Here is a 72089-nt window from a genome sequence, read left to right as displayed (position 1 = left end):
CAGCTCCAAAACTGAAACTCTAAACCATTATGCCATAAGACCTCTCCATCTCTGGGTTTCATTTTTGGCAAAATACACACCTCACTACTTCACAGAGTTTTTCTTTATATTTTAATGATATAGCTTCCATTTATTATGTGATGGAGGCCAGGTACCATTCTAGGTACTATACTATTTCATCTATCCTGTACATCAACCAATAAGGTATGTACTATTATTATCCCCAAGTTACAAATTAGGATATTGAGGATAGTGGTAGAGTAACTAACTGTTCAGACGTGCAGAGAAAATGGTAGAATGGCCTGAAATCAATGTGACAGGTTGTATAAGGAGTCTCCTTATAGTCATACTTGGTACAATTAACCAGTAAGTAGTGTGCTAATGAATGTTTAATCATTTATCTCCAAAAAAGGGGGACACTCAATTCCAGGAAGGCAAGATGGACTAAACACACTCTGAAATAAGAAATTAAGAATATACAACTCATGTAAAAACTGCTGTTTGAATTTTAAACCCTGCTAAGGCAATTTTCCTGTGCCTGGGATCATAACCTTTGGAGATTAACCACTGAGTTCTGCTTCTGCAAGATAGGGCCACATTCCAATGTCCAGCAGGATGTGACTGGAAATGACCCTGTGGGCTGACCCCAGTTTTTAGAATATAGTCTTTAGGATTTAGAATTTAGAACAAAAGAAAATTCCTGTAGTTTGAACTGTTGCAGAGTTCCTGAGCGGTCGGACGGTGCAGGGGGAAAATTTGAAGAGACTTGCTTTGTTCATCGCACGATGGGCTTAGGGAGGATGAGTTCAAGTTCTGGGCAAGGTTAAGGTAGAACTTCCTTTCTCTTTTTATTAAAGAGCCAGCCCTATGTACACTTAGTGGTTATCTCGATGCTGGCCTTGAAAAACAATGCTGTTCTATCCAATTAAAAAAATGCACCTGGCATGGTATTGAGATTGTGGGCATATCTGGTCTCTGCCCGACAAGGTCAAACAGCTAAGTTTATCTTCATCATTCTTCAAACAGGCTAAAGCAAACTAGAAAGCAACATTTTATCTAGGAAGAACAGCAGAAAATTCCAAACAACAGTTTGTTACAGAATGGGGGTTTTCCTTCTCAGAACCTTTAAAAAGAACTACCTGCCCCTAAAGCAGCGCAGTTGTGTGGAGACCACCTGCATGTGGTACTCTCGTGTCTATCCTGGCCAGATATTTCAATAAATTCTTTGCCTGCTTTTTTAAATTAATTATCAGCCTCTGGTGGTCTTATTCTGAACCCAGGATTTGACCCCACAACAACTCTACCCTATATTTTCCATTTAGTGCAGTATGAAACATGGCTAGACTCATGGAGCAGCTATTTGAAGATACTGAAAAGTAAATAATAACAGGCAGATTGAGGAAGAACACTGGAGTCCAAAATATCATCAAGTTGATTATGAGTGCACCATTTTCCCCCTGCAGCATCCCCCAGCTTAAAAACAGCATAGCCTGAAACCAAAAACTGGGCATCAGTGCAAACAGAGAAAGCTCCAGGACAAACTCTCCAGTCCTGGTCAAGAACCTGGAAGATTGATGGTCAAAGAGGGTTTTTTTGTGTGCGTTTTTTATTTAATAATCTCTCTCCATTCTCTCATGGCCTACACCCAAAGTAAACCAGTGAGAGCAGTGGCAGAGAAGCTTGCATGGGCCAAAAACCTTCCTTTTTGATCAGTGGAGCTGTAGCACATATCGGCAAATGCCCATTGCTCTTTTGTTGTGTTCTTCTGTCCTCCCACAGCTTGGCCCTGGAAGTGGGCAGAGGCCCAGAAGTACGTAACAGAGTGGGGGAACTAAAGTCTGTGGTTTCTGACTGCAAGGCGAAAAAAGGAGCCCCAGAAAACCATAAAGTATTGAGAAAACTGCAGAGAAGCAGCAGCTCAGGAAAGTATATAAGATTGTTTATAAACTCCTGAATTCATCCCTGAGCTGTGCATGTGTGGATCTGATCCTAATCACCCTGAACTTAAGGACTATGCCAAAAACTTTGAGAACTGAATCACAAGAGAGATTACTTCCCGGGTCCCACACTGACCACTGGGCGGCACACAGTTGGGACAGATCCAAATAATAACACGAATGCTTTCAGAATATTGCTGGTAGAACTGAAATTGGAACTACAGCCCATGGAGATAGGCTGAAAATTACAACCCAAACCTAACCATATTAATTGCCTACTAACATATTAACATCTTTCATAGGACTTAAACAATACCCAGAGTCTTACAATAGTCAAAATATCCAGGATGTGATCCAAAAAATACTTGGCATACAAAGAACCAGGAAAATCTCAATTCACATGAGAATAGACAATCAACAGATGCCAGTGTCAAAATGACAAATATGTTATAATTATCTTACAATAACATTAAAATAATTACATCCTACCTAATAAACTAACTGTCACTTTGTGACAAAGATGGCAGCGCCCATAGCAGCCGGGTGGGAAGCTAGTGTTGTCACCGGGGCAACGAGGTCGATGGTTTGCCCGCTGTATCTGCTGCCCGGGGATGCATCTGCGCCTGCGGCTCCTACAAATGGTTCCAACCACTGAGGAGCAGTCAGACCCCAGGGCCATCTTCTCTGCCGAGAACCAAGAGGCCACTTCCCCGAGGCCCAGTGAGAGCATGGCTCTACCTCCTGCTCCTGCTTTTCAGACCCACCAGGACACAGGAGCAGAGCCCAGCCTTCATTGTCTCTCTGGAAGCAGCCTCCCGCTGGGGCAGGTGAGCAGGATGGAGATCATGCCTCACACTCTGTGCCTTCTGGCAGATGGGGAAGAGGCAGCTCCGCTCCCCAACCCGCTCCCTTTCTAACCAGGGGCTTTACTAGGAACTTAACTTTCTTTGTTAAACAAGGGAATACTGGACAACGATTGTCCGACCTCTGGGAATCCAGCGGGAGAACACATCTGGCCCCGGGTGCCCCCACTGACCCCGGACCGGACAGTGACTGTGCACAAGCACACACCTTTCTTCCTGCAGAAGATGGACGGCAGCTCAGAGGGCTCTGTGGAACAGCAAGGATCCGCTGAGCAGTGCCCGGGCATCCGGCGACCAGTCCGCCTGCCAAGAGGATCTGGGAGAAGGGTGCCTCTATCGCAGGCACTACCGGCCAACCCCTCTGACATCCCCAACTGCAAGGTTACCCATGGAAACTGCAATGCAGGATGAGACCTGCATTTCCTCACCCCTGAGCTCTCTGAGAAACTAAGGAAGAGGCTTCCAAAGCTGTGACTGTGAGCGCTTCATGCAAACCCACACGATCACCTCCCCAGCCAACACCCAGCGCCTGCTATCAACCACGGGTCTTCCATGTTCCATTCACCCAAACCTATGACAGCACACCTCCATGGCTGCCAGCTTAAGGGACCGTGATGGAAGAAGGCACCATGACTGCTCCGGGGATGCAACAGTGGGGCGACTCACGGTGCAGAGAACTGGCCACATTCCCAATGCCCAGATCTGGTTACTGCTTGGGATCAAGGCCGTGTCTTCCCCATAAGCTACTCACAGCCCCAACAGCCACCGTACAGCTGGGCACTGCACAGCTGGGAAGCATGGAGCAGATGCATGAGACCTCCCAGCCCATGAATGAGCCAGTCTCAGGCAGCTGGTCATGAACTGGCCACTGCATGGATGGCCCTGCTGGCTGTCCCCGCACTCAATTGCCTGCCAAGGTCCTGACCCTATGGTTTGGTTCACTCCTCTTCCTCCCCAGTCCGCTCTAGAGATCCGAACTTATATATAATCATCTGAAGAAAGAATGATTCACAAATTCCCAAATTTAGAAAAATATAGTAAAAAAATATAAACTCACAGATCAAAGAAGCTCAGTGAACAGCAAGCACAGGACATAAAGAAAGCTACATTAAGACACTTAAAAATCACATGGCTCAACACCAATGATGAAAAGAAAAATCTTGTAAGTCAGTGGTCGGCAAACTCATTAGTCAACAGAGCCAAATATCAACAGTACAATGATTGAAATTTCTTTTGAGAACCAAATTTTTTAAACTTAATCTTCTAACGCCACTTTTTCAAAATAGACTCATCCAGGCCATGGTATTTTGTGGAAGAGCCACACTCAGGGGACCAAAGAGCCACATGTGGCTCATGAGCCGCAGTTTGCTGACCACAGTTTTAAGTAGTCAGAAGAAAAGAGAAACACTATACATAGGAATAAACATAAGGATTACAAAAGATCTGTCATCAGAAACAGTGTAAGGGAGAAGATAGTAGAGCAACATCATCACAAGGGGGTGGGAATCCTCTCAATTTATAATTCTAGACTGAGTGAAAATATTTTAAAAAATAGTTAAACTATATTTTTCAGGTATAAAAGATTGAATGTTTTTTCTCACCAGCAGATTTGCAGTGTAAGAAATGTTAAAAGAAGTCCTGCAAGCAGAAATAAAATTTTGCCAGTTACAAATAATGATCTATGCCACATGTGTCAAACACACGGCCCGCGGGCCAAATCCGTCCCGCCAGGCCTTGCAATGTGGCCCGCACCGCGCTGTCATCACTGCACTCCGCTGTGTTTCCATCACAATGACAGTTTATGACTGTTCAGTAAACCATTCGGCCCGCGATTTAGGCTGGATTTTAGATTTTGGCCCCTTCTCTGATTGAGTTCGACACCCTCTATGCCAAGAAATGGAGAACACCAAAGACAGCAAATGGATAGGAAAAAATAAATGTAAGTTTCTTATTATTTAAATATATTTAAAGATAATTAACTATTTAAACAAATAACAATGTAATGTCAGTTTTATAACATCTGTGAAAGTAAAATACATGACAATAGCACAAAGATTGCCTGGGGAAAATGAAGTTTTGTTACAGTGAAGTTTCTAAACAAGATGTGAAGTGGTATAATATCCACTTAAGATAGACCATGAAAAGTTAAAATCCTATATATAATAATAAAGAGCTAATATGCAAATAGTCATCACACCCTCATGCCATCATGCCATATCGGCTCAGACACTCAACACTGGGGAGAGAGGAATGGGGACCAACCAGGTTGCAGCCCGGAAGAGGGGCAAGCCACCCGCTCCAAGGTCCCGGGTGCCAGCAGCTGCGCCTGTGCGTGCCTCTGGCCCAGGAGAGGGACAAACTGCATGCCCCGTGGTCCTGGGTGCCTGCGGCTGCAGCCTGGACAAAGCCACCTGCCCACGGTCCCCTGTGGCTGCAGCCAGCCTCGGTGTCTGTGGCTGGCCAGCAGGAAGGAAGCCTGGGTCTCGGATGTGGGGTGAGGCAGAAACAGTTAGGGGCAATCAAGCCAGGAGGGGAGCTGTTAGGGGCAATCAGGCCAGTAGGGGAGCAGTTAGAGACAATCAGGCAGGCAGAGGTGGTTAGGGGCAATTAGGCATGCAGGCAGAGGGGTTTGGGGTGATCAGGCAGGCAGGCAGAGGCAGTTAGGGGCGATCAGGCAGGCAGGCCGGTGGGTCCCAGATTGCAAGAGGGATGCCCGAAAGGGTCCCCGATTGGATAGGGTGCAGGCTGGGCTGAGAGAACCCCCCCTCCGTGCACAAATTTCATGTACTGGGCCACTAGTGTATTATAAAATGTTCCTGCAACTGATCATGAACATTCTTGAAACAACTAGAAAAATGGAGAGTCTCAAAAAAGAAAGAGAATAGCTAAGTATAAAGTTTAGAACTAAAACATAACAAAAATTAAAAACTCACTCTATGGGACTGACTGACATGGCTCAATGATTGAGTGACCTATGAACCAGGAGGTCAGGGTTCAATTCCCTGTCAGGGCATATGCCCTGGTTTCAGGCTCAATCCCCAGTGGGGGAACATGCTGGGGATACCCAATCAATGATTCTCTCTCATTATTGATGTTTCTATCTCTCTCTCCCTCTCACTTCCTCTCTTAAATCAATAAAAATATATATATTTTTAAAACTCACTCTATGGGATCAATAGCAGAGTGGAGATAACAGGAAAAAGCCAATAAATTTAAAGTTTCAATATCTGAAAAAAATAAAATAAAAATAAACATCCCTGATTTGTAGTGTTTGCCCATTTCCATAGTGAAAAATACTACCATGCAGGCCAATGTCAAGGTACCAACTGGACATCACTGAATGCAGAGATGGAGAGATATGCACATAATTGGTTCCTACCAACAAATATCTCCAATCTTCCAAGGCAGAACCAGTAGTAGTAGAGTCTTAGTCTTTGACCACACACACACAGTGAGACTATTGATTTCCCTTTTAGGCACTCCCAACCCTATCTGAGCTGCCCCTGTTCTCCTCAACCTGATTTCAAATGGATAAGCATGTGCAGAGTGCATGCAGTGAGACTGCCAGGGCCAGTCCCTCCTGCTCTACTTTTACAGGAGGCTCCTTTGTGTGAGACATTTCTTCACAAGGGAATGAGCTGAATGAACCCAGCTAAAACTAACAAGAGTGTTTCTCAAACAAGCAGCCTAATGGCTAACACAGATAAAATGTGAAAAATATAACCTAGATCACATGTGTCAAACACAAGGCCCTCGGGCCAAATCCGTCCCGCCAGGCCTTGCAATGTGGCCCGCACCGCGCTGTCATCACTGCACTCCGCTGCGTTTCCATCACAATGACAGTTTATGACTGTTCAGTAAACCATTCGGCCCACGATTTAGGCTGGATTTTAGATTTTGGCCCCTTCTCTGATTGAATTCGACACCTCTAACCTAGATGAACAAGCCCTGGGTAGCAGTATACCCTATACCCATGGTCTGCAAACTGTGGCTCGCGAGCCACATGCAGCTCTTTGGCCCCTTGAGTGTGGCTCTTCCACAAAATACCACGGCCTGGATGAGTCGATTTTGAAGAAGTGGTGTTAGAAGAAGTTTAAGTTTAAAAAATTTGGCTTTCAAAAGAAATTTCAATCATTTGTACTGTTGATAGTTGGCTCTGTTGACTAATGAGTTTGCCGACCACTGCCCTATACAGAGTAGCAAAGCTAAGCTTAGAATTGATCCTTGATAAACAAACTGAACTACCAAGAAAAATAGAAACAGACTCATAGATTGACAGCAAGCAAACAGCTCTGGTTTGGGGGTGGGGTTTGATGCTGGGAGGGAAAGGAATTGAGCAAAAAAGGAAAAAGAGAGAGAACTCATGGACAAGTGTGGTGATGGCAGGGAGGGTGGAAGTGGAAGAGGGCATAGAGGGGATAAATGGTGATGGAAAAAAATTTAATTTTAAAAAAATAAATAAAATAAATGGAGAAAAGATGGGAAAATGAAATAAAATAAAATGGAAGGGGAAAAACTGATCCTTCGTGCTATTTGCAGTGTTTTACATCCTTGAGTTTTTCACCAAAAGCTGCTGGAGCATTCTAAATACAACCTCATGTTAGGAGTATGCAGTACCCTCACGAAAGGCTGGAAAGCAAGGCAGGCTGGAAGTTTCAAGGACAGGGATCCTATGCTACATAAGAGTCAGTTATTTGACAACTCGGGGTAAGGACAGTTCTGAGATTCTTATACTGAGATTCTGTATTCTGAGATCCTAAGGATTCCATTGCACTTAGGATCAAAGATCCAAAGTTCTAGAAATGGCTGATAAGTAATAAATCCCCAAAGCCACAAATATCCCAGAAAAGCTCTCTCTAACCTAACTACCTTAATTGTACTCGTTAAGATGCAAAGTCCCAGGGAGAACTAACACTTTCTCAAGGTCATAACTAATGAGTTAGAACAAACAGAGAGGTCTCCTGATTCCCAGTCCCGTGCTTTTTTCCAGACATCACACTTCCTCTTACACTTCCTTCTCTGAACAAGATTTATCTGGCCAGGGATAACAGGGACGAAAAAATCCTTGTGTGGGTTAGAGGAGAATGAAAAACAAAAAACCTGAATGGGCCAGTTACAGCTGACTGATAGCATCAAAGAGGAGTACAAGCTAGTGACATTGTTATTATTTAAGCCAGAGTGGCAACTCACTATGAATTAGGGAATCTGGATAGTCCCTTATAAGAAATTAGCAGGCACAGTGCTTTGAGAAGTGCTCAGGGTGCAGCTGCAGTGTTATTATGATGCTGTTGGGAATGCTCAGTGCCCAAGGTGGTGAGCATATCCTAGGTGCTCCCTGCCACCGCCCCGCCTCTGCAGCCTACACTGCCAAGTCTGGCCAATTGTTTGACAAGGCAGCTGTGTGTGTGCCTGCTAATTACACTGTGGGGCACCAAAGTGCAGTGACAGGCAGCTGCCTAGAATATCAAATGCACAGGCAGGCTATAAGTGCTCTCTTCAGAGAGGTCGTACAGCAGCTGACACCCCAACCCCACCAATGCAGCCCCCTTTAAAGTGCCATTATGGAGGCTGAAATGATATATTTTCACAGAGTTAGATTAGAATCCATAATGGAACCAGTGTTGCTTATCTTTCTGAGTGCCTAGATGGGATGAATGTAAATGTTATCTTATATTTCTACATCTTACTAACAATAATATCCCCTTAAACCAACATACCCTTTGAATTGATACATTTAGCCCATCTGATTAGAATTAGTTGGAAGTATTAAGGCTGCTTCCAAAACAATGACAGCTAACATTTACACAGGGCACTTGATAATAAATTAATTCATTTACTTCTCACAACAATCCCAGGTAGGTGCTATTATTATTGCCATCTTACAGATAAGGAAACTGAGACTTTGAAGTTAAATCATTACTCCAGTGTCACACAACCAGTGCACCACAGAGGTACTATTCAAGCCAAGGCAACATGGCACCTCCATGCTTTTTAACCACTACACTATACTGCTTCAAACAAAGCTAATGTTTCAGGCCCATCATTCAGTATCTATTCAACATCTGTAATATATACACACACACACACACACACACACACACACACACACATATATTTGTTCTTTTGTTCTACCCCCTGCATTTGGAGTCAATACGATAAGAATTTTCTGTGAATCTAATAAGTACAAGGAGGGAAAATTCACTTCTGAATAGAGTAATCAAAGAAGGCTTCATGGAGTAGGCAGGTTTTGAGTTGGATCTTGAAAGAGTCAGGAGTCATGAGAGGTAGGGCATATCAGGCAAAGAGGCCAATGCAGCAAATTCACATAGGTAGGAATGTGAAGTAAAGTTGTGAGGCTGGCATGTGTGCCCAGATCACAAAGAGATTTGGCTCCAATGTGAAGGATGAACAGATGTGATGAGGAGGAGGAGGAAGTGAAGAAGGAGAAGGAAATGAAGGAGAAAAAGGTGAAGTATGTGTTTCTGTGTGCATGTAAAATAAGGACAAATAAGCTGATGGTCTCCATTTTGTTAGCTTATTTTGTACATTAGATTCCACATATAAGTGAAATCATATGGTGCTTATCTTTCTCTGACTGGCTTATTTCACTTAGTATAATACTCTCCATATTCCTCCATTTTGTCGCAAAAAAATAAGACTTCCTTATTATTCCTGTAAACTGGGAACTAACTATCCTATCTAATAAAAAGGTAATATGCCAATTGACCATCACACAGTAACAAGATAGCTATGCCCATAGTAGAGGTGGGGATCCCGTAACACAAGATGACTGCACCCATAGTGGAGGCCGAGTTCCCCTAATGAACCTTAAAAAGCAATCAGCAGGGACCTAAGGCTATGCCCCCTGCCTGGTAGGAATTGACAGGGGACCTCAGGCCACACTGCCATGGCACTGGGCCAGGCGACCTGAGGCCACAGCTCCACCTGGTTGGGCTTGGGTGCGTGGGTCTGGCCAGGTCTGGGTCTTGCAAGATTTCGAGGTACACATGGGTGTGTGGGGACTTAACTCTGGTTCCCATGGTGCACCCCAGACTCTGACAGGGGGGAGATTTTCATATGCATTTTGCAAATTTCTTTTATCTCTGATACTTCTATTATAGAAAAAGGACAAATAGAAATATTAAAAAAATTTCTTCTAATTAACTCATTTTTAATGTGCATGAATTTCATTCACTGGGTCACTAGTAAAAAAATAAAATAAGGCTGCTGGTCACTTATTCACAATTGGTTTTCTCCCCCCTTCTTTCATCATGTTTCTATCTGTCGATCACATTAATAACTGTTAAGCTATGCCTATTGCATTCACAATTCTCCACAAGTTAAAATTCAAAGGATTAAAATTTTTATTTGTGTTCCCTTAAAAACAGGATTAAACTTCTTATAGAAATATGATAGCTAATGAAATGCTCTGACTTGCTGAAAACCCCATGAATTGTAGCCGCAGTAGAGACCTTTCCGTGACTATATAGCTTACTCCCTTTTCTACCCTGAGCTCCTCCTTCTTTCCTTTAAAAATCCTGAGGTATAATTTATGTAGAATAAAATCCACTGTGATGTTAATTCTGTGAGTACTGACAAACCACCAACAAAATCAAGATATAGAACAAATCCATTACTCTTCAAATTTCCCTCATGCAGCCCCCTTTATGGTCAAACTCTGCCCCTATCCCACAGCTCCTAGAAACTACTGATCTATTTTCTATCCCTATAATTTTGCCTTTTCTAGAATGACACATAAGTAGAATCATACATTACAGAGCAATTTGAACCGGGCTTCTTTCACTTAGCATAAAGCACTGGAGTTTCATCCAAGTTGCTGTGAGACTCGGTGCTTGTGCATTTTTACTGCTGGGTAGTATTCCATTTTATAGATATACTACATACTTTTAAACATTCACCTGTTATAAGATATTTGGGTTGTTTCCAGTATTCAGTAATAAAGCCACTATTAACATTTGTGAACGGGTTTTATGTGTAAGCACAAGTTTTTATTTTACTTGGGTAAACACTTATAGATAAAAGGCTTATATTCAAAATAGATAAAGAACTCTGAAATCTCAATAATGGGAAAACAAGTAACCCAATTTTTAAAAAGGCAAACAAAATTTCAACAGACACTTCACCAAAGAAGATAAACAGATGGCAAATAAGCACATGAAAAAAGTACTAAATATTATAAGTTGTTAGGGAAATGCAAATTAAAACCAAAATGATATACCACTGTGCGCCTATTAGAAATTAAAATGTTTAAAAACTGACAATGCCAAGTTCTAGAGAGCATGCAAACCATCAGAAACTCTCAAACATTGCATGTGGAAATGCAAAATTGCAGTCACTTTGTAAAACAATTTAGCAGTTTATTATGAAGTTAAACATAAACCTAAGACACTATCCAGCAATCTCATGCCCAGGTATTTACTCAAATATTTTTAATCGAATTTTGTAGGATTTTTTCTGTCTTTATAATCAAAGTACAGTGAATATAATCTATTTTGGTGACTTTAGTTTAGCACTATATGCATTAACGGATTCTACTGGGATCCTACTTTAATGTATGCTTTCAAAAAATATTCTTCTTGCCGAGACCGGTTTAGCTCAATGGATAGAGCGTCGGCTTGGGGACTGAAGGGACCCGGGTTCGATTCCGGTCAAGGGCATGTACCTTGGTTGCGGGCATATCCCCAGTAGGGGGTGTGCAAGAGGCAACTGATCGATGACTCTCTCTCATCGATGTTTCTAACTCTCTATCTCTCTCCCTTCCTCTCTGTACAAAATCAATAAAATATATATTTTAAAAAAATTTAAAAAAAAAATATTCTTCTTTATGGGGTAAATACCAGGAATACATATAGAAAGGCAAGATGGTTCTTATCTTAAAGATGGAGATGTGCTTAAGGCTATTGTGGCCCACATGCCTGTTTGCCCCATTATTTAATGGTCACAGACTCCTGAGCTTGTCTCAATTTTCATGTCTTTTCTACTCCTTCCTCACATTCAAACTTTTGGCTGTTATTTCTCCTGGCTCTCAGTAGACCTGCTACTAATAGTCTCTCATCTAATTTGCTGTAGTCCAGAAAGCCAAATAATGAAGTCTATTAGAACTGTGTACAAAATAAGGTTACTGATTAAAGTTAGGACCTGACTGCCTATCTTAACGCTTCTCCTGCAGGATCAAGTTCATGGTCTTTGTGATTGTTTCTTTGTTTTGTTTTGTTTTTTTTGTTTTGTTTTGTTTTTACCTCTCAAAGGTCTCCTTTTTGTTACCTTTCAGGTTTTAGCCTTTCAGAGAGACCAGTTTAGATATCCATAAGTCTAAAATACAGATAAAGGGGATGTTAACACAGTTTACATTTGTCTGGTCTAATCTGTTGAAATGTTTGATCTATCTCCAGCATAATATAAGGATGAGTAGACTTTATAAAGGAACTACATTTGCACAAACTTAATGGAGTGAAAAACATAACAATAAAGAACATGACATAAAGCAATGAGCAAAAGCAAGACTTGTCAGAATAAAATATGAGGAAAGATAAAATTACTAGTATATGCCAAGTTTTGCTTCTTACAGTCAGAAGCCTCTATTTCTTATTAGGACTATTATATTGCAAAGAATGCACAATTTTTTAAAACTGTGAATATTGCATCTTCTATCCCTCTTGAATTGAAAGTCATTCTACATAAGCATCAGCCTCACATTGTACTGTGCAATTCTCTCTTCACATTTGAATGGCTTGGTGACCTCACAGAGGTGCTGAATTACAACTAAAATTTAGCAGTAGCAACAGTTGTTCTAAAGATGTCTTTCCCCTCTCCCATCTTGTTAAAGTGTTAGTATTCAAAAAATTAAGTTAATGAAAATATTTACCTTTTAAAACCATCTCTGCTCTACCACTCGGACTTTCTATTGTCCTTTTGTTTTTTAATTGGCAGGCTTTGGGGCAAGGTCTGCTGGAAAATGGAATCTGGGACTCATCTTTGCTTTGTGCCAAATACATTCTCTTAAGTACATAAGTGATTTTCATCCCAAATAAAGGTTCAATCATTTGCTGAATAAAATAATTTTCCACAGCACAGGAAATGAGATTAGATATTCTATCCTATGGGCAACTGAACAAACAGGGCTCCAGGTGGCTAATGTCACAGGGATGAAGGCACCCAGGGGAATAAGGAGGCTTCTGGCTTTCAATGGCCTTCTATTCATCAATATCCAACACAATTTAATTGCATTTCCACCATGATAGCAGCACTTTTCCAACCAACCCCCAGATAATAATCTATTCTAACATAATGCAGTTTCTTTAGAAGGACACAATTTATTGGGATACTGGGCTATTTATTTTCTTTCTTTCCCTTAATTATCCCGCTTTAACCGTAGTCTTTAAAAAATCGCTTTCTTTCTTGGGCAGTTCCAGGCAAAGATGACAAAGACAGAAAGAAATAGACCCGTTATTTCTATGAAAGACTTTAAAAGGTTGAAAAAATTATTTTGTCAGTTTTATTTTAATGAAAATTGAATATAGCATTTTCCCTTCTGAGAAACGTAATTTCCAGGCTCTGCTTCTGACATAATTGCATGCCTTTAAAAAATCTCTAAATGACTTTGTGTCAGCGAATTGACTTATAGCATTCACCACTCATAAAAAAAAAAAAAATGGTTCATTTCTGTTGTCTGCATTTAGGTAACTCTCAATGCAACATCAAGTTAATTCAATTAAATAACACAATATTTTATGCTTGGGGGAGCAGCCATGTTCCTTCCTGGGTTGAACATTGAACTGGTCATGGCATGCCATCTTTTAAAATCTTAAATAATTTAAAGGAAATATTGTTAGTTCTTTTAGGCATGGTTATGTTTTAGTATCACCGTTGTTTTTGGAAGGAATCCTTATATTTTAGAGACACATTCTGAAATATTTATGTATGAAATGATAGTGTATCTGGGGTTTCCTTCAAAATAATATGGTAGAAATAGGGCATGAGGATGCAACAAGCGTGATTATATGATCACAACTGGAAAAAAAAAAATCACAACTACTGCAGCAGGGTGATGGCTACATGAGGAGTTGTCATATTGTTCTGTTTAATTCTGTATATGTTTAACATTTTCCATAGTAAAAAGTCAAAAACCTTTCATCATTATAATATCTAGAAAAGTAGCAACTCCTCAGTCTATCTTTCAAAGCCTTCATTAAGCTTTGCATTTGTAAAGTTAATTTTTAAAACTAATCTCTCCTTTTTCCCATGCATGTAACTCATGCATCAACCAAACTGGACAACCAAAAATTTGCTAAACATACCTGGAATATCCCCACTTCTGGATTTTAGCAGTTTATCCCCTCTACCAGGAATGTATTGCTCTTCACATCTCTATCTCTACATGTCAAATTCTATCCAGTCTCATATCAAATACCACTTGTTCCATGGAGACTTTTATTACTTGACCATAAGAAATCTAATTAAAAAAAAAAAATCTAATCTCTCCTGTACCATATTTGCTTTGCATTGTATAAGTAATTTTAAATGATTACCTCATTAAGTGATATATATAGTTAATTATAAATTTTTCATAGAAAATTATGATTTTGTGTGGTTTAGTGTTAATGTGAAATCTAATGAACAAAATAAGCTGATGAACAAAATAGATCCAGAGACATAGAAGCATCGAGCAGACTGTCAAATCTCAGAGGGAAGGTAGGGGGTGGGTGCGGAGGTGGGAAAAGATCAACCAAAGAACTTGTATGCATAACCCATGGACATAGAAAACAGTGTGGTGAAGGCCTAGGGGAGGGAGGCGGGGGGCGGATTAGAATGCAACAAATTAGGTCCAGAGGCATGGAAGCATGGCACAGACTAACGTATCTCAGAAGGAAGGGGGAGGGGGCAAGTAGAGATTAACCAAAAATCTTATATGTATTATAGAGGCCTGGTGCATGAATTTGTGCACAGGTGGGGTCCCTTGGCCTAGCCAGCGATTGAGGCTGATCAGAGGCACGGGAGGTTGGCCAGGGGAGTGGCTGTGGGAGCTTAGCCATCTGCAGGAGGGTGACTGTGGGAGCCCACTGATCACCAGGGGGCAGCTCCTTCGTTGTGCATTTGCACCCTGGTGGTCACTGGGTGTCATAGCAGTTGGTCGACTGGTTATTCAGTCAACTGGTCATAATAGTCACTTAGGCTTTTATATAAATATGTAGATTAGAGGCCCAGTAGATTCATGCACTGGTGGGTTCCCTCAGCCTGGCCTGTGGCCTCTCACAATCCAGAACCCCTCAGGGAATGTCAGATGGCTGGTTTTGGCCAGATTACTGCAGGCCACCTGCAGGGATCAGGTGGAAACTGGCAGTCCAACATCTCCTAAGGGGTGTAGTAGGCCTCAAGGGCAGTTGCCCAGGAAGGAAGTTGGGAGCATGAGCCCTGGCTGGGCACCTCACCATTCCCACTTATTCTGGCCCCACTGCACCTGCCACCACCACTGCTTAGTAGGCTCACTGCCACTCTGCTGCAGTCTCTGAGCTGCAGCTGTGTTGAGCATCTGCCCCCTGGTGGTCAGTGTGCAGCATAGTGACTAGCCAATCGGTTGTTCAGTTGTTTGGTCACTTAGGCTTTTATATATATATTAGAGGCCCGCTATATGAATTTGTGCTCTGGTAGTGTCCAGCCAGCCCCACCCCAATGAGGAGGTGATCAGGGGTGGGGTCAGCCAGGGAGAGGGGCTACAGGTGGTTGGCCAGCTGGCCCCACCCCCTGGTCAAACTCCTGGTCGAAGGGACAATTTGCATATTAGGTTTTATTATATAGGATACAGATTTGCATAAACCAATGACACAGAGGATAGTGTAGTAAAGGCCTAGTGTGGAGCAGAAACCAGATGGAGGGGGACAAATGAGGGACATCTGTAATACTCTCAACAATAAAGATTTTTTTTTTTTAAATCATGAAGTTTAAAAAAGAGAAAAAGACCTAAGACGTCATATAAGCCAAAGGCATAAAAGCAAAAATTAACTTGACTATATAATCTAAAAATAATGAATCACACACACAAAAAAAATCATTATCAGGAAATCAAAATAAAACCTGAATAAAACAGCAACATACACCAAAGACAAAGTGTTACTTTCCTTAATATATAAATGCTCCTACAAACCAATAAAACTAAGGTCAACAACACAATTAAAAATTGAACAATGAATAAATATAGGTAATCCACAGAGATATTAATACAAATTAATCTTAAACATATTTTTATGTTCAATCTCACTCATGAGGGAAATACAAACTAAATCTAGAATATATTGAACTATAATATATATCAGATAAAGAAAGATTAACATTTTTTGGTACATTTCCTTGCAAGAATGTAGGAAGTAGGCATTCCCATACATTGCTGATAGGATTAATAATTCTTTTTACCTTGATGGAGACAATTTGGAAATTTCTGTCAAAACTAAAAATGCACCTACCCTTTGAGTCACCAATTCCTTTTCTGGGGATTTATGCTACATATATACTCCTACATGTGCAAAAAGACTTTATTTACAAACCTATGTATTAAAACAATGTTTGTAATACTAAAGGATTGGAAACCACCTAGATGTCCATCAACAAATTATGGTTTATCTAATAATGAATCAGGTCTTTCTAAATGTACTGATATGAACTACTTCTAAAGTAATGTTAAATGAAAAAAGTTGGGTATAAAAGATTATATAAAACATGTGATTGCTAACATTATATAAATGCTTAGACTATCCTATATAATAAAAAGGTAATATGCAAATTGACCATCACTCCAACACACAAGATGCCCAACCCCTGTGGTCAAAGATGGCTGCTCCCATGTGGACACAAGATGGCCGCCACAAGATGGCCAGCAGAGGAGGGCAGTTGTGGGTGATCAAGCCAGCAGGGTAGGGCACTTAAAGTTGATCAGGCCAGCAAGAGAGGGCAGTTGGGGGCAACCAGGCCTACAGGGGAGTGGTTAAGGGGTGATCAGGCTGGCAAGCAGAAGTGGTTAGGGGCAATCAGGCAGGCAGGCAGGTGAGTGGTTGGATCAGGCCTAAATGGGCAGTTGGACATCTCTCAAGATGTCCCAGATTAGAGAGGGTGCAGCCTGGGCTGAGGGACACACACACTGCTGTGCATGAATTTTGTGCACCGGGCCTCTAGTGTCACTATCGCCTCTGTATCAATAACATGGCCAGGGGTCCAGCACAACCCAGAGCATGCTAAAGGCACTGAGTCAGTCACTGTAAGAACAGATGAAGCTGATGGGGAATGTACCATGTACCCCTCCAGTATTTGCTTACTAGCTCACCCTAACCACTGAGGAGTTCTGCCCTCACTACACAGGTAACAGCAGGATTAAAATAAAAAAGTAAGGTGTATAATTCCATAATATAAAATCTGTATATTGTATTTTGTTTTCATCACCCAAGTCAAGTATCATTCTATCCATCCAAAAAAAATTTTAATATTATGGCTTAAATTTAAAAAGAGAGTAAGGTATGAAAAATAAAAGTAAAGTGTGGGCCGCAGTAGCTAGAGATAATAGAAGAGAACTGGGGCCCTTGAAAGTCTAGCCTGGAGCAAGCTAGCATATACAATTTTTCTATGTACTGTGTGGTAGCTCTAATTCTTCTCATCCCTTGAGGCATCCCATATTGGAGAGGGTGCAGGCTGGGCTGAGATACACCCCCCCCCCCAAATTTTGTGCACTAGGCCTCTAGTCTATATACACTGAATAGCCAGATTATTATTATCTCTGAATGCATAATAATCATGCCACTCAGTGTATATCCTATATAATAAAAAGCTAATATGCAAATTGTCCCCTCAACCAGGAGTTCAACCCCAATATATATATATATATATATATATATATATATATATATATATATATATATATATATATATATATATATATATACTGAGTGACCAGATAATTATGCATTCAGAGATCATAATAATCTGGCCAATTAGTGTATATAAAAGTCTAAGCAACCTGATGACAGGACAAGCAGCCAGTCACTATGATGCACACTGACCACCAGGGGGCAGATGCTCAATGCAGCTGCTGCCCCCTGGTGTTCAGTGTGCTCCCACTGCAGGAATGCCACCCAGCTGACAAGCAAAGCTGGGAGGGCATGAGCCTCTCCTGCGCACACTCCCCCTCCTCACCTGAGCAGGGGCGGCAGGAGCAGTGGAGCCGGGATGAGTGGGAACGGCATGGCACCCAGCCCAGGCTCTGGCTCCTCCCTGACCACCTGACACTTGCTTCACTCATTACTTCATGCTGTGTGGGATGTACCGGAACAGTGGGCTGGAGTCTGACCAGCCGGCGGATTAAGGCTAGGCTGCAGCAGTGCAGACATCCACTGATCACCGCAGGCCAGGCCAAGTGAGGCCACCAGTGCACAAATCTGTGCATCAGGACTCTAGTCTTTGGATAATAAATAAGAAATTGATAGTAGTTATTGCTTTAGGGGAAGGGAATTGAATGTTTAGGGTTGCAAAAGGAGAAAAACTTCACTTTCTGAGATTATTTAAAAACTTATTTCTTTTTACTTGTTGGGTTTTGCACCATGTACATTCATTGCTTATTCAAAAAGTGATTATTTAAAAGTGAACAAAATTTAAAAGATTGCTAAAAAACAAAAGTAGATATGGGGAGAATAATAACTCAAAATACTCCTGATTCAACAGCTCTGAATAAATGTATGAAACCTAAAGCCTGCAGATGGAGGGCAGGGTCACAGATTCCTTAGAATATAGGAAAGAAATGTTAAGCTACCATAGTTTGACTTAAGAAATTTAAAGATATATGAGAACATGTGTAAGTCAGGAGGAAGGAAAATCTAGAAAGCTCTACAGATATAAAGTCAGAAATATTTAGGAAGACTCAAAAATGGGGGGGGGGACGGACTTAGAAAGTTACACCATCTCATAAGAACTAAAAGTATGCTATCAGAAAAGACCTCCTGATACTAATGACATTGAGGTATAATAAAAAGAATTAAAGAGGTCAACTTTCCACTGTATTTGCCACAGACATAACCTCATTAGGAGCTCTGGTCCAAATTTATTGACCCTGTTTATTGTTTTACAACCAATGGGCAATTCTTTGGTGATTTGTGGTTAGGCATGCCATGGAAGAATCGTGATTTCTTTTTTCCCTGGGAATCAACCCAGCACACACGCACCCACAAACACACACACCACCCAGTTCAGCAAGAAGTGCCTTAGTTTTTCTGTTGTTGTTGTTTGCTTCTGCTATCTTTACCTCAATAGCATGCTGATGAATCATCTGACAACATCGTTGTCTTTAACCTTAGTTATTTATGATCCTTATTGGAAGGTAACCTTTCTGTGCTCTCCTACCAGACTCATCCAGTCTGACCCAGGAACAAACTAAAAGAAGTACAACTTGTAAGGCAAATTGCTTAAACCACCTAAATAAGCAAATTAAATATCACTAAAGACACGACGGATTCTTTCATGTGAACACTACAGCAGCCAGAAAACAGGTATTTTTTTAAAAAATGATCAAACTTACACAAAACCAATAAATAAAATTCCCTTGTGCTAAGCTGCTGAGAGGCTTTCTAGGTGAATGACCTGAGGTCTGAATACCCTCTGTGGGCTACTAAAACTGTTTAAAAGAGCTGGCAATATTTCATTTGGCCTCATGAGAACACAGACTATGAGTATTTGATGTTATGTGTATATTACAAAATAATAATTTAGAATATTTATTGTATCCTATCTACATTTTATATGTTAATTACTGTAGAGTTTCTGCAATTATTTGTTTTTAGTTTCATCAAGAATGCTACCAAAGTAGAAGGATGAAGCATTCAGTAGATGCCTTGACAATGTCTCTCCTGACATCTAGTGGATGGATACCAGTTACCACAGTAAACATATTTTCAAAGGATTAGCTTTGGGTGAAGTGAATTTCTCTCTCTCTCTCTCTCTCTCTCTCTCTCTCCCCCTCTGTCTGTCTCTGTCTCTCTCATCTTTCTTTCTCTATCTATCTCTCTCTCACAATTATCTAAGATCTTCAGATCACATTTCAAGTTGAATGCAAGACTAAATATCTCTTACTGATGGGTCTGAGTTACTGGTTAGGTTTGTACTCAACAAATGGGCTGCTTTTTTTCTGTTTTTCCTTAGAATAGCCTGCTAATTTCAAAAGCACTCCTTTTGTAGGCATCCAAGATAACAGGGCCTAGTAATCAAAGCATGGGCTCTATATTAATTTTCTGTGGTTGCTATAACAAATCAGCACAACATTAGTGGCTGAAAACAATGCACATTCATTACCTTACAGTTCTGGTGATCAAAAGTCCTAAACTCAGGGTGTCAGCATGGGCTGAATTCCTTATCAAGGTTCTAGGGGACAATGCATTTCCTTGCCTTTCCTAGCATCTAGAGTTAGCCCATATTCCTTGGCTCATGATGCCATTAGTTTTTCAGATATCTGCTTGTCTTAGACCAAAGTCCAGCCTGCAGTGATCAATTAAATTGCAGGGACATTCCTGATGAGGCAGAAGATATTCTGCAAAAGAACATGAACTTTAGCCCCTAACAGCTATGTTTTCAGCTTCTAGTTTTGAGGTATTATATTGGCATTCAGGAAATCTGGTTGCTATTTCAAGATATTTTACTTAACAAGACACTTAAATGGAATATTCAATGACCTAACTGACATGACAAAGATATCCAGAGAATTACCACCTACATTATAATCTATCCCCTAATGACTTTTTAATGCTTTAATTTGAAGAAATAAAAAAGGCAGGGCCAGGAAGCCATTTATTCAACAAATGTAGATAAGACTTAATATGAAAATATCCTGGAAAAGGATGACATTATAACCTTAATGCAAATAAGAAATGACCTGACCTATACAAGATCCTTTTCCTGGAGACATATTTTGATAAGCCATAAGAGACAGTCTGAGTGCCTGAGGGCTGGCATCATGAAGTTCTGGTGGGGGAGAAGCCAGAAGTACACATGACTTAGTCTGCTTCATGAAGGTGCAGATGGCTGACCCAGTGTGAGGAAATTGGGGTTTTAAGATCTTCTGAAATTATATGACAAAAACAAAGACCTTACTGCTCCTGTGACAGTGATTGACTCTAGGGACAAATATCATGTGTAGAGACATTTACATGTCTCTCAAGAGAGTTATTTTCACAAGACTATAGTCACCTCACCCTCCACCACTGCACCTTTCCAGTGAAACACCACTGGGGGTAAAAAAGAATGCTGCTGTTGTCAACCAAAGGGGAAAGAAATATGGACTAGGATCAGCCAAGGCCACAAATAATGGCCAAATAGAGAGAGTCAGAGTTTGGGGCAAAGTTTGAGAATAATAATCAAGAAGACCAAGGTGCTGGTCCTACTGTAATAAAAAGCTGACTTCTGTAAGATGGGAGGATTTCACTGAATAGAGCTCTTCACAAAGTTTAATCAAAACAAAAGCTATCACCCCGGTAATGTGAAGCCAACATGGAGGTAGGGAGAAGAGAGGCTTTGCAGGCATGCCATTTGGTAAATCAGTGTGACAATGGCCCGAAAAGCAATATTCTTTCCCACAGTCTACCCATGCACAAAGAATCAAGAGATCTGTAGCCACCCCAAGGTAGCTCTATTTCGTACACAATTTAAAAGGTTTTGATACCCTATTGATACCTGAGTTCTGGGACAATTTAAATGGGAGAAATTGTGGTTTCAAGGTATGCAACTCTTTTAGAGGTCAGCGGTCAGGCCCTTTAGTGTGAGAAATTGATCAACACTGAATAGACAGTATGGATTCACACTGCACTATTCCTCAATGTGACATTCATTAGTCAACAAACTACTAACAACTCTACAGTCCAGGAACAGAGCCAGGCCTCTAGGAAATAAAGAGTAACAACTTGCCTTCAGGAGACACACAATGCAGGACAGAAGGACAGACTTCCATAAATACACTAGAAAGTGATGCCATAAAAGGAGTATGAATGATGTGCTATACAACATCAAAGACTGTTGGGAAAGAGGGAAGGAGACAAAGGGAAGCTCAACTTGGGAGGAGATTGCTTTCCAGCTGAAATTTCAAAAGATGGGAGTACTCTGTGTGAATAGGTTTATTCTCTTGTGTTATTTTACCTACTTACTTCCATGAACGTGGTTCTGACCTAGCCCCACTAGAGTACTCTGCTACACATACTGTTCAGAGCCTTCAGTTCTCCCCCCATAAGTCTATTCCCACCTGCTGACTGTTACTGCCAGCTGCCCTGGCTCTCAGCCCTCTCACAACTTTCCTATGTCCTTTTGTTTTTGTTTGTTTGTTTTAATCCTCAACCGATAACTTTTTTCCATTGATTTTTAGACGGAGTGGAAGGGAGAGGGAGAGACAGAAAGAAAAACATTGATGTGAGATTGGCACATCAATTGGTTGCCTCCCATATGTACCCAACCCGGGTCAAGGATCAACCCTATAACCGAGGTATGTACTCTTGACCAGAATCGAACCCAGAACCCTTGCAGTCTGAGGGCCAACATTCTAACCACTGAGCCAAACTAGTTAGGGCTCCTATGTCTTTTTTGATGCTTAAATCACCAGTTGCTAAAGTAACTCTTTGGCACATTGGGATAATACATGGTGCAAGCTGCTTAGTCCAACACTCAACACTCCCCTCTGACAAGATACTGGTTTTCGTGCATCAGACAAACATTCTTTGACTGAAGATAAGTTGATAATTAAAGAGTCCAAACCTCAGAGGGAAAGTAGGGGAGGGTGGGGGTAAGGGGGTGAGATCAACAAAAGGACTTGTGTGCATGCACATGGGTCTAGACAGCGGCCATGGACAACAGGGGGGTGGGGGCATATGTGGGGAGGGATTTGGGATGGGAATGGGGAGATGAGGACAATTGTGATACCATAATCAATGAACTTTAAAAAAATAATAATAAAAAATAAAATAAAGAGTACAAGTTTAAAGAAGTATGAAAAAGAAAAAAGTAGGAAAAATCCTTGCTCCACCTTGAAACCTATAAAATTGAGTAAGGATAAAAAGAGCCTTCTGCAGTTTGAGATGCCCAAGTCATGTACCAGACCAGCCAAGTGTCAAATACATATGATAAAGGTTTAAGTAAACATAATCTCATCCTTAAAAATGTCTGGTTTATTTGTCCATTTACTTATTTATTTTAAATTTATTTACTACTTATCCATTTGTTTTTAATTTGGTACAATTTACAGTAAAAAAAAATGCAAGTATATATGCATCAAGCATGGTAAAAATAAAGATTAAAATGACATATATTAAAACTCTAATAAAAGATACGAAATGAGAATTTACCAGGAACCACGGATAAAATAATTACCATAACTGCCATTCAGGTTATTCTGAGCATCCTGAGAACCAATACCAACTGAGGCAAACTCCTCCTTCCCCCAAAAAAATCTATAGCTGTCTCAAAAACTGCACCTCTTCCATTAAAACAAATGTTTTCCTGGTTCTAAATGCTAGATGTTATTTTCCTTAAGAGGTTTTAGGTAAAGGACAATGGGTATTATAATTATTTTCAACAAATCATTCTCTGAATGATGCAGAATTGCTTTATGTGATCATTACTTATACTCTCAATAAAACTTGGTTATTATACCCTACTGTATTTAGAGAACCTGAGGAAGTGTACACTTGACATTTAGTGACTATATCTACATATCTTCAACTATTCCTTGAGGTAATTTGACTATAAGTCATTTCGAGACAGAGTTCTTTGATGAGTGTCCAAACACAATATTGATAGAGAGATGGGGAAGTGGATAATATGCTTTATGAAACAGAAAGTTGGGGCCAGAGTGGTAAAAATCAAAGAATGTGACATGCATTTTATCATAGATTCTGCTGGTTGGCAGGACCAACATTTTTGTGTGTATTTTTTACTTTTTTAACAAGAGTGATGATTCTGCTCAAAATGTTAAGGGAAGTTAGAACCTTCCAGGGCAAGATTGTGTGCCCCATGACTCCATTCTCCATAATTTTCCTACCTTTCTTTTCCATCAAATTTTGCCTAACCTATTTCTATCGGTGCAATTCTGCTTATTAACAGTTAGCAGCAGAATTAAAATAAAAACGTAAGGTGTATAATTCCATAATATGCAACCTGTATATTGTATTTTGTTTTCATCACTCAAGTTAATTATCCTTCCATCCAAAAAAATTTTTTTTTAATATTAGAGCTTAAATTTAAAAAGAGTAAGGTATGAAAAATAAAAGTAAAGTGTGGGTGGCAGTAGCTAGAGGTGATAGAAGAGAACTGGGGCCCTTGCAAGTCTAGCCTGGAGCAAGCTAGCATATACAATTTTTATGTGTACTGTATGGTGGAAACTAGCTCTAATTCTTCTCCCAGGAGACAAACTTGCACCTGTGCTTTCTTCTAATAATCTCTGATCAGCCATATGCTGTAGGAAGTTATGATTCAGTGGCTATGATTGGACCACTGGCATAGCTAAGTCTATAATTACTAGCTGGTAAAATCAGAGCTTGTTTGGAATTGAGCAGCCATTTGTGTAAACTGCTTCAATATTTTTAGACTGCAAAGTTGCCTTTTTATATTTCTATGAGAACTATGTGATGAACAAGTAACAGTTAAGGAAAAGCAAATTTGTCAGTAAACTGACAAATATGCAAAATGAACAGAACTAGGGCTGCAGGCAGGAAAAATGAGTACTCGTTGTAGAGAAGGTATACACTTGCTCCATAACCTTTCACAAAATAGAATGATATGCCTTTAGGGTACTTCCAATTGCAGAATACAAAAAAGTATTCCTCCAATTAACCATTGAAAATATTAGGTGAGGGATATCTATCAATAAATCTAAATGCAAATCCCAACTCTTCCCCTTATTTTCTGGCTGTATGATGTTAGGAGGAATTACACTGAGTGGCCAGACTATTAAGACCACCTGACGTTTAAGGGAAATTAGCCATACTCTGGATCATATGGGATATGGAAACTGAAGGCCTGTTCAAACACCTTTGCTGTCTGCAGTTACCAAGATAAAACATCTCCAATTCTCACAGGAACACAAAGATTGGACAGTTGAGCATTGGAAAAAAGTCATGTGGTCTGATGAATCACATTTCCAATTGCACCATGCAGATGGCGGAGTGAAAGTTTCGTGGAAACTGTGTGAAAGCATGCACCTCACATGTATGAGTACAACCCTTCAAGCTGGTGGGGCAGTGTTATGGTTTGGGGCATGATTTGGGCCCCTTATTTCATGTGAAACAATGTCTGAATAGCAAAACATATCTAAGTATCGCTGCTGATCAACTTCATCCTATCATGTTGATGGCGTATCCCAATGGAGATGGTTTCTTCCAATAAGACAATGCGCCATGCTACGGTGCTCATATTGTGCAGGAGTGGTTTCAAGAACATGAGGGAGACTTTACCTTGCTTAGGTGGCCCCACAATCACCAGATCTCAATCCAATTGAGCATTTGTGGGACGAAGTTAAAAGAGCCATCAGGCAGCTGGTCCCACAGCCATCAAATCTCACAGAACTGGACAGTGCTATTCATCAGGCATAGTGTCAGAGTCCTTGCATCACCTTTCAACATCTCTTCGAGTCAATGCCAAGAAGAATCACCACAGTATTGAAGGCAAAAAGTGTCCCAACCAAGTACTAATGGGGTGGTCATAATAATCTGGCCACTCAGTGTATTTAACCTCTATGATCATCAGAAATCTCATTTTTTTTAAAAGACTTCCTAACCACTCTACATGGCTGTTGTGAAAATAAAATAAAATAAAATAAAATAAAATAAAATAAAATAAAATAGCAAAAAGAACATTTAGCACCACCCTTGGTACAGTAATGGCACTTAATTAATGCTTGGTGGTAATAATCCTATGTAATAAAAGGCTAATATGCAAATAGACCGAATGGCAGAACTGAACAACCAAACAACCGGTCACTATGACATGTGCTGACCAGCAGGAGGCATGCGCAGAATATGGCAGGCATTGACAGCTCTGCCACAGAACATGGCGGGCATTGGCCACAGCAGGATGGTGGAGTAGGTGAGCCAGGGGGCCAGACTAAGGCGGGGCACCAATAGCTATCATTGGAGCGAGCCTCTAGTGGTTACTGAAAATTCTTTGCTCCCATGCACCATGGTCCCGCCTGGTGCTTGCATCAGCTTCCAGCACTTGGTGCCAGCCCTGATCGCTCAGCACCATCAGCAGGTGCGAGCAGTGGCTGCTGGCACCAATCACCCCTCAGGGCTTCTTCACATCCCTTTGCTCCTGAGGGGTGATCAGGGCAGCAGCCGCTGCTTGCATCCACTGACAGCTCAGGCCCCACTTGCACCTGCTGCTGGCACAGGCCCCAATCACTCCACACTGTCACAGGTGCCAGCAGGACCAGCACCGTCAGCATGTGGGAGCGGTGGTGGTGGTGGGAGCAGGGCTGTGGGGCAGGCAGAGGAGCAGGGGGGATCATGGCAGGAGGGGCCAGGCAGGGGCAGGGAGGATGGGCTGAGACCTGCCCCTGTGCCCACCATAGCCTTGTGGCCCACAGTTCCTTTCAAGGTGTACAAATTCATACACTAGTATGATAATAATTCCTATTACTGAAGGGTTTTTTTTTACGTTTTCTGGGTTCTCTAGGAGAGAAGAGTGATTCCTTTGCCAATATATCCACTCTCATCCCCATCCAACTGCTAATCACAATTACATGGCAAAGTTAATGAAGTGGATTATTTCATGCTGAAGTGAGAAACTGATACTCCTCCTTGAGATTGAGAAAGGCTATTCCCAAATGGTATGCTTTTTCTTCCTCCCTCCATAATACTCTTGAAATGGTACAGCTGATGAGGTTAAAGAAAATGCATAAACAACAAGCTAGTTATTTCCAAAGGAAATGAATACTCATATAATTTAATGCAGGTGGTGCTTAATAAACAATCCTTTCACTAAGTAAACAAAAGAGGAAAACTGTGAATAATTTATATGCATCTAGGTGAAACTGCTTATGGTGCCTTATGCATGTCTGTCTTAAGACCTATATTCTGCTTTACTGTTCATCATTCAGATATGTGTCATTGGAAGAGTCTGGTAACACAAACATGAAAATATCCTTAATTAAGTGCATATGTGTAGATCCTGCATTTTGCTTAGACAGGTGGATGAAAAATAATCAGAGTCACTTGTTTATGCATTTGGGCAGCTGTGCTGTTGGACCAATGCCACCCTGATTCCCCACTGGAACAAAGGAAGCAAACTCTGTTTTCAAGAAAATAATGCCTAACACTTTGCCAAACAGTTGTCTTCAAATGTTATCCTCCTTAAAGAACACTGTAGTCATTATGAATATATGATTAGACGACATTTGGAAAGACTACCTGTGGGCATGTGAGATGTTTAACTTTTCTCATTTTAAGACACCAGTACTGTGGTCATGTACTTGGACTTTAAAGGGCACTGCCTGACATTTGGTCTTTGGTGGATTTAACAGGCTGCTTGTAAGCTTAAAGGTTTATCCTGGTTAAACTGGATTTTATCACAGAGGCTATTTGCAAGTTTATGCTCCATCTCACAGAAATGTCAAGTTTTGCCTTTGCTCTGAACTGAGCATAATAACTCAAGAATTGTCCCTGAGTGGCTCATACAGGAGAGGATCCTTGGTTTTATTTGGGTCTATGTTCTTAAATGCCCACAAACAACCTGTGGAAAAATTCATTTTTGCTGAGGGTGTTATAGGCTTCTGAGAAAAACCAAAAGCCTTTTGAGAAAGACCAACTTCTCATAACTCTCTGCCATATTGTAAACTGCCAGTGTCTTTTTCTTTTATTTTTTCCTGGAGGGGAAAAAACATAACCACCTAGGTTTTGTTAATAAGCTTAAGTAACACATCTTCTCTTGATTTTGTAGAAATAACTATCTCATTTGATATGGGAAACTGAACCTCAGCTGGGCTTGCACTACAGCTTGGCAGGCCTCTTGTTGACTCCCTCCGGAATTTCTTAGAACAGTTGTTCTAAATCCAAACTTTCCATTGCTCAAGTCCCCAGTGCTACCCCAGCTGTCTGTCCTCACACAGATGACCTCACCACCTCCTTCACTGCAAAGGCTGTTGCCACGTAAGTTCCCTCATTCCCCAACCGAATCATGCACGGTGCTTTTGCTGTATTCTACCACAACTCCTCTGTCTCAAAGAATGCCACATTTCACTTTTTTTCTTGTCAATGCTATGTACTCTATTTGGACACTTGATTCCATCCCCTCTCCACTCCTGAGAGAAAGCGTTCTATCAGATATTTTGATTGGTTCCTTTCCGGTGATCTATAAACACATTCAGGGCTCCTCTGAATTTGACCCAAGTTACCATCCTATTTCTCACCTTCCTTTCACAAGTCCAACTTCTCACAAATGTACTCAATGCTCACTGACTCCTTTTTCAGCATTAATTCATTCCCTAACCCCCTGCAATCCAGCTTCCACACCACCACTGTATTACACTCTATTGAAAGTGATATCTTAAAAGTTAGCAATGAGAAAGAAACCAAGATGGCGGCATAGGGTAGACACCAGAATGCAGCCTACCACAACAAATTTGAATTTAGAACTGAAAAACAGGGGAGGCATTGCCCTGAAGCGCCAGACGGCTGGCTGAGAGGAGGCTCTGCCATCTGGGAAGGAGAGAGAAGGCACGCTGATCAGGAACTGTGAAGGTACGGAGAACTGTGTGTGCGAAAAGGCGCTGGCTTAATCCCAGTGCAGAGAGGAAGGGCCGGACCGAGATTGCTGCTGGCTTACTCCCTGCACGCAGAGAGGGCGGGCCGGGCTGAGTTCGCTACTGACTTACTCCTGGCATGGAGAGGGCGAACAGCTAAAGCGGCTGGCTTTCTTGTCTGAGAGGAAAACAGAATCAGCCTATTGCTCTGATAAAGGGCACCAGACAGGGAGAGGCCAGACTGTCAGGCAGTGGGCAGAGATCTCTTGGAGGTGTGTGAAGCCAGAGACCATTACTGCAGGACTTGGGGAGGAGCTGAAGGGAAAACACAGTTTGTCTGCACCAACCCGAGACACCGCCCTACCTGTGGCTGAGCACAGAAGCTCTCCCAGAGGCTGGCTTTCTCTAAGGAGGGACTTGCAGGAATCCAAAGCGTGTGCCGCCTGCAACCAATCTTCCAAAACTCTCCAGGAACAGGACTTTTCTAAGGCGAGACTGACAGGGAACCAAAGATTGTCTGCGCCACCCCAAGACCCCGCCCTATTCAAGCAGAGTACGGAAACCCTCCTAGTTGAGACACTGCTGATCCTCACAGCCAATTGGCTTGGAGATCAACGCTTCCCAGTGATACCAACAATAAGCAAGGCTTAACAACAAGACTGCACACACAGCCCACAAAGGGCTACACCAAGACTGTCCACCTCAGGTAACTGGGAAGGCTGTGCTACTGGGCTCTACCAGAACACCTAGCACACAAAGCTATTCCATCAAATCAGGGAAACAACTAAAATGCAGACAAGAAGAAGGACACAAAGGAAGGAGATGGAGGAAAAGAAAAGATTGGACATTGAGTTCAAAACTACAGTTATAAGTAGGGGTGTCGAACTCAATCAGAGAAGGGGCCAAAATCTAAAATCCAGCCTAAATTGAGGGCTGAATGGTTTACTGAACAGTCATAAACTGTCATTGTGATGGAAACGCAGCGGAGTGCAGTGATGACAGCGTGGTGCGGGCCACATTGCAAGGCCTGGCAGGACAGATTTGGCCCGCGGGCCTTGTGTTTGACACATGTGGTTATAAGGTTATTCAACAATATCCTAAAAAAGGCTGATAAAATAAATGAGACCTATGAGGATATGAAAAGGGAGCAACTAGAAAAAATAAGGGATCAACAAGAAATGAAGAAAACATTGTCTGAAATAAAAAATATTATACAAAGTCCTAAAAACAGACTGGAAGATCTCAAGAATCAAGACAAAGATTTAGAACACAAAGAGCCAGAGGACACTCCTCTGCAGAAGGGAGAAGATAAGAGAATCCAGAAAGTTGAAGATAGTGTAAGAAACCTCTGGGACAATTTCAAGCGAACCAACATCAGAATTATGGGGATTTCAGAAGAGAGAGAGCAAGATACCGAAAGAGTACTAGAAGAAATAGTGACAGAAAACTTCCCCCACCTGGGGAAAGAAATAGACTTGCAAGTCCAGGAAGCCCGCAGAACCCCAAACAAAAGGAATCCAAGGAGGACCACACCAAGACATATCATAATTAAAATTCCAAGAGCAAAAGACAAAGAGAGAATATTAAAAGCAGCAAGAGAAAAGCAGGTAGTGACCTATAAAGGAGCACCCATAAGATTGTCAGCTGATTTCTCAACAGAAACCATGCAGGCCAGACGGGAATGGCAAGAAATATTCAAGGTGATGAATAACAAGAACCTAGAGCCAAAAATAATCTACCCAGCAAAGCTATCACTCAGAATCAAAGGACAGATAAAGAGCTTCACAAATAAAAAAAAGCTAAAAGAGTTCATCACCACCAAACTAGAATTATATGAATTGCTGAAGGAGGTTATTTAGGAAGAGGAAGAAGATAAAGATAAAAATTATGATCAACAAATACGTAGCTATCAACAAGTGAATCTAAAAACCAAGGGAATTTAAAAATCTGATGAACAATATTAACTGGTGAATATAATAGAATCAGAGGTATGAAAGGGGAGTGGACTGACGATTCTCAGGGAAAAGGGGAGTGGGGGTGCGGGAAGAGACTGAACAAAAACTGTGCACCTAAGGATGAGGACAATGGGGGATGGGGAAAGGACAGAGGGTGGGGTGGGAACCTGGTGAAGGGGAGCAATTGAGGGGGGGAAGAGGATCACTTTTGTAATAATCTGAACAATAAAGATTTATTTTAAAAAAAAAAGTTAGCAATGACCTAATAGCTGGCACATTAAATGTCACTTTCTTAGAATTCATCCTGCTTGACCTAGCTGTAGTATTTACCAATGTTAATCACTTCATCCTTTTAAAAACTGCTTGCCTTCAGTGAAATTACCCTGAATGTTCTTCTATCTCTTTGACTACTTCTGCTCTGTTTCCTTTCCTTTCTTTAACTCGTTTTCCTCTATTCCTTAAATGTAAACATTCCTCATATGTCCTTATTCATGGCCCTCATCTTTTCTATTCTCTCTCTTTTGATAGACTTACCAATTCCACAGATTCAATTACCTTCTCCTATGTAGATAGCAACCTAATCTCTATCATTCATTCATGGATCCATCCATAAATTACTTACTGAATGCATAGCACATAAGTAGAGTGATTATACAATTTGTCATTCTAATTGGGGCATCTTGAGTGTGAAAGGGAGCACTATTAATACTCACATCAGAGCAATAGGTATAAATCCAGATTGTCCTGGGAAAATTGAGACATACGTTAATCCCAAGTATAAGGTATCCTGCCAGGTATTGTGAAGCTATAAAAGTAAATCATAAACACATACTGCCATCAAAGAGCATTAAGTCTAATAGACTGAGGAGACAGGAACATAAATAAACAGAATGTTATCAGAAAGTTATAAATATCCTGAGACAAGTCCAGATAAAATATAATGAGTTTTCAAGGTAAGAGAAGGTTTATTTTCACCATGAAAAAAATCAGGAAAGGCTTCATGAAAATACCATTGGAGTAGCCCCTGGACATATGAATAAGATGATAGGTGGAATTTTCAGGTGAAAAGAACCATATGACTAAGGCCCCATTCATGGTTCTTCAGTTCATGTGCTACAACGGAGTATCACATCTAAGGGGGAAGTGTTCACATTGTTGATATCCTAATTATTTGAAAATGTTCATATTTTAATAACTTTCCTGTTACTCCAAAGATGGGTGACATGTGTTAATTATAAAAATTTTCTAGTAGATGGCATGAAAATGCTATTTCCTAACAGTACATTGCAACAGTTTTCTGACAGATGGAATTTAAGCATTTTGAGGAAGAGACACCTTTACCTGCTTACCCCCCTAAGAGCTAGTGATGATCCTGAGTATGTGCAAAGGCATTAAAGAGAAAATTATGAAGCATAAATAGGGCAAAGAGAATATATTACTCTGACTAAAGTATAAGGTGCATGAGAAGACACACAAAAATATTGGAAAATTGGATTCAGACCAGATTGTGAAGAGCCGTGTCAGCATTTAAAAAATCAGATTCTAGTCAATAGGAATGGGTAAAAATGTTTTTAAGAAATTTTATTAGGAAAATAAAAATAAAATAACCTCAAAAGGCAAGGACTGAAAGTGGGGAAACCAGTAAAAAGGTTATTGGCATTCTGGTGTAGGCCAACATTTACCAAAGTAATTCTGTAGAACCAACTCTGTCTTCTGGATTATAATGACAATACCAGACAACAGGAGAGTGGAACTCCCTGCATGACATAACAAATGTTTCATATTTACATGCTTCAAATCAAATCCATTATATTTCCCCTCAAAACTATTTCCTCTGTAGGAGGAAGAGAAGAAATGTGTGATTTCTCCTTTTTAATGAGACTTCCTTGAAGTATCACATAGCATACCCTTTTTATCTCATTAACCAGAACTTAGTCACGTGAACACATGCAAGGAAAACTGAGAAATCATATTTTTTAGTTGAGAGACAATATGCCCAGCTAAAATATATAGTTTTTTATGAAGAAAAGTAATGGCAAGAGGAAGATGAAGGAAGAGAAGGAGGAAAGAGGGAATGAATATTGGGAGGTGATCAGCAATGTCTGCCACAGAGGGTGAATGAAGTCTCTTGAGATTGAGTGGGTAAGCAAGGGAGAGGAAGAGGTGTCATGGATGACAAGATCTCCATCCCAGGTGCTTAGGAGAAGAGTTTTTTCTCTTATTTGTCAGCGAACCTTTCCAAAATATCCTCCTGAGTAGATATATGTATTTTAAACTACGGCTTTAAAATATTTCACCATTTGGAGCAACTCAGAAGTCAGTAATATAGTCCCACTAGCAAATTTCATTATAGCTCCACATATAAATCAGAACCAGCAAAGAGCCATATGGAGGCCTGGCTATGATAGACTGCATTAGCAGGAATCACAATCTATATCACCAGAACTTCAACGAGATTTTATAATACAATAACCCTGTTTTATTATGACCATGCCTTGAAATTGTATTTTCAAAGAGTTCAAACACCTTATAGCTTCTTATAATTTTTAACTTAATACACATGATAGGCACATGAGCTACATAAAAGATAAATAATTTAATACTTATTTTATTGATAGGATCAGGAATAAATTGATGCTCATGCTCATGAAGATTCTCAGATGACTTCAAGCACCAAGTCCTCCTCTAGGCTTTTTAGCAAGCAAGCTTGTTTCTCCCAAGCAGGCTGGTGACCCCCCAGCTTCCCTTCTTTACCTCTCACAAGGGGTCTGGGTGCACACTGTTAGCCATGAATAGGACTGAGATTAAATTTATATCCCTCAACATGCCCAGTATACATCTACATGGGCAAAATAAGATTATTTAAAACAGATTTTTATGTTTTCACCAAAAGAATTACCTATTTGTACAGACCAAGCACCCAAAAATATATCCAAAAGATGCTGCTGGACTCTTCAACAACCCAGACCAAGATGGAGAAACATCTTGGAAGGGGACCTTCTCTATCCCACACTTGATCAGCAGATATGGGAAGGAAGGACAACAGGGAGTAAGAAAGGAACAGGGAATTAAAAAATAGCTTATTTTTATTTTTCTTTGTTTTGCTTAGCTTTGGGATTTTTTAAAATATGTACTGGACCTCAACAATATCTTAATGAGGCACATCAGTATTTAAAGTCCTTTGAACTCCAAGTAACCTTTCTGTGCCTCTTCTGTTAAGCATGTTGGCCAAGCTCACATACCAAATCAGTGACACAGTCATCATGAGGCCACAAGTTCCCAGTTTCAAGTCTTAAATAAGCCAAGTACAGAAAAGAGGGGAAAACTGGGTCAGAGAAACAAAGCTGGCCTGAAAAAAATGTTTCGAAATAAAGGCAATTACACAAAGATATGACATTTCTCATCTTAACAGAAAAATAAGTTAGGGCTCTAACATCTTTCTTTTCCAGTGGATATAAGGGGCACTTTTCAATGCTGAGAAGGTCAAAATGATTAATCTACCATCATTGTCAATTCTTTTATCTGATGGAGCTTTATTTCTTCTAAAATTTATGTAGAGTTAGGGAAACAAACAAGATAACTAATTGGCTAATACAACACAGAAAGAAAGAAAAAAAGAGCCTACTAAGTAAAAAGGGTGTATTTGCTAAGTAAATCCTGCTTAACAGCAAAGACATATTTTTAAAATATTGGTTATTCATATCTGTCCTTTAGATTCCTGGTCATATCAACTGTTTTTCGCCAGTTTCTTTTCTTGTTTCATTAACTTTAGGTTCCTAAATTTGTTCTCTAACTATGTGAGCTTAACCTCATAATTTTCAGTGCCTCATTCAAAATTATTATTTAAACCTTGGCTTTCTGGCCCAGATATCAATTCTGCTGGCTCCTTTAACTCTAACTCACTCTCTCTCTCTCTCTCTCTCTCTCTCTCTCTCTCTCTCTCTCTCTATCTCTATCTCTATCTCTATCTCTATCTCTCCCTCCCTCCCTCTCTCCCTCCCTTCTTCCCTTCCTTCCTCCTTCCCTCCCTCCTTTTCTCTCTCCCTTCTTTCTCTAAAACACACACACACACACACACACACACACACACACACACACACACACACACACAAAGGGGGAACTTAGGCAGATTAGGCAGGTTTCCAGTGCTTTCCATCAGGCACCTGGGGAATATGGAAAAAGTCCAATTTTTCCATACTTCTGAGACTTAAGCATTGTGAGAAAAAATGCAGTGATGGGCCCAAGTAGCCTTACTCAATGCAAAACTGACTAAAGCCAAGGCACAGTTCCTGGAAGGACTATGAATATATCTGATTTTCCACTCCCCAATTAACTTCTCTCAAATCTAGGGGACTCCAGCAAACTTCCAGGTTTTCTCCTATAGGTTTTCTTCTGATTCAGAGACCAGGACTCACAACTGGCCTGTGGTGTGAGAGCAGGGACGACTGATAAATATTCTCAGGTTTTCCTTTAAACAGATTCCTCTCCACCAGCCAGAGAGCCCCTCTGGAGTGCTATACAGCATTCCCAGGTGTTATATATCATGGGTATATCATCATTGCATGCCAGGACATGGAGAATGAAGGCATTCTGCCAATAAAACTATAATCCTGGAGGGTCACCTCTTTAGAAATGGCCCAGTACTCCAAGAAAAGGAAGTAGCCTGCATCTGACCCATAAAGACCATGTCTACCAATCCCCAGGCCAGGCCCATCCCAACAACCCTAGACCAGGAACTTGAGTACTAACCTCTCCCACACAAATCAGGAGCTATGGACCAGAAGCAGAGTCAGAGAGCTTGCACATCACAGAACATGTCAAATACTCGAGTAACCCTGGAAAGGCTTAGCCTTGCTCACTCCAAGGGAGTGGTTTCCTTTCTATCTAAGCACTTGCTCAGGGTTACTCACCATCACTATCCCCAGTGTTCTCCAATCAGTCATTTATGTTTACTCTCATCACCTAGAACCTGGACTCTTGGCTCTACACCCCATTGTCAACACCCATATTTACTCCCTTCCATTTTGGTGATATGCTGGGCTCCCTTCCAAGACTAGAGCTTTGAATCTCATCCAGTTTTCAACTTTCTTATTTTGTTTGTTTATTCTTCCAAAATTGAAGCTGAGTATTTAAATTTTTTTTGAGTACAGTACTTAATTTTGATTACAAAAGAACTATATACTCTGTGTGGATTTTTTTTAAGGGAGCCAATACGGAATGGTAAAAGATGAAATAAATTAGTCACAATTTAACCACCCAGATGATGCCCTTTTCAGCCTCATTTTTTGGTATATGGGACAATTGCTCCAAAACACTGAGCCAGGACTTATCCCTTTTCTATTTTAAATATGTTTTCATTGACTTCAGAAAGGAAGAGAGAGGGAAATAGAAACATCAATGATGAGAGAGAATGATTGATTGGCTGCCTCCTGCATACTATATACTGGGGGTTGAGCTTGCAATTCCGGGCATGTGCCCGACTAGGAATTGAACCCTGACTTCCTGGTTCATAGGTCAACACTCAACCACTGAGCCACACTGGCAGGGCCCCTTTCCTTTATGAGTTTCTAGGAGGACAATTCTCAAAATCATTGTCCCATATACCCAACCCATCCAAGTTGTATCAGCCTGATACTTCCTGGAATTAGATTTGGTTCACTAGGCACAGAATGAAATCTGGAACTTTGGTCATGAACTGGGTGAGAATACTAGAAATGCTCTCTCATTGCGTGCTGGTCACAAGGTGTATACGTGAGTCCATCATCCTCATCAGTGTTTTAAGGCCTACAAGCCATATTGGACACCTGGATCACACACAAGCAATATATTAAGGAAAGACTTAAAACCACTGACCTGGATCTCTTCAATCCTCCTGAGAGCAAGCACATTCAGACATCAATTTGAGACCCTTTAACAGTCTTTGAGAGATTGAGATATGTGTGTGATATGTGTGGGTAGATGTGACTACACACACACACACACACACACACACAAACACAACAGATATTTATATGTAAAGTGGTTTACTGCCCAACTTATTTTAGACTGCATGATTTTTAAAGAATTTCTCATGTGTCCAATTTGAATTTAATCTCTTCAAATAGATGTTTTCTTTTTTTAGAAGCAATTATTTCTCTATCACAAGTTATTTAAATTTTAAAGTTTTCAAAACTTTATTCTTTTGAAAACCAGGACTACTTTTAGTGTACCAAGATTGCAATCAATTTTAAGTTGCTTTCTTTACATTCCCTCCATCTACTCAAGTCTAAAAAAAAGTTGATTTTTCAGTTTGTGATATTAGAGTAAGGGAAGAGCTCCACCTTATGGTAATGTTTTAAAGTACACCAAAGAAAATGCTACTAAGTACAGTCTAAACCTAATTTTCTATCCTCCCTCTCTCTCACTCCACCTACAAGATTTTGAGAATTGTCCTCCTAGAAACTCATAAAGGAAAGGGGCCCTGCCAGTGTGGCTCAGTGGTTGAGTGTTGACCTATGAACTAGGAAGTCAGAGTTCAATTCCTAGTCGGAGCACATGCCCGGAATTGCAAGCTCAACCCCCAGTGTACAGTATGCAGGAGGCAGCCAATCAATCATTCTCTCTCATCATTGATGTTTCTATTTCCCTATCTCTTCCTTTCTGAAGTCAATGAAAACATATTTAAAATAGAAAAGGGATAAGTCCTGGCTCAGTGTTTTGGAGCATTGTCCCATATACCAAAAAATGATGGGTTGAATTCCCGATCAGGGCACATACCCAGGTTTTGGGTTTGATCCACGGTTGGGGCAATTATGCAAGGCAACCGATAAATGTTTCTCTCTCACATTGATGTTTCTCTCTTCCTCTGTCTCTAAAAATCAATAAAAACATATCCTTGGATGAGGATTAAAATAAAAGAAGAGAATAAGACAGAGTGAGAGGAGGGAGGACGGAAAGGGGAGGGGAGGGGAGGGGAAGGGAAGGGAAGGGAAGGGAAGGGAAGGGAAGGGAAGGGAAGGGAAGGGAAGGGAAGGGAAGGGAAGGGAAGGGAAGGGAAGAGAGAAAGATGACAAAAAATGCAGATCACATAATCCAACAGACTGCAAAATTTCTTTCATATATGCTCAAAATGCAAAAATGACCAAAGCTGAGTTAAGACTAAACAAAACCATCTTGGTTATTAGACTGGTATTTTGGATTAGATAAGAAGCTACCCCTAAATCAGTAAAACAACTGGAACCTTTTGTACTTGATCCCAAATGTAATAATACTAATAGATAACAATTATTGAGTAGTCATTATTTACCATGTTAGGCGATATACACATACTAATTTAATACTTACACAACCCTATAAGGTAGGTAAGATTATCAACTTCATTTTGCAGATGAACAAAGTGAGGCTTAAAGAAGTTACATAAATTGCTCAAAGTCATAATGCTAATAAGTGAAGCCAAGACTTGAAGTTCCTTGGTTCAGATTCTATACCTACCATGCCACCATGCTACCTCTCTTTGTAGCTCAAATTTGATATAGTCTCTCTCAAAATAATAACTTGAGGCCATGGTCTTATGCACATTTTCTTCTCAAAATAGGCAAAGGCAAGATAAGACTCTCACATGGACATCACAGATTTTTAATTCTTTGCCTTACCTCCTATGTTCCTTCTCTACACTGGCAATAATTCTGTTTGTGATTCTGACTATAAGGTATTGTAGCACAGTGCTACAGACTGAATATCTTTGCCCCTCTAAAATTTATGCATTGAAACCTAATCCCTAAAGTGACAATATTTGGAGGTGGGGCCTTCAGGGGGTACTTAGATCATAATGGGGGAAATCTCAAGAATGGAATTCATGTCCTCCTTTGTACCTTCCACCATGTGAGGATCCAGCAAGAAGACAGCATTTGGTGAACAAGGAAGTGGGCCCTCAGTAGACACTGGATCTGCTAGCACCTTGATCTTGGACTTCCGTGTCCAATATATGTTTTAAATAATGCACTACCTTCAAACAAGAGTAACTATTATGTTACTAGTATGTACATTCTCCAAGTAGATGACAAAGAAGAACGAAGATATAAATGTTTGTTCTTTTAGCCATCCAATCTATGGTATTTTGGCTATAGCACCCTGAATGGACCATAATAGTAAGACCCTAGATTCTGTTTATTTTGTGCCTTCTCCTAACCCACCCTTTTTAAGGCCCCTCAATCATCATTCATTTAAAATCATGTTGAAAACGACACATTTAATGAATTAATAAGAAAAATAGAGACAGACTCATAGATAAAGAACAAGCTGATAGCTGTTCGAAGGGGGAGCTGGGAGAGGGGAGGTGGAAAGAATGAGCAAAAAATAAAATAAAAAGATTTTGAAAAAACCTCATGGACAGAGACAACAGTATGGTGATTGCCAGCAGGAGAGGGAGGGGGGGGAAATGATACATTTCTAAAAATCTACCAATGTCAATACAACTGAAATCAGAATTCTTCATAAAGCATTTTATTTCTTTAAAAAAAATGGTCTGGCACTATTTTTTTTCCCCTCAAATGTAATGGAGTGACACTGGTTAATAGTATCATATAGGTTTTAGGTGTAGATTCTATGATACAAGATCTGTATATTTCACTTGTGTGCCCATCATCCAAAGTCAAATCTTTTTCCATCACCATATATTGGGCCCACACTGTTTTCTTAAGTTGGTAAAATATATGGGATTTTTTTTTTTCAGTTTAAGCAAGCAATAGTTCTCATGGAAAACCTTAAATAGTATTTTTGTAGTACTTTCAACATTAATACTGCAGACATTTCCACTAAGGAAAAAGATATTTCTTATTCATTCATCCAACAAAAATGTATAGAGCTCTTACTATTACTATGCTCTTGGAATAGAATAATGATAATTGGGAAACATTACTCCATGCCCTGATGAAACTTATGATTGTGAATATTATTAAAGATATAAAAGAAAGGAGATGACTCTGACCCAGGGATGCCTTCTAGAGATATTTTTTTAAATAATGTACTACCTTCAAACAAGAGTAACCAGTATATACATTGTCCAAGTAAATGACAAAAAAGTAAATTTTTGAAAAGTCTGTTCAGGGAGACAAAATGGCTGTGGAATAGATATATGTGTCCCAAGCCTTGTCCTGGAACAGATAGAAAGAGCAACTAAATCAAATAACATCTACCCCAAAATGGCGAAGTAGACACAGCTGGTAAAACAATCTGCAGCTGGGAAGGGCAGAGGAATCCCAGAGAATGGTAAAATCAGGGATCTGCACTGGAGAGAACTGCAAGACCTCGGAGTCCAGAAGGTCAGAGGGAAACCACAAGGTACTGAGGCCATGTCCCTTGGGACAGGCACAGGGTCTGACTGTGGAAAGGAGGTCCTCAGGACTGCTGGTGGCAGGAGATTCTAGATCTGGGTCCACAGTCACGAGAGACTGAGCCCAGAAGGGGCAGCTGTCCCACGCCATGACGGAAGGAGAGGGGTTCACAAATGTGCAGCTCTTTTCCCTATTTTTGGTCTTTGTTTTTGTTCGCTGAACCTAGTTAATAGGACTTTTCGGATATGGACACTCACATGTGGCTAAGGTGCAGGAGGAAGTGCAGACTTGTGGAGTCTGGGGAGAGGCTGGGGTGAGAAGAGGGCCCAGGAGAGGTGGCTATAGTGCTCGCTTCTGCAGCACATATACCAGGAGAGGTGGCTATAACTCTGGCGCTGAGTCATATCTGATGCAGGGGACCTAGGTAGCCATTTTCGCCTGAAGAGACAACCCCTCCCTGCAGTCTCCAGGCAACCAATATAGCCACACCCAGACTATACATTGAGTGGCACAAAGGATTAAAAAAAAATCTGAATAGTCCCAGAGAGTCCACAGGGATTAACCTAAAGAGAGGCCTTCAGTCCCAGCAACAGGAAACTGAGAAGCCGCAGTCAGTACAGAAGAGTGGGATCTTAAATAAGCCAAAGGAATTACACTTCACTTTTTCGTTTTTATTTTTATCTTATTTAATTTTATTATTATTTTGTTATCTTTTTCTTTATTTTTATTTGTTTATTTTCTATTTCTTTTTGGGTTATTTTTTCATCATTCTAATTTATTTTATTTTATTTTTATCTTGTTTTTTAACCATTTTTTAAAATTTTTATTATTTTCTTCTCTCTTTCTTTTTACCCACTCATCCTCTTTCTACTTCCTCTATACTGTCCCAAAGTCCTCCCCACATTCATGCAATTCTTAACCTTACTTTCTGTATATAATATTCTGCCCCAACCCTCTTTACTGGGGTTTGTACGTTTGGTGTTTGTATGTTTTGGTTTCCCTGTTTGTTCTCTGGTGTTTTCTCCCATATATATATATTTTTTTCCTTTTCCTCCCTTTTTGTCTTTTTTTCCTTTCATACCATTTTTTCTCTCTTCAATATTATTTGAGCTTGCTTTTCTCTCCCCTAATTCTCTTTTCTCTGGTGGTCACTTATATTGGGGTTATCAGTGCCTTGAGTACATTCGTGTTTTGTTCCTTCTGTATTGGGTCTTGTCGAGGTGAATTTTTCCTGTTTGGCCAATGTGCTAGAGAGCAAGCCACATAACAAGACACCCAGAGAGGAGACTCCACCCATGAATGAGTCAATAACACTCCAGAGCCAACTACAGAGACAGGAAGAAGGTGGCAGTGAGGGAGAGAGCGTGAGTGATGGAGGGAGCAAAAGAGGAGTGTGTGGTCATGTGGGGTGTGGTGTGTGTGTGTGTGTGTGTGTGTGTGTGTGTGTGTGTGACTGAAGCACAGTTAGATCCCATAGGACCTTCAGGGGCAGGCTAACAAGGCTCATCTAACTAGATAGTCTCTGCTACCATTGCAAACAGTGCTGGAGTGGCCAGCTCTTCCTAAGAGGCATTGCCTTTTTTTTAAGGGGAGAGCTGCTGTGACTGGGAGCCCAGCCTCACCTCCACCCAGGGTGCCCTCAGGTAACACCAGGACTCTACAGCAATCCCTACCAGGAACCTGCTGCCTCGGCTGTAGTCCCAGGATAAACAAGGCTCCAGCCACACAGGGCACTGGCTCCTGTGAGTTCCAAAGTGTGCTCCCCTCTGACTAGCCGAACACTTTAGCCCAGGGCACTGTGGCCACACAAGCAGCAAACACATGAGCAGCCCTCCCCCATCCAGGAGCAGTAGCCGCACAAGCAACCTTCTCCATCTGGAAACAGCAGCTATGCAGACAGCCCTCCCCTGTACAAGGAGCAGCAGCACTGTGAGCAACCTGCCACTCTCCAAGGAACAACAGCCTCCCGAGCAGCCTGCCAGCATCCAAGTAGAGGAAACACCAATGAGAAGCCCATCCCTGTCCAAGGAACAGCAGCTTGCAGGCATCCCACCCATCCCAGGAGCAGCAGCTGCATGAGTAGTCTGCCCCTGTCTGAGAAGCAGCAGCCATTGGCAGCCTGCCCCCATCTAAGGAGCAGCAGCCTTATGAGCAGCCCACCCACTTCTGAGGAGCAGCAGCTGTGCACGCAGGCTCCTCCCACCTGATAGAAGAGCCACCACTGGTGAGAACAGTGCCCACCAGAGGAGCCACTGCCAACTGAGGAGCAGCCATTGCCATGACCACTTGATGAGCAGCCACTGCCTGAGGAGCCACTGCCACCCAAATAGCAGCCCCTTCATGAATCCACGCCTAGATTCTTTGGTGAGAGCAAAAATGGGTAGACAAAGAAACCCCCCAAAGGAAAGAAAAGGAGGAATTTCCAGAAAAGCAGCTAAGTAAAATGGAGGCATGCAATATGTCACAAAAAGAATTCAGAATAAGGATCATACAGTTAATAAACCAGATGGATTAAATAATCAACAACTTATGTAAGGATTAAGAACAAATAAAGAGTGATACAACTGCAATAAAAAACACCATGAAAAGTTTCAACAGTAGACTAGAAGTGGATAACTGAATTAGCGAATTAGAAGACAGGGAAGCAAAACACATCAAAACTGAGATGCAATTGGACAAAAAAAAAGGAAGGAAGGAAGGAAGGAAGGAAGGAAGGAAGGAAGGAAGGAAGGAAGGAAGGAAGGAAGGAAGGAAGAAAGAAAGAAAGAAAGAAAGAAAGAAAGAAAGAAAGAGACATGAGGAGAGCCTAATGGAGCTTTGGGACAACCTGAAACAAAGCAACATACAAATATTCAAAAATAAGGGTGCCAGAATGACAGGAAGAGGAACAAAGGTTAGAAAACCTATTTGAAGAAATAATGTCAGAAAACATCCCTGATGTGGGGAAGAAATAAGTCACACAAGCACAGAGAGTCCCAAACAAGATGAATCTGAAAAGACCAACACCAAGACACATCATCATTATGATGGCAAATGTTCAGGACAAAGAGAGAATCTTAAAGGCTGCAAGATAGAGACAGAAATTTATGTACAAGGGACCTTCCATTAGATTATCAAAGGATTTCTCAACAAAAACACATCAGATAAGAAAAAAATGGAAGAAAATTTACAAAGTGATGCAAACCAAGGGATTGAATTCAAGAATACTCTATCCAGCAAGGCTATCATTGAAGATTGAAGGGGAAATAAGGAGCTTCACAGAAAAAAAAGGCTAAGGCTAAGGGAGTTTATCATTATCAAGCCAGCAATGCAAGAAATGCTATAGGGACTGGTATAAAAAGAAGAAATAAAAAGGGAAGAAGGAAACAGATACAAAAAATAAAAATGGCTACAAACAAGTACTTTTCAACAATAACTTTAAACATAAACTGACTAAATGCTCCAATCAAAAGACATTGAGTGGCTGAATGGATAAAAAAAAAAAAAAAAAAACATGACCCATATATATGCTGTCTGTAAGAAATGCACCTCAGAACAAGGAACTCACACAGACTGAAAGTGAAGGGATGGAAAAATATCTTTCAAGCAAATGGAAATGAAAAAAAAAAAAAAAGCTGGGGTAGCAATACTTATATTTGACAAACAGATCTCCAAGTGAAGGCCATAACAAAAGATAATGAAGGCCACTTCCTAATATTAAGGGATCAATACAACAAGAAGATATAATCCTGATAAACATATATGCACCCAATGCAAGAGCCAAATACTTTAAAAACAAACAAACAAACAAACAAACAAAACCTTCTGGAATATATCAAAGGAGAGATCGACAACAAAACAATCATAGAAGGGGGCCTTTATACACCACTGACATTACTGGATAAATCCCCTACAAAAAGTCAGCAAAGAAACAGAAATCCTAAATGCCTCATTAGACCAAATGGACTTAATTGACACCTTCAGAACATTTACCCCAAAGCCATGGAATATACATTCTTCTCAAGTGCACATAGGACAAAGATAGACCACATACTGGGTCACAAGCAAAGTCTCTCCAAATTCAAGAAGATTAAAATCATATCCAGCATCTTCTCAGACCACAATGGCATGATATTAGAAATAAACTACAACAAAAACAATCCAAAAAATTCAAACATTTGGAAGCTAAATAGCATGATATTAAACAATGATTGGGTCACTAAAGAGATCAAAGAAGAAATTAAAAACATCCTGGAAATGATTGACAGTGAAAATACAACAATCCAAAATCTATGGCACACAATGAAAGTAGTCCTGAGAGGTAAGTTTATAGCTCTACAGGCCTACCTCAAAAAAACAAGAAAAAATGGTAGTAAATCATCTAATTCTACAATTTAAATAATTATAAAGACAGCAACAAGAAAATCCCAGAGTGAGCTGAGGAAGGAGATAATCAAGATCAGAACCGAAATAAATGATATAGAGACCAAAAAACAATACAAAAGATCAATGAAACCAAGAGCTGGTTCTTTGTAAGGATAAAGAGGATTGATGAACCCCTAGCCAGGCTTACCAAGAATCAAAGAGAAAGGACCCAAATAAACAAAATCAGAAATGAAAGAGGTGGGGTGCAAAAATGGTGACGGAATAGGCAGATGGGTCCGAAGCCTTGTCCCAGAGCAGAAAGAAAGAAAAGCTAAGAGTCGAACTACACACCCAAGTAGTAGTAACCAAATACATTAAAAAAAAAAAAAAAAAAAAAAAAAAAAAAAACCTCCTAGAGAATATCAAGGGAGAGATTAACACCAATACAATCATGGTAGGAGACTTTAACACTCCACTATCACCATTGCACAAATCATCTCCACATGTGTCAAACACAAGGCCCGCGGGCCAAATCCGTCCCGCCAGGCCTTGCAATGTGGCCCGCACCGCACTGTCATCACTGCACTCTGCTGCGTTTCCATCACAATGACAGTTTATGACTGTTCAGTAAACCATTCGGCCCGCGATTTAGGCTGGATTTTAGATTTTGGCCCCTTCTCTGATTGAGTTCGACACCCGTAAAACAAACAATCAGCAAAGAAACATCAACCCTAAATGACTCACTAGACCAGAAGGAATTAATTGACATTTCATCCCAAAGCCACAGAATATATCAATACATTCCTCTCAAGTGTACATGGGACATTTTCAAAGATAGACCACATGCTGGGACATAGGCAAAGTCTCTTCAAATTCAAGAAGATAGAAATCATACCAAGCATCTTCCAGATCATAGTGGCATAAAACTTGAAATCAACTACAATAAAAACAATCCAAATAAATCAAACACATGGGGACTAAAACGAAACAGCATGCTATTAAACAATGACTGGGTTACCAGAGAGATCAAGGAAGAAATAAAAAAAAAAAACATCATGGCAACAACTGACAATGAAAACACAACAATTCAAAATCTATGGGATATAGTGAAAGCAGTCTTGAGAGGGAAGTTCATAGCTCTACAAGCTTACTTCAAAAAACAAGAAACAATGGTAATAAATTACCTAACCCTACAATTCAAAGAGTTAGAAAGAGAGCAGCTAGAAAAGCCCAGTGTAAGCAGAAGAAAGGAAATAATAAAGATCAGAGTGGAGAGAAGCGACAAAGAGACCAAAGAATACAAAAGATCAACAAAACAAAGAGCTGGTTCTTTGAAATAATAAACAAGATTGATGAACCTCTAGCCAGGCTCACCAAGAAGCAAAGAGAGAAGACCCAAATAAACAAAATCAGAAATGAAAGAGACAGACCCTGCCAAAATACAAAGGATTGTTACAAAATACTATGAAAAACTCTATTCCAACAAACTGGACAACTTGGAGGAAATGGACGTATTCTTTAAAAATATAACCTTCCAAAACTCAATCAGGAAGAATCTACATAGCTCAATAGGCCAGTAACTATGGAAGAAATTGAAGTATCATAAAAAAAAAAAATCTTCCAGCAAACAAAAGCCTGGGAACCAGATGGCTTCACAAGAGAATTTTACCAAACATTCAAGGAAGAACTAAAACCTATCCTTCTCAGACTATTTCAAAAAATTCAAGACGAAGAAACACTTACAAGCTCCTTCTATGAAGCCAACATCACCCTAATACCAAAACCAGGTAAAGACAACACAATGAAAGAGAATTACAGGACAATATCCCTCATGAACATAGATGCCCATATCCTCAACAAAATTCTAGCCAATTGGCTTCAGCAGCACATCAGAAAGATCATACAACATGACCAAGTAGGATTTATCCCAGGTATGCAAGGATGGTACAATATCTGCAAATCAATAAATGTGATACATCACATAAACAAACTGAGAGATAAAAATCACATAGTCATATCAATTGATACAGAAAAAGCATTTGAAAAAATCTAATACCTTTTCTTGACAAAAACTCTCAACAAGGTGGGAATATAAGGATCATACCTCAACATAACAAAGGTATATATGATAAACCCACAGTTAACATCATACTCAATGGGCATAAAAGAAAACCATTTTCCCTAAGAACAGGAACAAGACAGGGATGCCCACTCTCACCACTCCTGTTTGACATAGTACTGGAAGTACTAGCCATTGAAATTAGACAAGAAGAAGAAATAAAAGACATCCAAATTGGAAAAGAGGAAGTAAAGCTCTCCTTATTTGAAGATGAAATGATATTGTACATAAAAAAAACGAAAGACTCCATAAAAAAACTATTAAGACTTAATAAATGAATTTGGCAATGTAACAGGATACAAAGTTAATGCCAAGAAATCTATGGCCTTTCTATTCACCAATAGTGAACTTACAGAAAAAGAGACTAAAAAAGCAATCCCATTTATCATCCCACCAAAAAATTTAAGATACCTAGGAATAAACTTAACTAAGGAGGTATAAGACCTATAAGCAGAAAACTACAGAACATTGAAAAAAGAGATAGAGGAAGATGTAAACAGATGGAAGAACATACCATGTTGGATTGGTAGAATCAACATCATTAAAATGTCCATATTACACAAAGCAATCTATAGATTCAATGCAGTCCCCATTAAAATACCAATGACATATTTCACAGACCTAGAAAGAATGCTCCAAAAATTCATGTGGAATAAAAAATAAAATAAAATAAAATAAATAAATAAAAAGACCCCGAATAGCCACAGCAATCCTGAGAAAGAATAATAAAGTAGGAGGGATCTCAATACCAAATTTTAAGCTGTATTACAAAGCCACTGTTCTCAAAACAGCCTGGAACTGGCACAAGAACAGACATATAGACCAATAAAATAGAATAGAGAATCCATATGTTGACCCAAACCACTATGCTCAATTAATATTTGACAAAGGACGCATGAACATACAATGGAGTCAAGACAGTCTCTTCAATAAATGGTGTTGGGGAAATTGGACAGATACACGCAAAAGAATGAAACTAGACCACCAACTTACACCGTACACAAAAATAAACTCAAAATGGATATAGGACTTAAACATAATACAGGAAACCATAAAAATAGTAGAGGAATCCACAGGCAGCAAAATCTCAGACACATGCCGAAAGAACTTTTTCACTGATACTGCATTTAGGGCAATGGAAACTAAAGAGAAAATAAACAAATGGGACTACATCAAAATAAAAAGCTTTTTTACAGCAAAAGAAACTATCAACAAAACAACAAGAAAGCCCACTGTGTGGGAGAACATATTTGCAAATGTTATCACTGATAAAGGTTTAATCTCCAACATCTACAGGCAGCTTATACAACTTAATAAAAGGAAGATAAATTATCCAATTTAAAAATGGGCAATGGACCTAAATAGAATCTTTTCAAAAGAAGACAGAAGGAAGGCCAAGAGACACATGAAAACATGCTCAAACTCACTACTTATCCAAGAGATGCAAATCAAAACGACAATGCGGTACCATCTCACACCTGTCAGAATGGCTATCATCAACAAATCAACAAACGACAAGTGTTGACGAGGATTCGGAGAAAAAGGAACCCTCCTGCACTGCTGGTGGGAATGCAGACTGGTGCATTCACAGTGGAGAACAGTATGGAGTTTCCTCAAGAAACTAAAAATGGAACTTCCATGTGACCCAGTAATCCCACTTCTGGGAATATATCCTAGGAAACTAGAAACACCAATTAGAAAGGATACATGCCCCCTATGTTCATAGCAGCACAATTTACAATAGCTAAGATTTGGAAACAGCCTATGTCCCCGTCTGTAGTTGACTGGATCAGAAAACTATGGTACATCTACACAATGGAATACTATGCTGCTATTAAAAGGAATTCTTACCATTTGCAGCAACCTGGATGGAATTGGAGAACATTATGCTAAGTGAAATAAGCCAGTCAATGAAAGAAAAATACCACATGATCTCCCTCATTTATGGGTAATAAAGAGCACTGTAAACTGATGAAGAAAAAGATAGATACAGAGACAGTAAAGCATCAAACTGATTGTCAAATTGCAGTGGGAAGGTTAGGGAGAGGTGAGGGCAATAAGAAATCAACAGAAGGACTTGTGTGTATGCATATAAGCATAACCAATGTACGTAAAACACTGGGGGGTGAAGGCATGTATGAGAGTGGGGGGGGGGGGCAATGGCAAGATATGTACACATATAATACCTTAATTTCAAAATGAAAAAAATAAAAAATAAAAAACACACAAAAAAAGATTATGAAGTCCATTGAATATCAAACTGTGAACCACTGTTTTAAACTTTTAGGAAGTGGAGTTTTGAGAAAAAAAATGTGAAGTTCTAAACAGAGAATGAAGACAAATTTTTCTAAGCAAGAAGATGAAAAAAAAAATACATGTTTTAGAATCTGGAAGAGTAGTAACAGTAGTAGTGGTGACAATTTACAGAGGAAGAAGATTGGAAGCAAGAAGTCTATTTCAGGAATCTAGAAATAAGCACAGCCCAGTCAACCACACCTGCCTCATATCTTCATGCTTAATCCCTTGTCAAACACCACCTAAATGGAGAACCCTCAGCCAGCATTAGAGGACAGATGGCCATATTTGAAACAAGACAGATGGCCATATTTGGAACAAGTTCTAAACATCAAAATGACTAGTAATAAAATTGGTATCACTGCAGATCACTTTGGTGGTTTACATTTTTAAAGGGAGGTCCTTTGCCACTTCAGCATAAATGTCTAAAGTGTATCCTTTGGCCGAAACCAGTTTGACTCAATGAATAGAGAGTCGGCTTGGGGACTGAAGGGTCCCCAATTCGATTCCGGTCAAGGGCATGTACCTTGGTTGCGGGCATATCCCCAGTAGGGGGTGTGCAAGAGGCAGCTGATCGATGACTCTCTCTCTCATCGATGTTTCTAACTCTCTATCTCTCTCCCTTCCTCTCTGTACAAAATCAATAAAATATATTTTTAAAATAAATTTTAAAAAATAAAGTGTATCCTTTGCTTTGAGCAATAAAATTTGGAGCTATTTACTAAGAGACTGCCAATAATAGAATACTACTATTTCCTAGATGTCCCTGCCTTACTTTGCAAACTGCCTTCCATTAGGTTCTCATTTTAGAATAAAATTAATGCACAATATTTAAAAATATAAATTTCTAAATGCTCTCACAGCTTTCACAAGCAGCTGTGAAAGAAGGTGTACAAAATTCTGAGCACCCAATTCCAAGGGGGGAGGGAAGGAGTTTCCACAGCACCAAGCAATTCTCTGACATCAGCTTAATGTCCTAAAATGTAACTCAATTCTGACACTATCTACCTAGAGACAGTGTCAGATCCCAGTTTAAGTATCTGTCTCACAAGGCTGTCTTCCTCCCACTTCAGATGCCAATCAGAAGTCCAGATTGTTACCTATGTTTCTGACCATCAATCTATATATTAAGGTCTCCTTGGAATTCAATGCCAGTTTCAATTCCAGCTTGTTAGCAGAGCTTCTTTCCAACTGGCTATAAATTAGGGATTCCAACAGTCCTCTCCTTAGATGTTTAATTTACTATATCAGCCAACAGAACTCAGAGAAACATTTTAAATATTATATTATCGGTTAATTATAAAAGGTACTAGAGGCCCAGAGCACAAAATTCATGAACTGGGGAGGTGTCCCTCGGCCCAGCCTGCACTCTCTCCAATCTAGGACCCCTCGGGGGATGGCTGACTGCCAATTTTGGACATCTCTCACACAATCCGGGACTGCTGGCTCAATACAACTCACCTACCTCTCAGATCGATGCCTAACTACTCCCCTGCCTGCCAAATTGCCCCCAACTACCCTCCTCTCATGGCACAGTTGCCCCCAACTGCCTTCCCTTGCTGGCCCAATTGCCCCTAGCTGCCCTCTCATGCTGGCCCGGTTACCCCCAACTGCCCTCCCTTGACAGCCAGGTTGCCCCTAACTGCTCTCCCATGCTGGCCCAGTCATCCCTAACTGCCCTCCACTGCAGGCCTGGTCACCCCCAACTGCCCTCCCCTGCTAGCCTGGTCCAACCCCCCCAACTGTCCTCCTCCCTGGCAAGCCTGGTTACACTTAACTTCCCTCTCCTGCTGGCCTGATTGCCCACAACTACCCTCCCCTTGCTGGCCATCTTGTGGCAGCCATTTTTGACCATATAGGAGTGGCCATCTTGTGCGAGGGTGTGAGAGTCAATTTGAATATTGCCTCTTTATTATATAGGATTATTGTATATGATAACTCAGGAACAGCCAGATGGAAGAGATGCTGTCAAGAGCATGGAAACATATGTGAAATGAGTCACTCATACATGTTTGTGTCTTTCCACAATGCTAGGTTTTATTAGGAAAGACTTCCCCAATAATCCAAAAAAGTAACATGCAGCTTAACACAGAGAGAGGGGGAGCTTAGAAGTGAGCAGAGTGACATCGTCCCAACATGCCAAGGTTGTGAGTTTGATCCCTGGTCAGGGCACATAAAAAGATCAATCAATAAATGTATAAATAAGTGGAACAACAGATATCTCTCTTTTCTTCTCTTATCTCTCTCTCTCTCTCTCTCTCTCTCTCTCTCTCTCTCTCTCTCTCTCTCTCTCTCTCTCTCTCTCTCTCTCTCTCTCTCTCTTTCTCACTTATATAAATAAAAATGTAGCCGGGACCGGTTTAGCTCAATGAATAGAGTGTCGGCTTGGGGACTGAAGGGACCCGGGTTCGATTCCGGTCAAGGGCATGTACCTTGGTTGCGGGCATATCCCCAGTAGGGGGTGTGCAAGAGGCAACTGATCAATGACTCTCTCTCATCGATGTTTCTAACTCTCTATCTCTCTCCTTTCCTCTCTGTACAAAATCAATAAAATATATTTAAAAAAATGTAAATGTTCATTTGTTCAAAATCTTATATCTCTGAAAGTTCTTCACCGATTGCTTTGAAATTTTGACACAATGTTGCATTCAAATACGCGCGTGTTTTTATAAACCTTATACCTACTATTATATAAATATCACACCTGTGACAGGTAAAAACATGCGTGTTTTTTTGTTTTTTAATATATTTTTATTGATTTTTTTTGCCCCCCTCCCTCCCATACATACCCTCCCTCCCCAGAGTTTTATGTCCATTGGTTGTACATATATGCAGGTATACAAGTCCTTCGTTGATCTATTATCTCCCCAGCACTATCTGTTGGACACAAAAGCAACACATGCTATACTAAATATTTTATGATTCTATTTCAATGTTTCTAATATATGATCCATTTGCGATTTCCAATTTTATGATTCCATTTCAATGTTGATAACGATTGAAGATTTGTGCTTAAAAATTGCGAACAAAGTTCTCAATCAATTGGAAATGCCATCACCGAATTGATCTGCTGCTGCTTAGTTCGATGTAGAATTGCGTCGTGAACAAAATTACAACACGGGTAATCTTTTGTTGTATGTGCAATCAAATATTCCTAAGCTAACGCTTGAGCAGAAAGGCATTTACGATCAAATAATGCAAACTGTCAATAACAGGGTTGGAGAAATCTTCTTCTTAGAAGCTCCAAGAGGAATTGGTAAAACATTCCTAATTAGATTGATTCTGGCAGCAATTTGATCCCAAAATGACATAGCCTTAGCTCTTGCATCGTCTGGAATAGCTGCGACATTGTTACCAGGTGGAAGAACTGCTCATTCTGCTTCGAAATTGCCATTGAACATGCAATTCATTGAAACTCCCACGTGCAACATTTCCAAAGCATCCACGACTCTTTAGAAATTTCTTGCATTGGTTTAAGGCATTGCATTTCTAGGAAGTAAAAGGCAAAAAGCTATTGGAGGAGTAGGAGATTAGCTGTTATCAATAGAAATTATTGATTTTGAAGTATTATAGGAAATTGGGTGAGAATGAATACATGACACAGATATATCTTACTAAAGGCAATCAAAAAGAGTTTTGAATCATGCAGAGTTCTTAAAATATCTAGATGACATGCCGGGACCGGTTTGGCTCAGTGGATAGAGCGTCGGCCTGTGGACTGAAAGGTCCCGGGTTCGATTCCAGTCAAGGGCCTGTACCTTGGTTGCGGGCACATCCCCAGTGGGAGGTGTGCAAGAGGCAGCTGGTCAATGTTTCTCTCTCATTGACGTTTCTGACTCTCTGTCCCTCTCAATTCCTCTCTGTGTAAAATTAATAAAATATATATTTTTTTAAAAATATCTAGATGACAGAATAACAGCATTGACTCATTATAACAATTCTACAAACTTTTCTTAAATGTTATTGGTATTGAAATAATTATCTTTAGGCTCAGTAAGAATGAGCAAGATTAATATGTAAAAAGGAAGGGAGATGGGAGAAGAGAAGGGGAGACACACAGAGAGAGAAATCATGTAAGTACTAGGAGAAAATATGAGTGAATATTTTTATATTTTTGAGTAAGAAGGGTCTTTCTAAACATAGCACAAAACATGAAGCTGTAACATAAAAGACTGATGGATTTAACTACCCAAAAATAAATAAATAAACATGTTGATCTTAAAGAACCACAAAGTCAAAAATAAACTGGGACTTATATCCAAAATATACAAATGAATAACTCTTAACAACTCAATATTAACAAGATAAATAACCCAATTTTAAAATGGGTTGAGAGACTTCCATTTTCCAATCTGGCATATAAAGAGCTTGGAAGTTATTCCTCCTTCCTAACAACATGTAAAAAAAAAAAAATAAACAATTGAAAAAATAAACTCTTCTTAGATCCATCAGAGACCTAAGGGGGCAAACCTCTGACCCAAAATTGGAAAGACTGACAGGCAAATACAGAGATCACAACTCATTAAAGCAGAAATCCATAAGCAGAAACCCTTGTGGGAACCAGTACCAAGATAGGAAAATCCTGTACTGTAATTACTTGCTGGAGGCTCAAGTGTGACTTTTTAGATACATACCAAAGGCATGATCCATGAAGAAAATAAATGACAAGCTGAATTTCATTAAAATTAAAAACTTCTACTCTGCAAAAAACATTGTCAAGACTAGAAGATAAGTCATAGACTGGGAGAAAATAGTTGCATCAAGACATATGTAATAAGATACTATTATTCAAAATACAAGGGTGGGCAGAAGTAGGTTTACAGCTGTGAGTACATGAAACAATTTATTCTTGTACAATTATTTATTATTAATTATTGTATTATTTTTGTTGTGGGGTTGAACGCTGGGTTCAAAATAAGACCACTGGAGGCTGATAATTTATTTAAAAAAAACAAACAAGGATTTATTGAACTGGCCAGGGCAGCCGCAAGAGTACCACATGCAGGCAGGCCCTACACGACTGCGAGGCTTTAGGGGCAGGTAGTTATTTTTAAAGGTTCTGAGAAGGAAAACCCCCATTCTACAACAAACTGTTGTTTGGAATTTTCTGCTGTTCTTCCTAGATAAAATGTTGCTTTCTAGTTTGCTTTAGCCCGTTTGAAGAATGATGAAGATAAACTTAGCTGTCTGACCTTGCAGGCCAGAGACCAGACATACCCACAGTCTCAATACCATGCCAGGTGCATTTTTTTAATTGGATAGAACAGCATTGTTTTTCGAGGCCAGCATCAAGATAACCACTCAGTGTACATAGATAGGGCTGGCTCTTTAATGAAAAAGAAAGTTCTGCCTGTAACCTTGCCCAGAACTTGAACTCATCCTCCCTAAGCCCATTGCGTGATGAACAAAGCAAGTAAGTGAAGGTCGAAGTCAGAATAGTAGGGCTAAAATTCAAACAGTAGTTTTTACCCAAGTATGATAGCTACCATATTTCAATTTTCAATACAAATTATAAACCTACTTTTGCCCATCCATATACAAAGAATTCTCAAATGTCAACAATAAGAAAACAAACAACTTGATTAAAAAATGAGCCAAAGTCCTGAACAGAAACCTAACCAAAAAAGATACACAGATGGCAAATAAGCAAATGAAAAGATGCTCAACATCATACATCATTAGGGAATCGCAAATTAAAACAAGAATGATGTTTGTTTTATTGGAATGGCCAAAATCCAAAATGCTAACAATATCAAATGCTGACAAGGGTGTGGAGCAACCGAAATTCTCATTAAATGCTGATGGGAATGCAAAATGCTACAGGCACTTTGGAAAACATTTTGGCGGATTCTTACAAACCATATGAACCAGCAATTGTGTTCTTCAGTATTTACCCAAATAAGGTGAAACCGTATATCCACACAGACATTTGCACAGGGATGTTTATAATAGTATCATATATATACCAAAAGTTGTAAGCAACCAAGTTATCCTTTGGTATGTGAATGGCTAAATAAACTGGTACATCCAGACTATATAATATTTTTCACTGCTACTGAAAAAAAGCTATCAAGCAATAAAAATAGATTGAGAAATCTTAAATGGATATTACTAAGTAAAAAAACTAATGTTAATATGGTACATACATACCTTATGTTTCCAACTATGTGACATCTTGGAAAGGCAAAACTGTGGAGACAGTAAAAATATCAGTGATTCCCAGGGGTTGTGGGAAGGGAGAGATAAGTAGGCAGAGCACAAATGATTTTTAGGGTAATGAAACTACTCTATAGTGGTGGATACATGTCATTCTATATTTGCTCAAACCCATAGGATGTACATCACCAATAATGAATCCTAATGTAAAACTATGGACTTTGGGTAATTATGATGTGTCATTGTAGGCTCATTAGTGTTAACAAAAACGCCTCCATCCTTAGATGCTTTTCAAATGTCACCTAATTCACATGACAAAACCTGTGTTAATCACTCTCAACACTAAAGACATTTCTAAGAGAAATTCTAAGATTTTGGGGAGCTGTGAATGAAGAATTCTGGATGAAGAATATCTGAATAACTAAATATTGTATATATGTCTACTTAAGAAATGTCCAGCCCTGCTAGCGTAACTCAGTGGTTGAGTGTGGACCTATGAACCAGGAGGTCACGGTTCAATTCCTGGTCAGGGCACATGCCCAGGTTGCAGGCTTGATCTTCAGTGTGGGACATGCAGGAGGCAGCCAATCAATGATTCTCTATCATTGATGTTTCTCTCTCTCTCTTCCTCTCTGAAATCAATAAAAATATGTATTTTTTAAAATGAAATGTCCAAACTTTTTGAGATTTTTTATATGAGTTTATTTGAGCCCAATTGACAACATGCCAAGGAGCAAGATTTCAAATGCTCTGGAGAATAACAGTTTTGCAGCACTTTTTATTCATTTAATATTAAGAAGGGGATGTAAGTAGTGTTAACAAAAAAAACACATTGAAACCTGTAAAGAATTTTTTTTGTGAGTTTATTTGAGCCTAACTGTCGACATATGCTGGGAAGCAGAACCTCAACTGATTGAGATAATGCTCCGAAGAATGGCGGGTTACATTTTTCTATTTATACACTGAAATCAAAGGAGGGACATAGGTGGGTTACATGAAATTCATTGGTGATGGAGTAAGGAGGCAGGAGAAAACAAAGCGGTGGGAAACTCCTGGGATTGGATAAAAAGTAAAATGATGGACACGTACTCAGGTAAGTGCAGGAACAATTAACATGATAACGAAGGAATTTGAGGCATCTGTCCTGGCACTCACCACCTTTGGTTGTGCCCCAGGGGCTCTGGAAAAAGGGAAGTTACAAGTTACCCAGACATCTCATAGATATGTTATCTTAGAGGCAGGAAGGCAAATGGGCTCAGTAAAAAGATCAAAGTTGATCTTTGTCTGGGAAAATATCTGGGACATGACTACCTACTATAACCTGTTAGATATTTAATTTTCAAACCATCTTTTGTGGTTATCTTAGGTCTCTGGGTTTGCAAGACTGCCATGCAGGCCTTCCCTGAGCTTGTCAGGTTAGCATGTGGCTCTTTTCTTTCACAGAAGGGTTGGAGAAAGTAAGGTGAGGATTGGATAACAGGACAGTTAACAAGATTATATATGCTCTTGAGGTTTAATACTCCATCCCAGGGGTATTATTTCTGGTATTTCAAAGGTGTGTTAAACTAAATGCACAAGAACAAGACAGGGGTAATTTAAAACCTTTCACTAAAGGAGTTATAAGCCTGGGGCCTAACTACCCACTATAACCTGCTCTGTTAGTAATTTAAGATCAAATCATCCTGTAAGGTTATTTTCCATAGAGCTCCCCTTTTTTCTCTACATGTATTTCTTTTAAATCACAATATTGCAGATGTCTAAATGGTAAACACAAAATTGGTGATAGCAGTTCTTGCCTGTCTTTGAAATAATCCATACTTTAAAAAATGAGTTTAAAGAGAGAGATGAGCAAGGCGTTACATATACATACATATATATATATATATATATATATATATATATATATATATATAATAAAAGTGTAATATGCAAATTGACCCTAATGGCAGAATGACTACTGGACCAGTCACTAGGAGGTGCACTGACCACCTCTTGGTTTTTCCCCCCCCGATTGCCTGATGGCCACCTGCTGCAGGGGTGGGGGTAGCAAGTGGGTAGAAACAGCCGGCCTCTAGGTCCCTTACCCTGGCCATCAGGCACCAATCACCTGATGGTGAATGGGGAACGAAGGGTGGGTGGTGCAGGGGGCGGGGCTGGCTGTGGACAGCTGGGAAAGATGGCCCTGATCATAGGCCAGGCCTAGGGACTGTACCCATGCACGAATTTCGAGTGCTGGGCCTCTATTGTGTATGTATACATATATATATATATTCATTCATATATATATATTCATATATATACTTTATATGAATAATTAAAATAATATAAATGCTAGAATAAGCATGCAAAAATAAAAATTCTGGAAATTAAAAACCTAATTTTTTTTAAATCCTCACCTGAGGACATGTTTTTATTAATTTCACGATGAGAGAGAGAAACATCAAAGTGAGAGAGAAACATCAATTGGCTGCCTCCCACATACATCCTACTGAGGATTGAGCCTGTCTCCAACGCATGTGCTCTAACTGGGAATTGAACCCAATACCTTTCAATGCACGAGATGATGCCCAACCAATACAGTCACACTGGCCAGGACTACACCTAAATCTTGAGTGATGGTCTGGAAACAGTGCAAGTGCCCATCAGTAGATAAGTGAATAAAAAAGCTGTGGTACATTTACACAATGGAATACTATGCAACTGTGAAAAAGAAGGATCTATTTATTACTCTTTGAGACAGCCTGGAGGGACCTGGAGATTATTATGCTAAGTGAAATAAGCTGATCAGAGAAAGACAAATATCACATAATCTTACTTACATGTTGAATATAATGAACACAATAAACTGATGAATAAAATAGAACCAGAGGAAACATGAAGCAAACTAACAAATCTCAGCAGGAAGGCAGGGGTGGAAAGAGATTAACCAAAGAAGGTATATGCAAATACACATTGCCCATGAACACAGACAATAGTGTGGTGAAGGCCTGGGATGGGATGGGAAACAGGTGGTAGAGGGCAAGGAGGGGGAAAAGAGGAGAACATGTGTAATACTCTCAACAATAAAGACAAAACAAATAAAACAAAATAAAGAGTGATTGTCTCTGAAATATAGGTTTATAACCTATTTTCACTATCTGTTATATAGTGCTATTTTTTAATTTTGTTGTTTCACAATAAATATGCATTACTATGATAGGCAACAAAAATATATTTTTTAAGTAGGGACAATAAAAAAGAAATCAAGGGAGTCTGAACAAAACTTCAATGCGCCCAGCTGATGTGGCTCAACGGTTCGATTCCAGGTCAGGGCACATGCCTGACTGGCAGGCTCAGTCGCCAGTGTAGGGCATACAGGAGGCAGCCGATGAATGATTCTCTCTCATCATTGATGTTTCTATCTCTCTACCACTCGCCCTTCCTCTCTGAAATCAATAAACATATATTGTTTGAAAAGAAAATCTCAATCCAACAACAGTTAAAACAAAAGGAAAAGAACACACTAAAATTGAGTGTTAGAGTACATTATGTCCAAATGCTGGACGGAGCTTCTAACAAATCAATGCAAAATGTAGTTATTTTCTTGTATTCTTGCTCAGCATTTCCATTATTGCAACAGGCAAACTGAAAGAATAAGATATTATCATTTTGATTAAAGGGATGCTTATACTATCGTATGGCAGCTGGTCTTAAAGATTAGGCCATTCTTAGGCAATAATTGGATAATGCTGGCTTCCTTTATTTGAAGTAGAAGGCTAATCTAGGTAGTTTACAGTGACTACAAAACTGTAAGATTGCTGGCATGGTAACTGGAAAAGAAAAGAAAAAAAAAACAAGATGTGCTGAGATACTGGAACAGCCCTCTTGCCTGTGTCTAGCACCAGTGGCAGATATCATGTATTTCACATTGGGTTGCAAGTATTTTTACATTTATTTTAATATAAACAGTATATATATTTGCAAGTATAAAAACTTCAGATCATGAATGAATTTAGGATAGCATGCATGTTGTGTGCGAAGGCTAATTTCAAACAGAAAATAGTATTTTTACATTTTACATTTATAATAGATTACATCTCATAGTTCTGAGATGTAATCATTGTTCTATGAGAAAATATTTTTAATAGAAATATCCTATCTAATAAGGTAGGAATATGCTAATTATCTGTTACACCATAACAGTCATGACCAGATCAGCAGGCTGCGTCCCTGCTCTCTGCTCAGGCAGCTTCAAGGCCCAGGGTAGGATAGGGTACAATAGGAGGGAACAAGAAAGGAGAGGGGAGAGGAAGGCAGGCCTGCATGCAGACAGGCCTAGAAAAGAAACAGAAATTCAGAAAGGGAACAAGCCGGCGAGGGGCAGAACACAGGTGGCACAGAGTGGGGAGCTCTGTCTAGAAGTGGGAGAAGGGTGGTGGTCCCAGTGGGGGCTGCTGGTGAGTCCCTGGATGGGGAGGGGTGGAAGGTCTGAGGCCTTCTGGGCAGAGGCGCTCCTGAAATGGGCAGCAGCGCCCAGGCCGCACTGGCCTCGGCTACCCTCAGTGTCCCAGGCAGGGAATGGGAGCAGGATGGTGGAAGGAAGGCAGGGGAAGGAAGGGCAGCAAACACCTGGCCAGGGCTGAGCCCTGGGCTGGGGGTTAATCCCCTCCGCAACGTAAGCTTTAAGGAGGGAAGGAGGGCTCCAGTCTATCTGTCTGTCTGTCTCTGTCTCTGTCTCTGTCTCTCTCTGTCTCTCTCTCTCTCTGTCTCTCTCTGTCTCTCTCTCTCTCTCTCTCTCTGTCTCTCTCTCTCTCTCTCTCACACACATACACACACACACACACACACACACACACCACCTGGGCCTCCTGTGTCTCCGGCTCCATTTCCTTCACCACCGGGGGCTGGGGTCTCCTGTGGGGGGCCCAGCTGGTACCCCAGGTCTCCCTCCAGAGCCAGGAGCTGGAGAGACAGGCAGGGGTCAGGGCGGAGGAAGCAGAGACCACAGCGAATTTGGGGGAAAGTAACCAGGTGGGGAGGAGTGGAACAGGAAGGGGACCTCAGGGCCCCCCACCACTAAGGACAAGCAGCTGCTGAATCTGTCCCCTCCAGACAGGGGCTGGCGGAGCTTGGAGCTGGGAACCCTGGCGAGCCTCCCAGTAGAAGTGGTGGTGGTGGGGGGGGTGATCCCGGGAGGCCAAGGGAAGCAAGACATGGGGACATTCTTCAGCAGATAATGACCATCACAGAACAGAGCTTGGATGAGACCCAGGCCAGGAAACACGCCCTAAACTGCCACCGAGTGAAGCCAGCTCTCTTTACCATCCTGTGTGAAATCAAGGAGACTGGCCAGAGCATCCGAAACTCCTAGGAGGAGGAGCCGGTGGACCCCCAGCTTATGTGCTTGGACAACATGCTTCTGGCAGAAGGTGTGGCTGGGCCTGAGAAAGGGTGGCGGGGGAGGGGGGCAGCTTAGTGGCAGCAGCTGCAGCTGCAGCAACACCCAGGGGTGGCGTGTCCCCTGACAACTCCATCGAACACTGGGACTATCACAGCAAACTTGCCCAGATTCGCCATATCTACCACTCGGAGCTGGAGAAGTATGAGCAGACATGTAGTGAGTTCACGACCCACGTCATGAACCTGCTGAAGAAGCAGAGCTGCACGAGGCTCGTGGCACCCAGAGAGATGGAGCTGATGGTGAGCATCATACACCATAAGTTCAGCGCCATCCAGAAGCAGCTCGAGCAGAGCACCTGCGAGGCTGTCATGATCCTGAGCTCCCAGATCCTGGATGCCAGATGGAAATGCCAGAACTTCAGCAAACAGGCCACCGAGGTTCTAAGTGAGTATTTCTATTCCCACCTGAGTAACCGTATTCCCAGTGAGGAGGCTAAGGAAGAGCTTGCCAAGAAGTGTGGCATCACCGTCTCTCAGGTTTCCAACTGGTTTGGCAACAAGTGAATTCGTTATAAGAAAAATATCGGAAAGTTTCAAGAGGAGGCAAACATCTATGCCGTCATGACCACCATGTCTGTCACCCAGGGGGGCCACAGCCATACCAGCTCCCCAGCACCCTCTTCCTTCGCAGGCTCTGGGGGCTCTTTCAATCTTTCAGGATTTGGAGACATGTTTCTGGGGGTGCCTGGGCTCAACGGAGATTCCTGCCCTGCTTCTCAGATGGAATTACTCCAATATTCGATGGGCCCAGAGGGCTACGGAGATAACCTCGAGGGAGGCCAGATGTACAGCCCTCAGGAAATGAGGGCAAATGGCAGCTGGCAGGAGGCTGTAACCCCATCTGCAGTGATATCCCCAACAGAAGGACCAGGGAGCGTTCATTCTGACACATCCAACTAATCTCACCCCTCAGGGCCACAGGGTGAGGGCTCACGAGGTGACTCTTGACAGGAGGACAGACGCATCTAGAGGACAAGCCCCAGACACAGAAAAAGCACAAGATGGAGAAAGGCATATGGGGTAGCCCTACCCCAGTCCACTCAGTGCTGAGGTTTCTGACTACATGGCAAGGAGAAGGGGGTCCCCTTAGGGGAAGGAGGGGTCTGTCTCCCCTTCTTCCCTTCTTTTCAATCTTTGCTCTCCCCATTTATTACACAGAAACACACCCAGAACCCTATCTTTCAGATCTCTCGCTCATAGATACATACACAAGTAATTCGTTTCTCTCTCTCATAGATACATACACAACTATTGTTTCTCTATAGACACATATACATTCTCTCTCTCTCAGACACATATATGACTATTATGTTTCTCTCTGTCTGTCTTTCTCTCTCTCTCTCTCTCTCTCTCTCTCTCTCTCTCTCTCTCTCTCCACTTGTTTTCTCCCCCCATGCCCACCCCTTATCTTCTCTGGGATCTGTGGAGATGCCAGCCCTGTCCTACCTACCAGAGATGCCAAAAATGGGGACACAACTTGTGGACAGATGACCAGGCCACGCCCCGGGGCCTCCCATTCTTGCTCCCTCCAGCTTAAATCAATAGAATTGCTTGGTGAAAAAAGAACAATGGGAAGGAGAGAGGGAAGAACTTTATAAAGGAGTCAGTAGAGAGCAGAGTTAAAGAAAGAAAGAGGATGTATGAGTGAGCTGTAGGAGCTATAATGAAAATCAAGTATAGCTGTGCACTGGGAACAGATTTTAAAAGTAGGAATCAGAAAAGAAAAGAAAAATAATAGTGAATAATTAAGCAGGTGGGTAGATATTTAAAAAGTGAAAGTAAGTAGAATAGAATGTATGGAAAGGTAGGATGAGAGAGAAAGAGGCAGGGGAGAAAAATCTTTAAACGAAAGCCGGTAGAGCTTAAAAGGAGAATGGGAAGAATAAAGAAATGGAGGAAGGAGCAAAGCAGGTCCAAGGAAGGAAGTGAAGAAAAAATTTAAGGTGGAAAGGAAGGAAAAGGGGAGGGAGAGAAGGATAAAAATAAAGGAAAGAAGGAATGTGGGGAAGGAGGGAGGGTAGGAGAAAGATGGGAAGAAGGATGATGGAACAGAAGTAGGAAATAAAGAGGAAATAAGTTTATAAATGATGAGTCAGTAGGAAAAAGTGTTACATTAAGTAGAGAAAAACTGTGTGAGGGGGAGAAGCCAATAAGGAAGTCAAACACAATTGTGTGTGAAGGGGATAAGATTAAAAAAGAAAGTTAATAAGGGTGAATAGGCTGGCAAAGGAGGGAAGTTAGGGGTGACCAGGCTGGCAGGGGAGGTTAGTTAGGGGGATCAGGCCAGCAGGGGAGCACAGTTAGGGGGATCAGGCAGGCAGGCAGAGTGGTTAGGGCAGGCAGGCAGGTGAGCGGTTAGGAGCCAGAGGTCCCAGATTGCGAGAGGGATGTCCTAACTGCCAGTTTAGGCCCTATCCTGCCGAAACTAGTAGTTGGACATCCCCCTAGAGCTCCTGGATTGGAGAGAGTGCAGGTCAGGCTGAGGGACACCCGTGCCCCATGCATGAATTTCGTGCACTGGGCCTCTAGTATTGTAAATAATAGAAACATAAGATAACTGCACTTTCAGTATTATGTGACCACATCGTTGTGAGCATACTTTATAAGAGGTACCCATGAGTGAGTTCATTATCATTAATGGTAAAGGAGAACTACCATAATCATAATTCATAATCTTATTGTTGAGATAGAAATAAGTCATATGGTACCTCTTAGAAGATCAAAAAAGAAAAGAAAAAAGAACTTGCATCAAACAATGTATGTCAAATACATAGATTTTTCCAGCATGGGTAGTGCATTTCTCATTACATTTATTTTAGGCCAAAGTCCAAAAAATAATTTTAGATTAGTATTCCCAAAAATGTATATAAAATTTTCCCAAAATGTATTATACCCCTACAAAAGATAGGACAGAATAGGATCTACCATGGATCTCTAAACAACTTTTTGATTCACCTGGGATAAAGTATTCCCTGCCAACATGAACCACCTCTGCAGGAACTGCCTCCAAGTTAAAAACTATGTGCCAGGCCAGTGATGCTAAGTGGCTGAGTATTGACCCATGCACCTCAAGGTCACTTGTTGGATTCCCGGTCAGGGCACATGCCCAGGTTTCCAGATCAATCTCCATAGGAGGAGGCAGGAGGCAGCTATCAATGTTGATGCATCCCTGTCATTAATGTTTCTAACTCTCTTTCCCTTCCTCTCTCTCTAAAATTCAATTATTAAAAAAAAAAAAAAACAACAACAACAAAAACCTATTGTAGTCCTGGCCAGTTTGTCTCAGTGGATGGAGCATCAGCACATACACTGAAGAAAGATCTCAGGTTTGATTCCTGGTCAAGGGAACATGCCTGGGTTGCAGGCTCAATCCAAGGCCCTGGTTGGGGTGTTTGTGGGAAGCAACCAATAAAAATGTCTCTCTTATATCTACATTTCTCTCTCTTGCTTTTCCCCTCCCAGCCTCTCTTCCACTCCCTCAAAAAATCAATGGGTACATTATCCTCGGGTGAGAATTAACAACAACAAGAAAAAACTACTGTGAAATTTGGCAGCATTTGTTAAAATTTTAAATGTTTATAACCCTTGAATATAGCTTTTCAAATTCTAGGATATCTATCTACACAATCCCATGAGCACAAAGATGAATGCAATAGATATTTATTGTAGTACTGTGTGTGGTGTTTTTGCAGCAGCTAAAAGTTGGTAGCAATTTAAATGTTCATCAATAGGGAGGTATTTAAATAAATCATGGTATATGCACACAACAAAATGTTTGCTATAAATCTATCTATACTAATAACAGGGTAATATGTTAATTAGACCAGGAGACCTTCTGGACATACTTTTAGACAAAGCCATGGTGGCAGGGCTGAGGCAGAGATGGTTAGGGGTGACCAGTCAGCAGGAGGGCAGTTGGGGACAAGAAGGTCAACAGGGGAGGGCAGTTGGGGGCGAAAAGGCCAGCAGGCACAGTGGTTAGGGTGATGAGGCAGGCAGGTGAGCAGTTAGGAGCCAGCGGTTCTGAATTTTAAGAGGGTTGTCCAAATGCCAGTCTGTGTGTGGGATTAGGCCTAAACCAGCAGTCAGACATCCCCTGAGGGGTCCCAGACTGGAGAGGGTGCAGGCTGGGCTGAGGGACACCCTCCCCTCCGTTCCATGCATGAATTTCATGCACTGGGCCACTAGTATATATATTGTATAAAAGCCTAAGTGACCATTCGACCGGTAGCTATGATGCACACTAACCAGCAGGGGGCAGATGTTCAATGCACAGGCATGGAAACATGGAACAGACTGATGAATCTCAGAGGGAAGGGGGTAGGGGGAAGGGGGAAGCAGGAAGAGATTAACCAAAGATCCTATATGCATACTAGAGGTGCAGTGCACGTGCACTGGTGGGGTCCCTTGGCCTAGCCTCTGGGGATCGAGCTGAAACCGGCAGTCTGACATCCCCCAAGGGGTCCTTGATTGCTAGAGGGCTCTGGCAAGGCCAAGGGACCTCACCTATGCACGAATCTATGCACCATAGAAAGATGTGCATGGCATATTTTCAGAAAAGAATATGCTTTAAAATGTTAATGTTGAATCTGATTCCTTTTCCACTGTTAATATCACTATGAAGGAAGAAAAATTCGAGGAGTAAACTGTAAATACACTGTTGATCTGTTGACTGTGGCAATTATGGAAGAGTTCACTTTTCAGTTTGTTCATGTATTTCTGTAACATTTGAATCTTATATAGTGTATATGTTAATTTTGTAGTCAGAAAAAAATCATTTAAAATTTAAACCTGATTGAGTGATGAGACTTAGATTTTGCATACACACACACACACACACACACACACACACAAAATTCCTTAGAGCGTTTTGACTGAGTTAGTGTAACTGAACAAAAATATATATAGAAATAGAGTAGGCAATACAAATTTGATTTTTTTTAATATGATGTTATGGACTAAATTGTATTCTGTTAAAATTCTATTTTGAAGCCCTAATCCCCAATACTTCAGTATGTGACTATATTTGAAGACAGGACCATTAAAGAGCAATTTAAATTAAAATGAGGTCATTAGGAGAAACAAAGATGGCGGCATAGGTAAGCACTAAATTGCTGCCTAGCCCAACAATTTCAAAACTACAACTTACAAGTCCAGGAAGCACACAGAACCCTAAACAAACAGAATCCAAAAAAGGACCACACCAAGACAAATCATAATTTAAATGCCAAGAGCAAAAGACAAAGAGAGAACATTAAAAGCAGCAAGAGAAAAACAGTTAATTACCTACAAGGGAGCACTCATACGATTATCAGCTGATTTCTCAACAGAAACTATGCAGACCAGACAGGAGTGGTAAGAAATATTCAAAGTGATGAATAGTAAGAATCTACCACCAAGATTACTCTACTCAGAAAAGTTATTCAGAATGGAAGGTCAGATAAAGAGCTTCACAGATAGGAAAAAGCTAAAGGAGTTCATCACCACCAAAGCAGTCTTATTTGAAATGCTGAAAGGTATTCTTTAAGAAGAGGAAGAAGAAGAAAAAGTAAAGATAAAAATTATGAACAACAAATACATATCTATCAACAAGTGAACCCAAAAATCAAGTGAATTAAAAATCTGAGTTACAGAATAAACTGGTGAATATAATAGAATCAGGTGCATAGAAAGGGAGTGGACTGATAATTCTCAGGGGGTAAAAGGGTATGGGAGGTTCAGGAAGAGACTGGACAAAAATTGTACACCTATGAATGAGGGCAGTGTGGGGGAGGTAAAGGCAGAGGGTGAGGTGGGAACCGAATGGAGGGGAGGTATGAGGGGGAAAGGAGAAACTATTGTAATAAACTGAACAAAAAGGATTTATTAAATTTTTAAAAATGAGGTCATTAGGGTAGGCCATAATCCAATGTGACTGGTGTCATAAGAGGATATTAAGATACAGAGACACAGACACATAGACAGCACCAACCATATGACAGGACACAGTAAGATGGCCATCTATAAGCTAAAGTAATGCCTGAGGAAAAACAATAATTCTACTTATATCTTGATCTTGGACTTCTAGTTCAGATTTGTGAGAAAAGAAATTTGTGTTGTTTAAAATGCCACCCAGTCATGGTATTTGTTATGGTAGCCCCATCTGACTAATGCAGATGATATACTGATAAGGGACATTATAAAAACAACTTTAGATCTTCATTTTAAAACTTACATTCTAGCTGGTTTGGATCAGTGGATAGTGTGTCAACCCTTGGACTGAAGGGTCCTGGGTTCAATTTTGGTCAAGGACAAATACCTTGGTTACAGGCTCAATCCCCGGCCCTGGTCTGGGCACATGAGATAGGCAACCAAAGTGTCTCTCTCACATCAATGTTTCTCACTCTCTGTCTCACCACCTCCCTTCCACTCTTTCTAAAAATTCAAAGGAAAAAATATCATCGACTGAGGATTAACAACAAAACTAAAGAATAAATGTTCTTTAAAAAAAAAACAACACTAACTTTTCCCTGGTTGGTGGGGTTCAGTTGTTTGGGTGTCATCCCATGTACCAGAAGGTTGCTGATTCGATTCCTGGTTGAGACACATGCAGTTGTTGCAGGCTAGATCCTAGGTAGGAGGCATGCAATCCATGTTCTGCTCTTACATTGGTCTCTCTCTCTCTCTCTCTCTCTCTCTCTCTCTCTCTCTCTCTCTTTCTCTCTCTCTCTCTCTCTCCCTCCCTCTCTCCCTCTCTCTCTTCCTTTCTATCTAAAGAGCAATAGAAATATTTTTTTAAATAAAGAAAAGAAAAAAATTATAACAAGATGGATGACTCTTGAAAATGTATGCTAAGTGAATGAAGCTAGTCACAGAAGACCACGTCCTACATAATAAAAGAGTAATATGCAAATTAACCATCACTCTGCTCATAAGCCACGCCCACAAGCCAATCAGAGCAAGTATGCAAATTAACCCCAACCAAGATGGCTGCGGCCAAAGAGAGCTTAGGTTTCTCTGGCAACGGAAGAAGCCAAGCTTTCCACCTGCCCTAGCAAGCCTAAGCCTCCACTCAAGGCTACAAAGTTTCAATTATATAAGGTAAGCAAATCCAAACAGAAACGGCTGCCACCATGGAGTGAGCAGGAGGCTTGGCTCTGCTCCAGACTACAAAGTTTCAATTGTAGAAAGTAAATATATCCCAAATATCAGAGCTTCCGCTTGGGTGGCTGGGGGCATAGCCAGTCAGCAAACCACCACAGGCCCATCACTCAGGCTGCCCCACACCCCAAGGGAACCCCTACCCTGATCCAGGACACCCTTCAGGGCAAACCAGCTGGCCCTCACCCATGCACCAGGCCTCTACCCTACATAATAAAAGTGATATGCAAATTAACCATAACTTGGCTATGCCCACCAGCCACACCCACCAGCCACGCCCACCAGTCAATCAGATCAATTATGCAAATTAACCCCAACCAAGATGGTTGCAGCCACAGAGAGCAGTTGAGAGGCTTGGGTTTCCCCAGCAATGAAGGAAGCCAAGCTTTCCACACACCATGGCCAGCCTAGGCCTCCACTCAAGGACACAAAGTTTCAATTATAGAAGATAAATCCCAAGAAAAATGGCGGCAATCACGGAGCTGGAGAGAACAGGCTAGGGTTTCCCTGGCAATAGAGGAAGCTAAGCTTTCCACATACCCTGGCCAGCCTAGGCTTCCACTCAAGGCTACAAAGTTTCAATTGTAGAAGGTACACAAATCCAAACAGAAATGGCAGCAGCCACGGTGCAAGCAGGGGGCTTGGATTCACTTCAGGCTATAAATTTTCAATTGTAGAAGGTAATTATATCCCACATACCAGGACCTCTGCTTGGGTTGCAAGGGGTCGTGGCTGACCTGCAAACCACCACAGGCCCCTCGCCTAGGCAGCCCCACACCCCAAGGGAACCCCCACCCTTATCTGGGATACCCTTCAGGGCAAACCAGCTGGCCCCCACCTGTGCACCAGGCCTCTATTCTATCTATTGATAATAAAAGAGTAATATGCATATTAACCATCACTCCAACACACAAGATGGCTGCCCCAATGTGGTTAAAGATCCTCCCCCATGTGGACACAAGATGGCCACCACAAGATGGACAGCAGGAGAGGGCATTTGGGAGGAACCAGGTCTGCAAGGGAGGACAGTTGGAGGTGATCAACCCTGCAGGGGAGGGCAGTTAGGGGTGACTAAGCTGGCAGAGGAGGGAAGTTGGGGGCAAACGGGCTGGCAGGGGAGCAGTTAGACATCAATCAGGCTGGCATGGGAGTGGTTAGGGGGTGATCAAGCTGGCAGGCAGAAGCAGTTTAGGGGCAATCAGGAAGGCAGGCAGGCGAGCAGTTGGGAACCAGCAGTCCTGGATTGTGAGAGGGATTCCAGATTGGAGAGGGTGCAGGCTGGGCTGAGGGACAACCCCCCCAACCCATGCACGAATTTCCTGCACTGGGCCTCTAGTATTGTATAATTCCATTTATATGAAATGTCCAAAATTAGTAAGTCTATTCAGACAAAAAGAGATTAGTGGTTGGCTACGCCTCGGTGCCATTAAGAAAAATTACAACTGCTGATGGCTATAAGGTTTATTCTAATGGTGTAGAATGTGTCCTAAAAAGTGTGGTGCTGATTATACTAAACCCATTAAAGTTTTCACTTTAAATGGGAAATTGTTTATTTGTGAATTATATCGCATGAAAGCTGTGTTTTTTAAACTCATTTTGTAGAAATAAATAAAATCATAAAATTGTATATGGAGAAGTAAACAAACAGATGAAATCAAAAGAATTTTTGTACAATAATTTTCTAAACTCTATACAAATAAATTTGAAAGCCTGGCTATTTCCCAGGGAAATGTGAATCAACAAAATTAACCCAAGAAGATGAAAATAAACAATTACTATTATAAAAATTGAAAATGTCAAAGAGTACCTCCCAAAATGTATGAGACCCAGAAATTTCAGATAAATGTAATCAAATCTTAAAGTACTGAATAACTCCAATGTATTTAACCTATTTCATAACAGAGAAAAATTCATCTCCTTCAAATTTGAAAGCTGTAGTTCAATCTCACTTATGAATATCAACGCAAAAATCCTATAAATAAATGCAATTAGAAAGCCCATTGGAAGAATATAACACACCAATGACCAAATGGGTTTATTTCTGGAAGATAAGTTTTTTTTTAACATTAGAAATCCATTAAAACAATTCACTATATTAACAGATCAAGGAAAAATAATATGGTTTTCATAGATGCTGAAAAGTTATTTGACAAAATTCAATATCTATTGCTGATTTAAAATACCCTTAAATAAATTAGGGATAAGATATATACTTGCTTCACATTATGGTATTTAAAATAGCTTAATACCAATGCATAAACAGACAGACCAACATAGCAATGGAACAGAATACAGTCCAGAAATAGAGCTAAATATATATAGGACTTTCGTGTAGGAATAAAAGCCACATTTCAAATCAGTGGAGGAAATGGTTGTATTCAACAGATGGTGTAGCGACAACTGGCTAGACATACACTAGATCTCTACCACATTCCTTGCACCAAAATAAATTCCACATGGAATTAGTTTTTAAGAAAGAAAACATATTTAAAAAAAACCCAGATGGATATGTTTATGACCTTGGGATAAGAAAGGTCTGCTTAAAAAAGACAATATTAAAAAAAAAAACTTAGGAAAAAATTGTTATATTTAACTACATTAAAAATTAAAATGTTCTGCCTTAGCTGCTTTGGCTCAGTGGATAGAGCATTGGCCTGTGGACTGAAGAGTCCCAGGTCTGATTCCTGTCAAGGGCACATGCCTGGGTTGCATGCTCGGCTTTCCATGGGGGTGTGCAGGAGGCAGCTGATCAATGATTCTGACCATTGATGTTTCTATCTTTCTCTCCCTTTCCCTTCCTCTCTGAAATCAATAAAAATATGTTTTTTTAAATCAAAATTTCTACAATGATTAATGCTCTTTACTCAGAAAAATTCTATACAGGTCACAGTTTAATATTTTTTCTAATCATAAAAAATGTGTGAAGCCCTAGCTGGTTTAGCTCAGTGGATCGACTGTCGGGCTGCATACTGAAGGGTCCTGGGTTTGATTCCAGTCAAGGGCACATGGCCCGGTTATGTGCTAGGTTCCCCATGGAGAGTTTGCAGGAGGCAGTTGATCAATGATTCTGACCATTGATGTTTCTATCTTTCTCTTCCTCTCCCTTCCTCTCGAAATCAATAAAAATATATTAAATAAATAAATAAATAAATAAATAAATAAATAATGTTGGAATTTTAAATATATTATATATTCCCAATGTGAGGAAGGAATTTCTAAAAAGGGCATAAAATCTAGAAGCTTTGATGAAAATGCTGACAAACTTGAATGCATAAAAATTTTTTAAATCTGCAAGGAAAAAACACTGTAAGCAATGTCAAAAGACAAGACAACTGTAATACTATCCTATATATGGTAATAAAGAGGTATTATGCAAATTAACCCTCATGCCCTTTGAAGATGGCTTCTTTTGACCAGGCTGGCAGCGGGGTTAGTGAGAGATGATCAAATGACTGAACAAGCAGGCTGAGTGGGGTGACTAGATAGGTGGGGTTGGGGAGGCAGGAAGGGCAACCAGGCCAGCAGAGGGGGACAGTTGTGGGTGACCAGGTCAGCAGGGAGGTAGTAAGGAGTGACCAGGCTGAGGGGAGGGCAGGTAGGAGTGACCAAGTTGGCAAGGAGGGGGCAGTTGGGGGCAACCTGGCTGGCAGCGAGGGTCAGTCAGGGGCGACCAGGCCAGCAGGGGGGAAATTTAAGGGCAATCAGGCTTGCAGGGGAGGCAGTTAGGGGTGACCAGGCAGGTAATTGAACGATTAGGAGCCAGTGGTCTAGGATTGTGAGAGGGATGTCCCACTGCCAGTTTAGGCCTGATCCCACAGGGGTCCCCGGGATTGGGCCTAAACCAGCAGTTGGACATCCCTTAAGGGGTCCCAGATTGGAGAGAGTGTAGCCTGGGCTGAGGGGACCCCGTCCTCCCCCCCATGCATGAATTTCATGCACCAGGCCTCTAGTCAAATACATATATATATATATATATATATATATATATATATATATATATATTTTAAAAGACAAGTCAAAAGGCACAGCACTAGTTTCCTTAACATATAATAAAACTCCTACAAATCAAAAAGGAAAATGATCAATAGAAAACTAGGCAAATGATAGGAACAATTCACACAAAAAGAAACTGCTTTTACCATGTCAAAGTTACTGAAACTCACTCCTAATGAAAGAGATGCACTTTTACAATAAGAGACCATTTTCACCTATCAAATTTTCAAAGGTCTAAAAGTTTGGTAACACAATGTTTGATGAGGATTTGGGAAAACAGGCACTCTCTTACATTCCTGATAGGAATGTAAACTGATACAATAAGTATGGAGGTAATTAAGCAATATATATCAGGATTTAAAATAATTGACCCAACAATTATATTTCAGACTAGAGGCCCAATGCACAAAGATTCGTGCAAGAATAGGCCCTCCTTCCCCTGGCTGCTGGTACCGCCTTCACTCTGGCCCAGAGCTGCCTTTTTGCTCTGGCCCAGAGCTGCTTTTCAGCTCCAGCCCAGAGCCACCTTTCTGCCTTCCCACGCTGCCCAGAGGCCAGGAGCAATTGGGTGACGTGGGTGACCAGGGCCACTCTGCCCCTGGCCACTCAGTGCCTGCATATGCAAATTAATCCACCTTATTTGTTGGGTTAATTTGCATACTCACACCTGATTGGATGTAGGGCATCGCAAAGGTACAGTCAATTAGCAAGTTACTCTTTTATTAGTTTAGATAACTTATCCTACAGTTAAACTCCCACATTTGCAAAATAACACGTG

General features: G+C 40.7%; 1 pseudogene; it reads left to right on the top strand.

Annotated features, from left to right (window-relative positions):
• Positions 1-44096: 44096 nt before the first annotated feature.
• Positions 44097-61509, top strand: LOC118721975 (annotated as a pseudogene).
• The last annotated feature ends 10580 nt before the right edge of the window (positions 61510-72089 follow it).

Source organism: Pipistrellus kuhlii, unplaced genomic scaffold (genome assembly GCF_014108245.1).
Source record: "Pipistrellus kuhlii isolate mPipKuh1 unplaced genomic scaffold, mPipKuh1.p scaffold_m20_p_19, whole genome shotgun sequence".
NCBI classification, from domain to species: domain Eukaryota; kingdom Metazoa; phylum Chordata; class Mammalia; order Chiroptera; family Vespertilionidae; genus Pipistrellus; species Pipistrellus kuhlii.
The sequence above is the reverse complement of the archived record's forward strand: the minus strand, read 5'-3'. Positions and strand labels throughout refer to the sequence as shown.